Source organism: Salvia splendens, chromosome 1 (assembly GCF_004379255.2).
Source record: "Salvia splendens isolate huo1 chromosome 1, SspV2, whole genome shotgun sequence".
In the NCBI taxonomy this organism is placed as follows: domain Eukaryota; kingdom Viridiplantae; phylum Streptophyta; class Magnoliopsida; order Lamiales; family Lamiaceae; genus Salvia; species Salvia splendens.
The window spans coordinates 9,908,843-9,980,931 of record NC_056032.1 but is presented as its reverse complement, the minus strand read 5'-3'; the positions used below and the strand labels follow the sequence as shown (position 1 = coordinate 9,980,931).

The 72,089-nt window shown below is 35.5% G+C and overlaps 5 protein-coding genes, 1 long non-coding RNA gene and 1 pseudogene across 12 annotated transcripts; 5 read left to right on the top strand and 2 right to left on the bottom strand.

Annotated features, from left to right (window-relative positions):
- Window positions 1-7,851: 7,851 nt before the first annotated feature.
- On the bottom strand, window positions 7,852-9,190 carry LOC121741614 (aquaporin TIP1-1-like). Its single transcript, XM_042134467.1, has 2 exons — window positions 8,695-9,190; window positions 7,852-8,420 (listed from the first exon to the last, which is right to left on the bottom strand). Exons 1-2 carry the CDS (start codon window positions 9,103-9,105, stop codon window positions 8,046-8,048), a joined length of 786 nt encoding a protein of 261 aa, XP_041990401.1. The 5' UTR covers window positions 9,106-9,190; the 3' UTR covers window positions 7,852-8,045.
- Window positions 9,191-11,934: 2,744 nt separating this feature from the next.
- LOC121804045 lies at window positions 11,935-15,741 on the top strand. Its single transcript, XR_006051111.1, has 3 exons — window positions 11,935-12,055; window positions 12,133-12,185; window positions 15,419-15,741. It is a non-coding gene; the product is annotated as an uncharacterized LOC121804045 (long non-coding RNA).
- Window positions 15,742-20,519: 4,778 nt separating this feature from the next.
- LOC121802540 (zinc finger protein ZAT5-like) lies at window positions 20,520-21,548 on the top strand. The gene has a single exon (XM_042202226.1). It carries the CDS (start codon window positions 20,682-20,684, stop codon window positions 21,393-21,395), a length of 714 nt encoding a protein of 237 aa, XP_042058160.1. The 5' UTR covers window positions 20,520-20,681; the 3' UTR covers window positions 21,396-21,548.
- Window positions 21,549-25,290: 3,742 nt separating this feature from the next.
- LOC121741597 lies at window positions 25,291-34,474 on the bottom strand. 3 transcript variants are annotated; one of them, XM_042134437.1, is made up of 19 exons: window positions 34,284-34,472; window positions 31,242-32,275; window positions 31,078-31,164; window positions 30,804-31,005; window positions 30,561-30,669; window positions 29,806-29,928; window positions 29,587-29,668; window positions 29,089-29,148; window positions 28,938-28,990; window positions 28,310-28,476; window positions 27,727-27,940; window positions 27,380-27,437; window positions 27,211-27,267; window positions 26,871-27,116; window positions 26,305-26,372; window positions 26,158-26,214; window positions 25,983-26,076; window positions 25,763-25,903; window positions 25,291-25,644 (listed from the first exon to the last, which is right to left on the bottom strand). In XM_042134437.1, exons 2-19 carry the CDS (start codon window positions 32,223-32,225, stop codon window positions 25,564-25,566), a joined length of 2,883 nt encoding a protein of 960 aa, XP_041990371.1. In that variant the 5' UTR covers window positions 32,226-32,275; window positions 34,284-34,472; the 3' UTR covers window positions 25,291-25,563. The 3 variants fall into 3 exon arrangements, with proteins under 3 accessions (XP_041990371.1, XP_041990379.1, XP_041990388.1); XM_042134445.1 differs by having other exon boundaries at window positions 31,242-32,272; XM_042134454.1 differs by lacking the exon at window positions 25,291-25,644 and having other exon boundaries at window positions 25,983-26,068; window positions 34,284-34,474.
- Window positions 34,475-37,496: 3,022 nt separating this feature from the next.
- LOC121803256 (uncharacterized protein At1g08160-like) lies at window positions 37,497-38,334 on the top strand. Its single transcript, XM_042202943.1, has one exon. It carries the CDS (start codon window positions 37,590-37,592, stop codon window positions 38,187-38,189), a length of 600 nt encoding a protein of 199 aa, XP_042058877.1. The 5' UTR covers window positions 37,497-37,589; the 3' UTR covers window positions 38,190-38,334.
- Window positions 38,335-39,601: 1,267 nt separating this feature from the next.
- LOC121741580 lies at window positions 39,602-44,619 on the top strand. 5 transcript variants are annotated; one of them, XR_006037905.1, is made up of 9 exons: window positions 39,602-39,742; window positions 40,113-41,096; window positions 41,479-41,597; window positions 41,820-42,689; window positions 42,771-43,068; window positions 43,466-43,631; window positions 43,775-43,880; window positions 44,114-44,300; window positions 44,397-44,619. XR_006037905.1 is itself a non-coding variant. In XM_042134429.1 (7 exons), exons 1-7 carry the CDS (start codon window positions 40,314-40,316, stop codon window positions 44,229-44,231), a joined length of 2,460 nt encoding a protein of 819 aa, XP_041990363.1. In that variant the 5' UTR covers window positions 39,649-40,313; the 3' UTR covers window positions 44,232-44,619. The 5 variants fall into 5 exon arrangements, 1 of the variants encoding a protein (XP_041990363.1); XR_006037906.1 differs by having other exon boundaries at window positions 39,649-39,747; XR_006037904.1 differs by having other exon boundaries at window positions 39,649-41,096; window positions 44,400-44,619.
- A 10,192-nt stretch (window positions 44,620-54,811) lies between these two features.
- Window positions 54,812-72,089, top strand: part of LOC121785470 — an 18,707-nt pseudogene continuing 1,429 nt past the window's right edge.

The following is a 72,089-nucleotide window of genomic DNA, read 5'->3' as shown; positions in this document are numbered from 1 at the left end:
GATTGGACCAAGCCGCCCTGCTCGCCCGTTTGACCGCTTGGTTTGAGGAGAACACTGATGAAGAAAATATAACTGAGGGGAACATTGATAACACTTTCACGATGGTATTGAGTGCGGATGTTCCCAAAGACATTCAAGATGTTCCCAATAACATCACCGATGTTTCCATCAAGTCATTGGATGCGGCGTCAGACTTTCAGAAAGATTTGGAGGAGCAACGCGTAACAGATGAGAAGAAGGGTCATTTCATGGGTGATAGAAATCAGATTCTGTCCAAGTCCGACCAGTTTTCAGCTCCGGTGAATGCGTCTCCGTCCATTGTTACTGATCCTATGGCGGCGCAGTCTAGGGTTCCTTTGGCTAATCACAAAGCTAAGGCCCTCCTTAGCAAGAATCTGGTCGCAATCTTGGATGAAGGGGGAGAGATGAATGCCGAAAATTTTGGAAACCTTGACTGCTCCAAAACGTCATATTTGCAAATTCAAAATGAAGAAGGAAGGTTTGACTACCACAGATTGCATGCAGCGGAAAATAAGGGAAGGATTGTTGCTTCACGCGAAGGAGCGGATTCTAATTCAAATTTGAGCAATATTCGCGAGTTTAATGATAATGGTGAACTTGCCTTGGGAGATCCACAATCAGCCGAAAAAGATGGGAGCATTATGGCAAGTCACGGGGAAACGTTTCCTCACTCTTCTTCATGCATTATTCTCGAAAATGATAAGGATCAATCTTTTGCATTTGATCCAGGAGGGGATATGCGACGCTCTTCGTTGCTTATTGGTTTCCACCTTGAGGACAAGGTGAATTTTAACCGTGGGGGAGTTGATACGATTATATCTTCAGAAATATCTCTCATATCTCTATTATGATATTACCATATCTTTTCCGTATCTTTATTATCTTATTCACCAAGTTAGGTTATCCATAGGAGTATTATAAATAGGACTATTGTTATTCTCATTATTCAATCAATGAAATCATAATTATTGTCTTTTATCTTTATTTAGTTTTTCCGTTTATAATTTCCGATTGTCGACAGGGCACGGTTTCTCTGCAACTTTCTTTGTCTTTTTCACTTGATAAGGGTCTTTCCCTTATCAAATTCACACAAATCAGAAAATGGCAGAGAGGGCTGGAGAAGAGATTTCAATTAAAGAGCAATACGCAATCCCGGTTTCGAGATTGCATATTTTAGCGATCAGTTTATGGATCTATTCCGCAAATCCGATGATCCTATTCTCAACTTCACTTCTGAAATATACGACTTCGATTGCCTAAACGACGACGTTACATTGATGAATCCGGTTGCAGAGTTCAATAGCCCTCAAAACGACGACGTAGAGGAGGAGGAATCCTCACCGGAGAAGAAGAAAAAGAGCGATAGATCCACCACTTTGATTTCGGAGAGACACCTCCGCCGCCGGATGAAGGAAAAGCTCTACGCTTTACGCTCATTGGTTCCTAATATTACCAAGGTAACAATGCATTCGTATCAATACTGCTCTCATACATTGAAGAATATACTACTAAATTCTTACAAAAATACGGGGATACAATTAATGGTGCAGATGGAAAAAGCTTCAATAGATGGAAACGCGGTTCTGTATGTGCAAGAACTGCAAAAGCATGCAAAGAAGCTATGATCGGAGATCGCCAGCTTCGACTCATCATCCACACGACTAAGTAAACATAAATCAAAGGTGAAGAAAACAAGTGCTCCAACTCCCACACTCAAGAAGGTTTTCAAGGTATCTTAATCAATACTACTATTTCTTACTCCAATTAAATCAGATCACCTATAAATATATATAGTGATACATAGTAGTTAATTAATTTTTGCAGATGGATGTATTTCAAGTTGAAGAAGGATGTTTTTACGTGCGTATAGTGTCTAGCAGAGAAAGGGGAGTTGCTGTGCTTCTCTACAAGGCTCTTGATTCCCTCAAAAGAGTCCATGTTAAAAGCTCTAATCTGGCTTCTCATGATGAAAATTATGTATTGCCTTCACTTTGCATGTAAGTCTCCTTAATTTCATGTTTGAATAATTACTACATGTACTGATGAAATAAAATACGAAACGGCAATTTTGAATCCTATGTTGCACATATATAGGTTGCTGCAGAAGATCAGGTGGGGACGGATGTCTGGCAAAGTGTGAAGATGTGTGTTGGAAGAGCTTTTCTTGGTCAAGAATTTGATTTCGAAACATCCTTATCTGCTTAAGTAAGTCTAATTAGCACCTCTTCTTATTGATTTCAACATTTTGCATGACATTTTTTTCCCTCTTACCTTAATTTGTACATATCAGTTACTAGTTCACTGCAGTTGTTTCTGTGCAATTCTTTTTAGTCTCTTTGACTTTTAGTTATAGTTCTTTGAAAAAAAAATTTGGCTTATGCGTGTAGCTCTCAATTTACTTATGTAAAAAAAATGACATAATTATCTGCTGCGGGTTTATAAATTTATATAGCTTTCATGCACTAGGGAAGAATGTCGTATACTTAAATTAATTGATGGGGGTTAAGTTTGACTTAATTAATAACAAGTTAATCTGATTTTATACTTTTCTTACTATTATCCTAAAAAAACAGTCTCTTTTTGCTATTTTTAATTATCTCATAAAATTCGTGTATACCCATTTTTGAAAACTTTCACAAGGACTAATTATATGGGTCTCATGATCCACTAACATTATTTTCCATTTCCCTTTCTTATTACTAAGTTTGTAATAAAACGTGTATCGTCTCTAAAGTCTCGATTTGTAATAAAAAAGAGGTATTCGACGGTTTTTTATTTCTCCGTGAATGGATAATCTTCATTCTTCAATGCCAGTAAGACCATCAAGTAAGATCATTTTGATTTTTCTTTGATGTCGAGTGTTGATCATCGGAAGATGAACATCCAAGTTTTTTAATACTACTAAACTGGTGTGTATTTGTACTATGCATCCACTAAGAAAAATAAGTTAAAATTTTTAAAAATTTAATAAAAAATTATTAACCTCTAATTCCGTTTCATTAATTACAACTAAAATATAATCAAATCGAAAATACATTCATCCGAATGAATGAAGTGCGATTTGTCATCAATCTTAAAGCCAACGTAGTAATTGTAAATAGTAGTAGTACTATAATCTGAATGCATTTATCGGCTGACAATTCGACTCCATATACCAAATGGGCTCAACACTTGGGCCCATTACAGGGTTGAGCTTTTCTCAACAATTTGGATTTTTTTGAGTATGAGAATAGAAATATGCATCTTAAATAAATCAAATACGGAGTATGAATTTTGGAATGAGCAACATAATTGTATTATTGCTGTTTAAATAAACTATTGTATTATTCATGAAAATTTTGGCACAATTTCATTTTCAATCAATTCCGATTTTTTGAAGGAGGGAATATTAATCACATGTATTAATGTGTATGCACTGTGATGTATTAAAAATAAACTGGACAAATCAGCTCATATGAGTTACTCCCACCGATTTATAATGCTATTATTATTTTTTTTTATTTTATTTTCTTTTAAGAAGGTTTTGAACTTTCTCCCAGTTGACAATTAAGTCTATCAAGACATGGGATACCGGTACCCACCGATTTATAACCAAGAAAAATAAATAATGTACAAAATTGGATATTTCATATTTCCATCCTTATCCATCAAAATTAACAAATTTTATATTTTGTCACTATCAAATTCTGATCCCAAAAATATAACCTGAGGAATCGGCACAAATCAGAATTCTCCACATGGCATGATAATGGATTATTGATTATTGAAGAGGAATTAGCGAAACCTTTTCTTATCTGATCATGCACCACGTTCGATACTTTGTCTTGTTCTCCTTATTCTTTTTTAATTTCATGTACATATTGGTTCAAAAAATAGTAGTACTCCGTATAAGAGAGTTTATACTCTTATAAAATTCCACAGGAAAATTTTAAAATTACACTAAATTATGAAAACGTATAAAAAATTTTAACTTAAAAATGAAATATTAACGTTTAGAAAGTTTAAAAACAATTTAGTTGGGGGTATTAACCCCTTTCAAACAATAAATATGCAATATTGGACTCGACATGAATTTTACTAAAATGATTAAGATTTTAATGGATAAAGGGTATTATAAGATTCGAATTGCAGTGCAAGAAATGGTACATCAATTTTCACATCCAATTTAGCTTATGAAAATTAGTGATACCTAAATTTGAGCCCAATATACACAGTTTTAATTAGAGCATCTCCAGTAAGACTGGACGTCAAATAACCCTCACATAGCCTTCACACTGCCACATCATCAGCACTACAATTCTCCTGCCACATCATCTTGCCACATCAAATGGATATCAAATAGCCCTCACATAGCCTTTACACTACCTATCCACATCACTAATAACAATTATATAATTTAATTTACACTCGTATCAACATACGGAATGTAATTTAAGAGACAAATACATTTAAATTGAATAATACTATTAAAATTTCAACAAGTACAATAATTTTAAAAAAATACATTTAAAAAAATTACATTTAAAAAAATTACATTTAAAAAAATTACATAAATTTACATAAAAACTAACGTCTTGCAATCCTCCGCGCCCACAACTCTTCAACTAAATCCTTTTGGAGTCGAATATGAGCCTCCGTCTGACGCATGTCGGCATGTGCTTGGAGGAGGGCTTCTTCATCGTGAGGTACCCCACCTCGTACGTTGGCGGTGGCGACGCCGTGGCTGGGACCGGCCTCATTATCGTCGTTGGCCCAATCAGTCAGTTCTACACCTTCATCTTCCACAATCATGTTGTGCATGATAATACAGGCGTACATTATATCAGCAATGCAGTCGATATTCCACAAACGCGTTGGTCCCTTAACTGCAGCCCATCGAGCCTGAAGCACACCAAATGCGCGCTCCACGTCCTTTCGCGCCGACTCCTGCCGCGTCGCAAAGTAGGCCTTCTTCGCATCTGATGCGCACCGGATCATCTTCACAAAGACAGGCCACCTAGGGTATATCCCATCCGCCAAGTAGTAGCCCATATCATGCTGGTTGCCGTTGGCGACAAAACTGATGGCCGGACCGACGCCCTGGCACTGCTCGTTGAAAAGGGACGACGAATGTCAAATCCACAACCGGTAATCAGCTACGGCCTCGAGGATCATCGTGAGATTTTTTCCCTTGTAGCCGGTCGTGTAAAACCCCTTCCAGGCAGCGGGACAGTTCTTCCACTCCCAATGCATACAATCTATGTTGCCTAACATTCCCGGGAACCCATGCTGATCCCCGTGCATCCGCAGCAGATTCCGGCAATCTTCGGGGGTAGGCTTTCGGAGATACTGATCACCGAATACTTCGATCACGCCCTGACAGAAATACTTCATACATTCGATGGCATTCGTCTCACCGATGTGGAGGTATTCGTCCCACATGTCTGCCGCGGTGCCGTAGGTCAACTGCCTGATTGCCGCAGTGCACTTTTGAATAGGGGTGTGGCCGGGTCTGCCAGCCGCATCGTGCCTGAAACGGAAATACAGATATCGCTGCTCCAAAGCGTTAACAATACGCATAAACAAGTCCCGCCTCATCCTAAAACGACGCCTGAAATGGTTGGCGTTAAAACGCGGCTCCTCTGCGAAGTAATCTGTGAACAGGCGCTGATGTGCAGCTTCATGATCACGATCAACCACTTGTCGACGGTGGACAACTGGTCGTGGGCCAGGTGCCGCCGGCTGCATATAACTCTGCATCCATCGATCAACCTCACGGCTCGTATAGGCATCTAGCTCTTCGTTCATCATACGCTCGTACTCATCCGCATCCCCACCACTACCACCGGCATTACTCATTTCTTAAATTGATCTTGTACAGAAAGTAAGGTAGAGAGAGAGTACTCGTTAAAACAAGTGGTGCGAATGAAAATGACGTTCAAAGCGCGTATATATAGTGTTTTCAAAAGAAAAAAAATAAAAAATAAAATCTGAAGCCGGTTTGATGCCGATCCGGGACCCACAATGGCGCCGTGAGGATTGGCGTCGGAACCGGCGTCATCGCGCGAATCGGCATGGCCACGCCGATTTTGACGCCGATTTCGCCGACGCCGATTCCAATGGTTCGGCGTCAGAACCGGCGTCGGCGAAAAATCGGCATCGCGATTTTGACGCCGGCATTGGAGATGCTCTTAACAAATACTGTATTATTTTCTCAATAAGTAAGGTTAATTGGGATTAAAAAATGGTTCATCGAAAGACTATTCTCCGTTAAAGTTTAAAAAGCAGTAAAGCTATCCACAACAACATATGCATAATACAAGAATCATGATTAACATATTTGTTCACATTAGAAAAGTCGTCGCCTCGTCGGTTCTAATCCGATATATGCTAACAATTTTATTTTTTTAATATTTTTCTAGAAATCACGATAATGCGACAATTTAGTTTATAACAATTAAATAGAGCTTGTAATGCCACGTGTTAAGAGGCTCATTACAGACGAATAGTGCACGTACCTCCTAATTCAATATAGTAAATGCTAAATAAAAAATAATTAAGCCACACATTACTACATCAGTATTGTGTGATTGATGGCGCTTCATAACACAATATAAAACCGGTTTTCGGTTCCAGGCCAGACCGGTCCGGCCGGTCGATTTCAGGGTTTTATAGGATAAACCAAACCGGACTACATATCAGTTCACAGTCGGACCGGTCGAATCCGGTCCCGGTTTTAAAACACTGCTACAATCGATAGAAGGGAAAAACATTTACAAATAGCGATAACTATAAAATTCGGGTCCAGATCTTCAACTACATCACTACATTGAGGGTTCCTTTTTTTTCGTTGTTTATTTTTTAAAATTTTTGTATAGTTGTCGAAAATAATTTTCGTAGCGCTAGGTTGTTGATATATGATGTTACAACGTTATCCAACTCAATTGAACTTATTTCGGTATAAAGGTGTTTAACGTGCACGTGTATCATGTATGCATCATGGTTGCCAAGTGGTTTGCTGCACAAAGACGAGGGGATTCTGATCTAATTTCACTTTCCAAAATGATACTCCTACTACTTAGTTGTTTCTTTCATTTAAAAAGCCCTATCATTATTCATTACTTCATCAACTGCAAACTTATTTATATTTTGTTATATTTGTCAAATTTGCAAATGTTTATCTATACAAACATCATATTATCTTATTTTTAAGTATCATGTCTAATTGTCTATACCGATATATGTTGAGAAAGTTAATGACAAATTATATAAGTTCATAACGTAAGCGACAACTTGACATGTGTAAATGAATAAAACATTTCTTTGCCTCCAAATCAATAAGTATTGACATATTTTTTAAACTTAATTAGTAGAGTGTGATTGATGCACGGATAAAGAATTCAAGCCATACGAATTTCTCATGTCAAAGCAACAGTTGTAAATCGGCCGAAATAATTAGTAGGATTAGCTTTTTATTTTTTATTTCTTTAGTTTTACTTTGAGTTTGAGTTGTACTTCCTCTGTTCATAAGTAATAGTCATGATTCACTTTTACTATAAATAATAATAGATCTCATCACATTCAACTAACTAATGCCACTCGCATTTCATTTAAAACTGAATATATACTAGTAAAACTCATACACCAAAAATGTTTTCCACTCATCTTTTCTAATATTTGTTAAAATCTGTGACGCAAAGAAATAAGACTTCTATTTGTATTTGCGGACAGACGAATGAGAGTATTTGGGATACGTATGGAGTAGGGTGTATAATGATTAATTTCTAATTGAACGGGCAATTCCAAGCACATATGTGGTGGCCAACGATGGTGCTCGAACATTACAGGAAATTCCAAGCAAAATATAGTAAGTGCCATATTATTCTGTTACAAAACGTACATTTTAACATACAGGAATTTTAGGCACGATAGTCATAATATACCAAACTGAATTTAAATTAAAAAAAAAACAAAAGAAGACAGAGAAGAAGTAAATAGAGAGATTTCGTCCAACCATCTGACGCGAAGAAAGATCATTTATGGAATCAGTAATCGCCGCCTGGCAACCGCTCATGGCCGGAGTGGCTAATGAAGAAGGCCTCGTAAACAATTCCGGCGATGGCAGCGCCGATTAGCGGCCCTGCCCAGAAAACCCAGTGGTTGGTCCAGTTGAAGCTGGCCAGAGCCGGCCCAAAAGACACGGCCGGGTTCATGGAAGCGCCGGTGAAGGCGCCACCGGCGAGAATGTTTGCCGCTACAATGAAACCAATTGCGATGGGAGCAATGGTCCCCAATTGGCCCTTATTGGGATCAACGGCCGTGGCGTACACGGTGTAAACCAGTCCAAAAGTCATAACGATCTCAAACACTAGGCCAGCCCACACAGAAACTCCGTCCGACACTGTGAACGCCGGCGTTTCCTGCGTTTAATTATCAATAGTTTCTTATTTTCTTATTCGAATACACTACCCCTGTTTTATAAAAAAATTGGAAACTATTTTCATTTTGACTATCCCCTAACAAATTTTAATATCTATAATGAGGTGAGCCCTTCTCTCCTAATAAAATTTTAATTATTTTATGTTCTCTTATTTTATCAGTTATGAATTTAGAGTTCGTTTCAAAGATTTATATAAAATTTTTAATTTTAAAAGGCAGATATATTACAAGTAGAGATGTACTTAGATGATATACCAGTCCACCAGTAGTGAAAATGAGGAGGAAGCAAGCAGCGACGGAGCCAAGCAGCTGCGCGATGATGTAGAGTAGACCGCGGAAGAGAGTGATGTTTCCGCCGACAAACAACCCGAAAGTTACGGCGGGGTTGACATGGCCGCCGGAGATGTTGGCAGAGACTGAGACCGCCACGAAGAGGGCGAAGCCGTAGGCGATGGCGGCCGCCACGAGGCCGGCGGGGGTGGCGGGACCAGAACCAGTTATCTTGTTGTAGGCCATGGTGGAACCAGAGCCGGCGAAGACGAAGATAAGGGTGCTGATGAACTCCGCCAGAGCCGCCTTCACGGTGTCCGGCTGACGGAATTCGTCGCTGTTGCCCACAGACACGCGGCGGAGAGGGGCGTTGAAGTATTCAGTGTGGCCGGGCATGATTGATTAATTATTCACGGCTGTGTGTTGTGTTGACAGGAAAGAAGCTGAGTGGGTCTGTATTTATATTTGGGAATTGCGATGAATAGCGCATGGAAACTGGTGATGCCGGTTTTACTCGCGCCCAACGAAGGTCACGTCTAATTTTACTTCTTGTTTTAGTAATCCTTCCGTCTCTCACCAAAGTATATATTTTGAAATACGAAGTTTTAATTTATTATTAATAAAGTAAGAAAGATTTTAAAAAATAATTAAATATTAATAGAGAAGAATGATATTTTTATAGATAATTTTCTTTTTTAAAATTAGAAACGGCACATTCTTGCGGGACGGACTAACCGAAAAAATTTATATACTATTATGAGAGAGAATGGAATATTATTTTTGCATTATTAATAGTGTATGCTTGATTAAAAAAAATTTATATTTAGATTTTGATTTAATTTTAAAAAAGCGATCTACAATGATAAAATGAGTCTAGGGAGCGAGTACTACTACCGCTAACAACAAATTTGACAATCTAAATTGGTTGTATGAAAATATAAAAATGATGGAGTTGAATGAAGAGGAAATCGTGGGCGGCGGAAGGAATACTAGAAATAGTGTAGTTACAGTTGCATGAAATGTGGTGTTCGGTGATACGTGTAGTACTCGATTGGGCCACGTAACCTTTGGGACTTGGATTAATCTACAGCTGGTCTATTTATTTATCATCATATTTATCACGATTTATGATTGAGGTTTTTGGTTTTTGTTTTTTCATAACAAAATCGCAATCGTAGCCGTCAATATAAAATTATTCCAACTATACAGACAATCAATATCATTTTCCAGCACTAACTCAATTTTAAGGGACAATTTTCGATATATTTTGCTCCCTATCCGTTTGTGCAAACATATACTGTAATTATTAATAGGAGCAAGAAAATTGTAGCTAACCTCTAGGTACATGGTATTCATTCCAGGACCAGACTGATGCCATTTTGTCACGAAAATCAAATGTTTAGTGATAAGGACTAGATAGTTTAAGACTTTAAGTGCGGGTAGTTGAATCTCAAATACATGCAAATTCACTTTAAGTGCAGGTATATACATATTGTCAACAAATAAAATACTATTAGTAAATAAAGCCCCTTTTCGAATGGCATGATTCAATCAAAGATTGAGTGTAGTGTGCTGTTCGGTTGTTCATTTCTATGTCATCAAGGCCCGCAACATATAGTCTAGGCCCGACAAGGCCCGCATCCACAGTGGACTGACTAGCTTTAATCCTAGACAATTCATCTCACCCTCTACCCTCCGATTATTTTGTCTGCCTCCTTCAACCACCACCACCGCCCTCCCCTCTTCTATTTTCCTTCCCTTTCTCTCTCTACCAACACCTCTCATTCTCTCCTCCACAGCTGTATACAGTTAGATCACAGAAAATCCAACATTAATACTCCATCCATCCGCAAATAGGAGTCCTGTTTTTTCATTTTAGTCCGTTCGTGAATAGGAGTCCCGGTTCACTTTTATCATAAATGGCAATAAGGTCCCACCTTCCACTAACTCATTTCACTCATATTTTATTTAAAATTAATATATACAAGTGGGACTCATATTCCACTAACATCTTCCCACCCACTTTTCTTAACATTTCTTAAAACTCGTGCCGCCAAAAAATGGGAGTCCTAATGATGGACGGAGGGAGTATTTGATTTTATTTAATTAAATAAGTTTAAATTATGATTAATAAAAAATCAGTTATTTTATGTCTCTGCTAAAAATGAGATAAATGTATTAATTTATTCTGATTATAGTCTTATCTACATCTTAAACATAATCCAACCAACCAAACAACAATATAAAATGCAACACTAATTTAATCTTAGACAAAGCCCATCTTTGTCTATCCTAAATTACATCTCATGATTATTTAGTCTAATGAACCGAACAACCACAAATAATAGTACTCCGTAAAATCATGTTGTATTATAATTATATTTTACCAGCCGGGTTTGTTCTTATTAGATGGCTTCCTTCAATTTTTTTCATAAAAAGTTGAAGAATCATACATATAGGTTCAGCTGAAAACATAGATGTTGCACCATTTGAGTGTATTTCTTCATGAGACCTATTGGCTATTACTCCACTATCTATTCAAGAAATCATATTATCTGATAATATTGTTTTCATGATAGTCAAAATCTAATAATTCAATCTCAGAGTATCGAGTTTAACTCATAGCATTCAATAATCTTTAGTAGAGTACTATTTCAACTAACTTAATTGAAAAGTGGGTAACCTTCATAATACATTGATTTTATGAACTTAAAGTAATATTAATATAATTAGAGATGAGTCAAATCTCATAATTATTTTTTTATTCACTGTATCATGGAACAAGTTCGTTCATCACGGAGTGACCAGTACTTTTATGTCAATCAACTGAAAATAATTTGCATTTACGAGAGCCAAAATTTAATTTGCACTATAGTAAGGGTTACATCGTGGTCCTTATCATTTCAATTTTCAAATACTCTAAATTTCAGTGATTTGCAAGAAATGTAAAAAAAATGAATTAATTTGTCTATATGCACAAAATTACACCCAAATTCTAATGTAAGATATGGCCATATCTTACATTAAAAAAATAGATTAAAATGAACTAACGATAATTTGTAAAAATATAAAGACTATGACATCGATTTAGTGGATCAAATCAGAATTATTATTCTACGGATCGTGTAAAGGGAATACTAAGAAATGCAATTTGAGACGCATAAACAACTTGAGCAGTTTTAAGGGATGCCGTCAGTGCATGGACGATTCGAAAGTTTGTAAACCAAAATTCCGAACCAATATTAACATTTCGATAGAAATATTGAGATTATCGATATTTTTGCTAACAACCCAAACCTCTTCATTAGATGCACGCACATTCTTGGGCATCCCTTCAAATTGTCAAGTTAATTTCATTTGTTAATTAGCATTTACTTAAGATAATGTGAGCCTTATATTGCGCTTACATTGTGTGTTATGCAGGCTGTCAAGAACTCAATCTTTCTACTTGCAAAGCCAATTGGCTTGTGTTAGAGGTATGCTGCTTTTCTAATTTGTGCTTTTTTTTGCTCTACTCATTTTACTTTTTTTTCCATCCCATGGATTTGAAATTCACACTCTAATTCAGGTAATTATTGATTTGTTGCAAGTGAATCGAACTCTGCTTGTCTCTGTTATTCTTACTTTTTGGAGAGAATAAGAGTTAAGAACTTCTTATTTGCTGCTTCTATGAACAAGTACTCCCCATGTGTGTTTGTCATAACATAACGCTTGTTACCATTTCCTTACCAGTTGAAGACTGTTAAATCTCGTAATTATCCGTTCTACTGGTATAACTAAGAGAGCTCAATTCTTTTATACTTCAAGTTCTAATTGCAAATGGGCTGTCCAGTTCTATTTCTTGGGACATTTTCCATTGAACGTTTGCACCTCTCTAAATTAGATGCTCATAATTAGGAATAGGAACTTAATTGTGTAGTCTCGATATCTAGTTACCATCTTGAACTAAGCTTCATTTCATGTACTGAAATCTTTACAAGTCCAAACTTCTAAGAATTCCATAACTACAGGGGAGATTTTGATCCACGAATAGGAGTCCCGTTTTTCCATTTTAGTCCGTCCGCCAATAGGAGTACCGGTTCACTTTTATCATAAATGGTAATAAGGTCTCACCTTCCACTAACTCATTCTACTCACATTTCATTTAGAACTAATACTCCCTCCGTCTCATAGTAGATGTCACACTTGGGAGATGACATGAGATCTTAGGAGACGTTATTTTGTATGTGAAAATATGATTTTATAATTGATGTGAGAAGAAACTTTTTCCAAAAGAGGAAATGTGACACCTTTTGTGAGACAAATTAAAAATAAAAGTGTGACATCTACTATGGGACGGAGGGAGTATATACAAGTGGGACTCATATTCCACTAACTTTTTTCCACCCACTTTTCTTAACATTTCTTAAAACCCGCGTCGCCCATAAATGGGACTCCTTAATGGCGGACGGATGGAGTAACAAATTCTTGTCATGGTCACTGTGGAGGGTGTTTTGAAAATGCAACAAGATAGGTAGAAGGGATCAAAGATGTAAAGTAAGCATTGGCACAATGTGAACTTTGAAGTTGTAACTTGGTATGCGAATGAGTTGACAAACATATGACATGATGATTGGTTATCAATTTAGATGTTAATAGTGAGTGCATTCAATGTGAATCTACAACTTCTTCTCGCTTATCTAGCTTCTTAATTCACCTATCAGTTTTGGATATTATGAACGTAAACAGATCTTTGCTTTCTTTCAGAAAAGTAAGTAAAAATGCTACTCATGACAGAAACTACTACACCTCTTGAAGTGTGCCGTTATCCTGGAAATTGTATTTTCAAGGTCTGGTTTGCAAAATCGATATAAATTTCAAGTAGCTCGCTCAAACTATAGTAGTTTCAAAAGGTTTTATAAAAGGTATTTGCAAATTATAAAGTGATATTTTGAAATAGTTCAAAGGGGTTTTTGGTATTCACAATATTAATACTTGCTTGTGCGACTATTACTTAGTGAAAGAACTTCAGAGAATATGGACAGAAAGAGCCGGAGCCTGAAGGCTATCAAGTGCCTGCAGATTGATAGTACATAGAGATTAGCAGCAGTTAGCACTGTATTATGATATCTAAATCTGTTAGATCAGCTATTGGTGGTTAATAAATAACGGCTATGGCGGATTTCTGACTAAATGCCACCGCCATGGCGTGGCGAGCAAGTATATCCCGAGCTTATCGTTGTCATTATTGCATCTGATGCAACAAAGCAGTTCCTTATTAAGAATAAGAGCTCCAGAGCTTCAGCTTTGTAATCATTCTTTTCTCTGTTTTGAACATGCGCCAAGGAATCGCAGTGGCAAGGTTTCTTTTTCTTGAAAAATGTTGGGAGCTACTTGTTGGTGTCTAGGAGCTTTCCAAACAGCGATGGCTGCTTTTCATTGCATAACTAAAGCTGGAAACAACTGAAAACCTAAATCTAGTTGAAATTTGTGGTGGAAAACATAGTTACTATATTTAGGAGCAAGATGTGGAGCCTTTGTTTTCTAGTTTCTAATTATAGTATGAGTCGAAAGAGATGTGTTTCTAATTCCAATCTCTACAGACTGCTTCCTAGACTGTTAAAGATTGTCATGACGACAGTTAGGTGGAGTATTAGTACATAAGAAATCTTGCTCTTCATTATCCAGAAATTAACTCTTGGCACATAGCGTGGTGCACGTGGTTTGCTTAATCCAGGTATGAAGCCTAAACTTGTTGGGGGCCATAATGTGCATTTCATTATCTGAGACAGTTTTAGTTGACGTGAACAACTTGCAGGAAATTGAAAATCTGTTAGGAAATGCAGTAGATCCTTGCAAGTAAATAGATAGATTCCTCTCTTTGGGCTAGGTAAACTCCAAAAGTCAATTTTAATTTTCATACTAGTAGTATACTAGTACATTAATAATGCATGCTGACTTTTGGTGATCTATTTGTCAAATCTCTGAGATTTATTGCAATTAGTGAAAGTGTGCAACTAGTTTGGTTTAATTTAGATTAGTCTTGTAAAGGAAAGTAAAATCAACTCACCTAAAATCTATCAATGCCTGCATTTTATGAGAGTGGCAAACTTAATTAAGTACTATTAGAAACATTCTGTGAAATTCATGATGCTAGTGGCTTTGCACTTGAGCTTACATTTCATTTTCAAGCAACGGATATTGGCCACACAATATTTACATTTGCCTATATGTTTTTAAGTGGATGTCAATCCTTTGAGATCTTTATGGGGAATAGAAGTATACGAGGTGAAGAAATGAATAATTATATGTCAGAATTAGGAAAATAATTGGGGAACATGTGTGTAGGTAGAGGTAGTTTTTAAGGATTGGTTAAGAATTGACAAGTGATGAGAGGGGTGGGTAAGTGAGGTGTGGTTGTAAGTAGAGTTGGCATAAAGTCAGCGTCAGAGAAAGTAGGGAGTTTAAACAGCCAACTTATCTACCTATTTTTGGCCTTCTTTTGTGCGCATTGGTTACAACCTCCACTCCACAAGTGGGTTCACTATACCCATCCATCACTAGATCCACTTGTATCTACTGTAGCAGATCGAGAATTACGATGGTTTTACTTATGGTAACTCTGATTTGAGTATTTGAACATGACCCAACAAGCAGAACATTATTCAATCCATCAATGTATTTTGTAAGAGACTGTTAACCAAAGTAACAGATGAATAGTCATTTGTAGGAGCTATTTTTGAGAGTTGGCTTGGTGGTGGAGACGAGGACGAGGACGAGGACGAGGACGGGGATGAATAGGTGGGAGTAGGGGTGACCGTCCCTGTCCCCATCCATATGGCTTTATCAAGTTGGATATGTAAAATTGTTACTATATGTAGCTGTTCTGTTTTCTTTAGATAGAGGAATCAGCATCTTTAAAGAGGATTAGAGGGAAGTGGTGAATTAAGTGAATTGCAATTATGCGTCTGCACAGTTTTAATTAGGCTGGATCACCGAGTGTAAGCACATGAGTGCACCTCACTAATTCAAATTATCAGAATATTTTACAGATGTCTTTGAGAAAAACATTTAAATATTATGCTATACGATCTGCATAATATGCAATACGCTGTTAATATAGTGCATAAATTTATGCTATTAATATATGAACAAGGGAAAAATATTTGCAAGAATCGTACTTCCCTTGTGTGATCAAATAGTCTCTGGTTTAATCCATACAACTCTCTTACTTTTTTTGTAACTACAAAATCCTACACCCTTAGCAAAGCAAAAGAAAAACCATACCACCACAAATGAAAAAACTCCACCAACCAAGATAAAGAAAAGATATAGCAAAATAAAGCACACCTGACTGACTCAACAAAGCCATGACAATACTCTCACTCATCAAATTAAATGACATAGATAATAAAAATAGTGTGGAGAAAAGAAAGTATTTGCCAAGTTGAGAGAAATGGCATTTATAACATAAATTGCACGTAAAACTATAAAATTTGGTCAGGTTTTGGTTCGATCCGCAACTTTGAAAATCAGAAGAAAAAAAAACCACGAAGTTTTGATTTATCTTCAATTATTTTTGTCTCATTTCTCTTTTTACCATTTTTGATAAGGGATCACATATTCCACTAACTCATTCCTACTCACATTTTATTATAAAACTAATATATAAAAGTAGGACACATATTTCACTAACTTTTCAAATCACTTTTCATTACTTTCTTAAAACTCGTGTCGGGTCAAAGTGGGACAATGTTTGGGAGATGGAGGGAGTAGTACTTACTATGTTCCATAAAAACAATTTTTTTGTTTTCATTTTAGTCCATTCCACAAATTAGTTCACTTCCATTTATGGCAAGTTTTTCTCTCTTATGAGGTGAGTCACATTCTCCATTAAGAATACTCCAACCATTTTTTTCTGTCTATCTCTCACTTTACTAATTTCACATTAAAACATGTCGTCCCTAAAGTCCATATTTTTATGAGATGGGGGAAGTATAATTTCACCAAAAATTTGCATGGAATAATTGCAAACAAATTCAAACTTCATAATTGATAGTTTTTTTTAGTTGATTTTTAAATTTATGGGACGAACCAAATTCGACCAAATTTCATATAATTAACCCTTTGTATATGTTTATACCTTGATGAGATTGTTACTAATGAAATAAAGTGGAAATGTATGTTGGAAACGGTATATTTTCAGTGGGCAGTTTCTTTAAAATGATTAGTCGTTGGCATGGGTGTATGTGGTTTCCTAACGTGCCTCACTAGTCAAGTTAACTTGAATTTGTTACGCTTAATAATATGATGCCATCCACAACGCTGTCTCTATACCGTCTCTTAACTACTATTTGAGCACTATTTGAGGGCCCCACTGTCCTTTTTTCCTCCATCTCTTAACTAAGAGACGGAACCTGCAACGCTCCGTCTCTATACCGTCTCTTAATTACTATTCATTCAATTTAATTTATAATTTTTTTTTAAAACCCAATTCAATTTAAACAAACACACTTTATTAAAATTAAAACAAAAAAAAACACACAAAATAAAAAAACACACAAAAAAAAAATTTAAAAAAAAACACAAAATAAAAAAACACACAAAATAAAAAAAAAACTAATCGGAAGGGCTAATAAAAAAACACACAAAATAAAAAAAAAAACTAATCGGAAGGGCTAATAAAAAAACACACAAAATAAAAAAAAAACTAATAGGAAGAATAGATGTGTAGTTGTGTGTAAATGAGGATGGGTTTAGGAGTATTTATAGAGTAAAAAATTTAATAAAAAACAAAAAAAATATAAACAAAAAAACAAAAAAACGGTAATAATACCGTTACAAAATTTTTTTTTTATTTAAATTCGAATTTTTTTTAAAAAAAAATATTTATTGCGTCAGCACGTGACGACGCCCACTCGCGGGCCGGCGAGTGGGCGTCACGCACGACGCCGGGCTGCGCCACGTCGCCTAGGCGCGTGGCGAGACAGCTCGTCTCGTGGCTCGCCGAGGCGAGACGCGCGACGAGACGCGCGACGGGACGGGACGAGATGGAGGCTGCAACGCGTCTCGCCGGGGTCTCGTCTCGCTGAGACGAGATGCGAGACGCCGGCGAGACCCGTTGTGGATGGTCTGAGCCTTCTTTTTATATTTTTGCGTCGCAATATTTGTTTATGTATCTCAGTATAATTCTCCGTTTATTTTTAAATATCACATACTCCGAATACGCTTCTTCCCTAAGTTCCCTTGAAAATTGCTGAAAGACAAATATTATAAATCCGAAAAAAATAAATTTGTGCAGTCTTGACTCAAAACGGACAATATCACACTAACTAATGTGCAGTCGACTATCCTAACAATATATTTTTGACTTCTTAAAACATCTTTTATTCAGTTGATTTTTAATTTTATTAGCAAACACTTGTAAAAAGGTTGAGCACAAAGTATAGTTAATAAACTCAAAACTACTATTTTGCGCATTGAAGTATAAGACTTAGTAAAATTGACCTATTTTGCAGCGAGTGACATTAGTAATTACTATACATCTTGCCGATTTTCAAGAATGCAAAATTTATTTTTGAATATTAGGATATTCATACGTGAAAGAAACAGCTATGTTGATTGGCCTTTATATAATGGTATAATGATCAAATTAACTACATTTTGGGGCCACATTATTGTTCGTCCGTTTCATCACTCCTCTCTTTCTTTCATTTGTTTTATTTCTATAATTTGTAAATAATTGTCATTAATTTATACGAAAGTTAAAAAATATAATATAATAATATAAAAATCAAATATAGATTTAACCTCGCTATTTTTTGGATTAAACATTTTATCCAACATAAAAAAATGTAAGTTGATACCAACCGCGCAAGATCGATGAGTTTTAGTCAACAAAAATTATACATCTACTTTTAAATGATGGAAGTAATCGAGTGATAGTAAAACTCATCCACATTTGGAAACTGTTTGTCAAAATTTTAAAAATTCGAGAAAAGGGACAACTTGATCCAGGGTCGTCATATATTTTAATTTGTTGACAATATTATCTGTAGCAGATAAAATACAACAAATATTTATTTATTTACTGATAACTAACGATGAAAAGTACCTGGAAACAGGTTGTTTTAAGTTGTTAATTTTTGATAATTGTTGGTTGTCCAAGAAAGCCTAAAGCAGTCATTCCACTTATACGTAATCTTGGAAGCGTGGATTGCAAGGCCAGTTGATAACACACCCATGAATCAAATATTCTTAAATATTTACCCTAAAATAGTGCTCTTAGAACTACCCAACTTTGCTAACTTCATATACTAACACGAGTTTTTTTTAGTGTCCTAAATCGAGTATACCATCACAAAAAATGCATGACGTCTAGTACTTTATAACATGAAATACGAAATAAATATGATTTAAAAATTAGTATTCCATAGAATTTAGAAGCGGTGAATGAATAGTCACATGTCACAAAATTGTCCATACGACAGTTACTCTCTTCACATCCTTTCCAATACTGGCCTACTTCTTAAGTGTCCCTACACAAGTCCTTCTCTTGCAACCCTTGGATATATGTATGGGCCAATAGGGAGTATTTAATTTTGACAACTTCATTTATTACTTTCTTCTAAGAGTTATTTAAATTATGAAAATTACTCTACATCTGATTTCTACATTTTCATGAATATAAATGCTTTATAGTATATTTGGATATACAGACCAGGCATATTGATAAAAAAGGAATAGAGTGTTGATGAAAAGTGGTGATGGGGTTTGCTTGAATCTTGTTTGCTCTCTCTCTCTAAAGTATAAACTTTTCTTTAAGTTTAAGAAGAGATGGAGTGAATGTGGTGGAGCATGCCTTTAACGTGCAATCCCCCTTGCTTTAATGCTTGTGTTTATTTCTCACTTTAGCTGGCAAATTGTGACGACAAGTGAGAACCTAAATTATACGCCCAACATTAAATTTTCGTTATCACTATTAGTTTTTAAGTACTATGATCGAATACGTCTTGTGTACTCACTTATTTAGGCGATAAAATAGAATCATAATAATATAGTATATAGTTAACCTTCATATTTTAGAAAAGACAATTACACTTCGATGTATATAATTTTTTTTTATTGCTTACTAGTACTACCTTGATGGGATTGTCATCGAGTATACATAATTGAGAATTGAGACTTGGAGTCAGTCCAACGATTTGGATAAGTAAGTAGTACTTACTACAATAAATATAAAAATTTTGGAAAATAAAGGATTGAAACTGCGTGTTCTAAGAATCATCACTTGCGTGTCTAAATGACTCCCTTATTTTTCAATCCTTAATAGCTATACAAAATCAGAAGCACTCTTTTTATATATTCCTGGACATAACAGAAAACCATATTATTATAGTACTAGTATTTATTTATTATGTTATTCAAAGAAAATAGCATTAATAAATTTGAGGGACCATATCGCACACTATTCCCAGCATATTGAAATAGATAATGAGCCTGCAATTTATTTCATTTTAACGTATTTTAAAGCCTCTGACTTGGACTAACCATCAATGAGCTTATTAAATGCCACTCGATTTTGATCTATACTATCACCTCAACAAAAAACCATATTTCAACATTTTAAGTTTTTAACACAACATATATACATACTTAAGATCAGAATATGAATTGGAAATTAAAAGAAAAAAAAATATATAAGTATGTTTCATTAGTTAAGAAAGTAGAGAAAAGAGATTCAAATAAACTTTGAATTGGAAACTGAAACAAGAAAGATTGGTAATGGTTGGCTTAACCTAAACAGTTGAGTATTCACGAGGGGCGGCTTTTAACACCACCATATTTCTTATTCTTTACCATATACGTATAAATCTAAGTTTATTTTGGGCCTCACTATTTCATTCTCACTTTCTCACACTTCCACTCAATAATAGTGTGTTCGTTTCCAACTCTCTCTCTTCTTCACTTGATTTAATTAATTCAGTTTTGGGATGATGAAATTGGAGATGTTGGAGGTGTTGAGTGATCAGAATATGATCGCGAAAGGGAAGCGCACGAAGCGGCCAAGGCCGTCATCGTCCACCTCCTCAAACGGCGGCGAGATGTACCATTCATTGGTATCATCTCCGGCGACCTCAAGTGGGATATCGACAAGCACAGAAGAAGACGAGGACATGGCCAACTGTTTGATTCTCCTCGCACGTGGGAAGTCTCCTCCACAGCCAGCAGTGCCAGACAATAAATTCAGCTGCCGGAAATTTGCCTCACCCGGAAAAGTAGGCATCTACGTGTATGAGTGCAAGACTTGCAACAGAACCTTCCCATCTTTTCAAGCATTGGGGGGCCACAGGGCCAGCCACAAGAAGCCCAAAACCGCCGCCGAAACTTGTCCGCCGCCGGCGCTGGATGATCAAGAAGAGGAAAGAGGAACTGATTTCAGAAAATTAACCACCATTTCTCCAACACATAATGATCCCAACAAGCCCAAAATGCATGAGTGCTCCATCTGCGGCTCCGAATTCGGATCGGGGCAAGCCCTCGGCGGCCACATGCGGCGGCATAGGCCAAGGAATGAAGCTGCGGATGAGAAGCCGAGAAATATATTGGCATTGGATCTCAACCTCCCGGCTCCGCCGGAGGAGGAGAAACTACAGCCGCCGCATGTAGTCTTCTCCGCCGCCGCGCTTGTGGATTGCCACTACTAGATAGGAGGAAAATAGGGGTTGACATTTGATCATGTGAATAATTATACCAACAATATTTGTTTTTTTTTCTATTACTATAAATTTATGAGCTACAATATTCATTATTGTTTCCTGTAATAAATTCATTGAGATTTGAACGAGGCAGATTAAACATTTTGGTTGTGTTCATTTTTTAAGTGGCCAGTTTAAGTTGAATTCTTTGAGTGAGTAAGTGGTTACTATTCATGGTTGCCTTTCATTCACGAAAAGTAAGTGATGTGGCCATCTTTTCATGTGTTTTTTATTTTGTTTGTCTAATTCCAAGGATAGTAACAAAATGTTAATTTCAAGCAACTAGCTAGTAGTACAATATTTGATTTTATGGAATATCGTTTATTACTATTTTAAATAATAAAATTATCAATAATATCGATATATAGTCTGATAGAATAAAAGTTGAGAGATGAATACTAGTACTAGTAGTTATGGGTGGGAGAGTGACTGGAAGAAGGGGTTGAAGGCATGAGGATGAAGAGCACCACAAGCAAAAGTGATGGATTAGGTTGCGTTTGCAACTTAGATTACAAAATGAATAAAAGGTTTTGTTTGAGTGTGTGTTTCGACTTTCCAATAAATGACGAGTAATAAATGGATATGAAAGATAGGTCTGGTAACTGCCAAACCAACCCACCTGTATTAATATTCACATATTCGAACCTGTTTCTCTTGCCACCTCACTTCTTGCATCTACTAATTTATCAAATCCACCTTATATAATCACCTTTAATTTAATTTAAACCACTTTAAAGCTTCTAATCTAACTAACTAAACCCATTATCCACTCATCTGGTGATTGTAACCAATATTATTAATTTGTACGTCATTTATAGTCTTATTTTGAATCAATACGTATTTTAAATAATTGTTCAATTCTGTAAAAAAAAAAGGGAAAAAAAGTTAATGAAATATGAACCTATTTTCATATATTGGTTTTATAATAGAATGTGATTTAATGATTTAGTTGAATGGTGAGATGCACTTACGTAAAATTGAAAAAAAGTAAATTCGACTTTAAATCACGGATGTCCTGAAATAACAAAATGAGACATTTTTTTTTACAAACGAAGAGAGTACATATTAAGATAATGAGAATTAAAAGATGGAATATCTAGTATTTAGATCTTTGTATAGGTTGCTAGGTTATATTTGTCATTCATGGCAAAGCTTTTTATTGGTAGTATTAACTCATAATATGACAGGTGTATGCAAACGATTCTTGTTCCAACAGCCTAAGCTATAATTTTGTAAAATGTGACTGATCAAATTATCAAAAATTAAAATTGCTAGACGTGTTATATTTTGGGAACATAGATCTAAAGTTAGAATGGAAAAAGATAATGGAAAATTCGCTTGATATACATAGGTAAAAGTATTTGTATTAGGGTTAGTTTCAGATGGAAAAACAAAAGGACATATATTTTAAAAAAACTCAAGGTACAACTAATTAGGTAGAGCATAACCTCATGTTCAATCTATAATATGGTTCAACCATCTTATGTTGGATTTAATCAAATGAAAGAGTCATCTTAAATGTAATATCCAATAATTAATTGCAGCTATGTGGGAAGGGTTAAGGGAGTAATTAGGTTGTCAAGTTGTTGTTGGTTGTGTGTGTTTGTTATGTGCACGTTTCGGTGATTATTTTCTAAGCCATGTGATGTGCCCACTTAAGTAATTCGTGCCCACATGCTAGTGGGCGCTATTAATCATCTACTCCGCCCTCTAATTAATTAATCACCTCTTAATTACTATAATCTTATTTATTCTTTTAATCAAATTAAGCAATCCACTTCTTGCTAAGGATAAGATTTCGAGATTTTTTCTTGATTGTATTTCGATTTTGTATGTGCTTTCTAATCTATTGTATATGCATGCTGTGGTGATGAGCTAAATTATGTCAAATTTAAGTTTAGTTTCTTGTGATTTGGTTGATATGTTTCATATGTTTCCACAGCCAAACTAGGGAAACAGGTGGCAAACGATTATGAATAAGATGTGCTGAATTTTTACTATCAAAAAAGTGTGTATAGAAGTGTACAAGAGAAAGATGGAAAGTTTTTTAATGCTAGGCCTACTTCTATACCAGTTGTCACAAACTCACTGTTAGACAAAATTAGTGGATTGTATTAAGCTAATCTTTGTTTTCCCAATTAAATTAACCAAATGCATTGTACGTAGGTATTTGTTGTGTGTGTATGAGAGAGTAGTGTAGTGTAGTGCAGGTAATTAGAGTCAGTGGTGTTCATAAGTCATAACAGCGGAGCATTATATTCACTTCATAGTTACATTACACTACGAAGCCTCTTAGACATACTCCATAAAAGTTATCTGTGTAAACATAGCCACAATAGTGGAGCACTTCACACTTCAGTTCATTTTTTACTTTTTTTAGTATACAAAACTTTCATTAATTTTTTAAATTTACAATTATATATTGTATTTAATTTGATGCACAATTAAAAAATACGACTTTTGTTTTTAAAAAATTGATAATTAATCAGTCAAATTCATTTTATAAAATTTTTATAAATGATAATTAATCAGTCAAATTCATTTTATTAATCACGAAAGTAAAAACAATTGTCTATAAAATATTCGTAAAAGCAAGTCTTAATTCGCCATAAGAAGTCTTGAAAATTTAAAGGCATATTTCCAACTACTAATATATTTGTAAGGCATTTTTAAAATTCCGCCCGTGAGAGGTCTTATAAAGTCTTAATCATGAGAATGAAAAATAACTCCATTACCTCATACTCTATTTTCAACTCCTGGAATACTTAAGTGTTTACTTTTTTAAAATTAAATGCATCATATATTTCGGTCCTACATATATATAAATTACTACTATATTTTATCCCACATAAAAAATGCATGAAGAAATTGTGGTAGGAGTGAGTATAAAATTACCAAAAATACTAAATTTTTATTCTCTTTATAGCAAAATTTGATTTTTGAGTCTTTTTAAAACAAGAAGTCGAGTTTATAGAGAAGTGTTCACTTCCCATTTATGTTCCTTTTACAAAATCACTCACCAATGTCTTTTCGGAAGGCTCGTAGTATATATTGTGGCTAGAAACCACTCAAGGTTTAAAAGCATATCTAAGAGAAAAGCAATAACTAGCATAGCAAACCAACTTAAGTATTGAAACAACGGTTCTAGGCTAAAGGGAACATACACCAAAATAAAACAATACTCGAAATTTTCAGAATGGATGATCAACTTTGACGATTTTTTTCATATATATCTCATGCCCCAAACGGGATGATATTTAATACTCCCTCGGTCCCTCCATTCCCCAAAAATAAAAACTCTTGAAATAACACGAGTTTTAACGCACGATTATTAAAGTAAGAGCGGGGTGGAAAGAAAAGTATGTTTAGAGAAAATGAATCTCACTTCATTAAAGGGAAAGAAATTTCCTAAATAGAAAGTTTTTATTTTTAGAGGATGGACTAAAAAGGAAACAGTTCCTTTTTAGTCCATCCTCTAAAAATAAAAACTGTTCCTTTTTTTTGGAAGAGCTCCCATGAAAATGCAAAACTCAAATATAAAATACAATCTTATTATAGTTAATCTTCATATAACTATAATGCAATCTTGAGAAATCCATCCACAACTCACAAATGTGTATTGCATTGAAGTGATTACAATGTTGCATGTTACGTGTCACGTGGCAGCACGAGGTTGACAGTATATTGTAACTCTAATTAAGGAGGCGCACTAGTGCTCCGCTAGAAATATATTTATAAAGTCTCAAAAGTCTATATTGATATTGATGCTGTAAAAAAGAATATTCTTATAAAATGCTGTTTGATAAACTTTCATAAAAGTGTTGGGAGCCTGCTAAAAAAGGAATTAAGGCAGAATGGTTATAATTAGAAGAAAAAATAAGACTTGTAGTAGAACAAAAATAGATGGAAATTACACAGGAGATGATTCTACTCCAACCACATAATCCTGTAAATAAACAATTGAGCTACAGCCTACCTAGGTGTAAGTATACCTCTATGTACTTTGGCATTTTCACATTCTATAAGATGAACAAAACCATCCAAATAATTTTAATGGCCTACGCTGGGGAAAACCCATCTCTTCAAAATTCTTGCTACATACACTCCAGTTGATACTTCAAGACTTTGACATCGACTTGTGCAGAATCGAAGTTCCCTCGAAGATCATCAACTGGTAACTCTTCTTGTATTCATCTAACTGTGAGGCAAGAGAGAAGAGACGCCCGATGTAGAAAGTAAGCCTTTCTTCAATGTTGTTGGGCTTGAACATATGCAATGATGTGTAGTAGTATAATTAAGATAAGTAATTAACTAACCTTTTCCTGGTCAAGTTTTTCAAACCCAAATCTGGTTTTCCACAGTGATTCTGCTTCATCTGCTGCAGGAAGCACCAGATCCTTGATGTTGAGTGACAACAAAAGATGCTCAATACAGGCAAAGAGCGCCTGAAAGTATCCCTGTAGATGGAAATTATAAATCATTTTACGATTGAGAAAGCAAAAGGATGATATTGTTCGATTCCATTAAATGACCCACCTTTCCTTGACAATCACTCCTTGTTGCAACTAAAGGAAGCTCTGCAACTTCCTCCCCAAAAACCCGCACTATGGCGGCTGATACTACTGCAGAGCTGTAGAAATGATGGTTCATTTCAAAAGGAAACATATAATTAAGGAGATAAAAAGCATATGGAAAGTTATAATATTCTTACCCGACTGTCAATATAGCACAATACATGCCATAAAATTCTTGGTCTTTGAATTTCCTCCTGCAAATAATTAGCAATAATTGAAGCTATGTCCAATCAATAAAAAGTCGCATAAATAAGCCATGTGAGAAGTATGAGAGACTCATTTACCCATAAACCATTGTTGGAATAAGGTCAAGACGGCTGGTGCTGGCATCAGCTATAGGATCAAATCGGTCCTGAAGAAATTTTGGTCACAGTGATCAACAACACTCAGGTAATTTACAAGGCTCAGAACAATGCCACCAAAAGAAAGCAACATTACAAATTTACAACATATGTAGCAATTTTTTATAAGCGCATGTGATAAAATTGCAGTTAGGCCTGTCCCCCAGCATTTATAGACACCCAAGGATATTGTTAATACGAGCATCTATCATCATGTGGACGGTGGCATGGCAAATAAATAGAAAAAAATATTGAATGCATGCATTTCTAACTTAGGAAAAACCAACAATTTCCAGGATCGTCAAATTGTAACGTCAATAAAGGGAGTAGCAATTATATGCAGGGAAGAAAAATCTACCACATGCTGTCAACAATTCTAAGAAATCAAGTCATAAAATTAGTAAAGATGGAGGTCATATTAACAGGGAATGACATATAGAATCGTGAGGTACATAAATACTGTAAACAATACAAAGATCGAAGCAATAGCAAATGACTTAGGTACTCACATGAAATATAGTGACAGCACCAGAAAGCCAAACCCTGGTGTCCTCTGAAGATACTTTTCCTCTGAGTAGCCTCCATCTCACATCTAGCTTAGGATTCTCCTCTGAATCTTGTCCATCGCCTTTCTTCTCCAGGACATTAAGGACAGCTTCTGGAAGCATTTGGTCACCATCACCAATCATCTTGTGAAGTATAGAATGGATACTGCTGCACTCTTTGCTGCAGAACCATTCAGTTTCTGGAAGTGCCTGCAGTTTTGATTGCAACCCTTAGTCCTAATTAAGCCACATGGTGTGTTAGGATTTTTGGAAACTCCGAAAGAAAGGTAATCATTGTGCAAACCTTCAAATCCTCAATCTCTAGCTCCCTTAGACATTTGACATGATATTCTCTCTCACACTACAAAAACCATAAACATAGTTCAACATGCTCCCATTATCAAAACAGCAACCATTTTGACATGACTTCCAATTCCAAACCTTTCTCAATATATAAGAGCAAAGGTTAATACCTGATCACAGATCATAACTGTGTGGTCATTAAAACCTGACTTGCTGAACTCATCTACTCTGCAATAACCACATATATGAAAAACAGAAAAATGAGAGAAGATAACCAAAATAGAGGTCTTTGGATATAATGGATTCCATAATAGTCGTTATGAATCATGGGATCACTAGATTAATATTCTACACATAAACATGTTTTCCAGCTTTTTAAAAGCATTTCACTTTTTTGGGATTCCAGGCATATTTATCTCATTAAGAAAACACTCAAAGGTTTGATGTGGATGCCAAATATAAACAGTACAGGAAAAGAAAAGTGAAAGCAGAAATATAAATGCCAAAGATAAACAACCTGCAAATAACACATCCACCCCCAATATATTTTTCAATATTTGCAACAATACGAATGCACCTCCTGGTGATGTCCTCTAGTGGATCTACACCAGGGACTCTACCAGCTGCGATTGCATTAGCATCATTCTCTGCAAACTTTTCCTTTTCAAACATATTCTGGCAGTAGTTGCAGTACCATATTCCCTGAGGAATATTCAAGAGATCAACACATTCTGCAGCAAACCAAGAGACCAAAATAGATATGTAAGAAGCAGAAGGAAGGAATTGAACAATGAAGGATTGCGGGTTTAGTAGCAGGTAGCAAGTTATGAACATAATCATTTAGGCATTAACTTCAGCAGAAAAACCAATCATCTAAAAATCAGGTGGAAATGAGATAGAGAAGAAAAGATGAACAAATACAAAGACTCTCGTGATTAGCGTATTTTAGTTTTTAATGTAGTAGGATAAATCAACATATCATAATAGACTGAACTTCAAAGAACTGCAGTTTCAATATATTATACAATCACTGTCATCACGTGAAACTAACCAGAGCAGAATATACTATACAGTTGTCTAAATTGTTGAAATATCCTCACCAATGTGGAAAGCTCGTGGGCAATTTTCACAGCATAACAGATCTCCTCCATCCTCACAAATAGAACAAAGATCATCATTTTCTTCAGTAGATGATTTACGACTTCTGGAAAGTTCAAGGGATAGCTGATGCAGAGAAACTCCATTGGAAGTGTATATACTCATGTACCTGCAAGCCAAGCAACCTTAAGTTAACAAAAATTACCAGAAATTAAGTTTTTAAAATTGTTTACTTGTCCCCCAGGCACCCGACTCGTCCTTTTGTTGTTTCAGATATGACTACTAGGCTTCAAAAAATGTGATATACTCCTGCCGTCCAAAGTTAATCGATTTGTATTCATTTTGCCAAAATTCAACACTTTTAATCTTACTTATTCTCTCTTTCACTTATCTACTTTATTGTCTCTCCTACTTTTTTTTTCTCCACTTAACTCACTAAATATTACTTTCTTAAATCATGTGCCAAAAAGAAACACCGCAATCAACTTGAAATGGAGGGAGTTATTAAATGGCTCATACAACAGCTTCAGTCTACAGATCAGGAAGTGTTGACTGCTACGGATGACCAAGTGCAATTAGTAATAATGTTTCCCCATAAAATTATGAAACAAGAGGAAAAGTAATACTCACGGCTTCCGACGTGAAGCAAAACCAGCATGAGCCTCGAACTGGGAGGGGCTCACCTTTTCATAAAGAGCAAGGCAGCATCATTAAAGGTGAGTGACTAGAGGTAACAGGAACTGAGTTTCAACTCTCAAATAAAAGAGAAAGAGAAACATACCACTTTCTTGCAACAGAAGCAGAAGATTGAACCATCTTTCTTGTAACCCTCGAGCTTTATCTGCTCAGGAGGAGTAATTGACGAGAATGTAAAAAATCATTTCAAAAGAAAATCATTAGATCATTTCCAGAAAGCTAGAACTGCCTTACTGTCCATGAACATTCTGGAAACAATATAGTCCCTCCGTCCCATAAAAATATGTGCACTTTCCATTTTCGTCCGTCTCATAAAAATATGGGCATTTCCATTTATGGGAAGTTATTCCAATTTATTACCCCTATACATCAAGTTATCTACAACTTACCACCATTAAAACACTAATAATAATGTGGGTTCCACTCTCCACTAACACTACTTTAACTACGGTCCCTTCCTCTTTCTTACTTTACCAATTTTGTCTTAATTCCAGTGCCATATCATATGACCATATTTTTATGGGACAGAGGGAGTATAAAGAATAGGGGTCTACAAAGAGTGTTAATGGTGGTACCCATTCACCTTTCCATGCATAACATACGACAAAGCAGTGCCATCAGGGAGCAGATCTTCTGCTAAAACAGACTTATGCATCCTCAGATCCCTGCAGAGAGGAAACACTAGAATTAACATTGTAATAGAGATAGCTATATACCAAACACATGCATAATTTGAAGATGGCCAGCAGTTGTGAATCCAAAGAATATGCATAGTAGTACTACAGAATCGAATGGAACTTACTTCCGTGTCAGCTTCCCCTGACTCTTAGCTTGAGGTTGGCTATGTGGAGAAGCTTGAACACTATCTAGAACTTCAGGCAGACAAATAGAAGAGGCAGTAGCTAGTGAACCAGCCAAAGGAGACCTAAAATTATCATCAGAAAAGACCATATCAATAAACACTGACAAGAAGATAAAATAACTAGCTAATAGGGTATGTTGATTGTGAAGATATACCACCGTCATGAGCTAAAAGGAGAAGTAATTAACACTCAAGCCTATCTGCCTACAATGACACATTTTGCGCAGACCAATTCTATGCTCATCTTGGAAGCCTAAACTTACATGTCTTTTTATCACACCATCAACTATTCAGATTATAGTTAAGCATAATTACATTATTTGCCACAAGACAAGATAAGTGTTTGGGTATGTTAACATCATATACAGCACCGATCTGAGCAAAACACTATCAATGTTTTATATCTAAGAAAATATTATCTTCACGATAGAGATAAACCAAATTTCTGCAGTGTTTTTTTCCCTATATCACCTGCTATTTTGTTTCACGTCCTTGCATTCTGCGTTCAATATCCAGGTTCTATGGAAAAAGTAGATAATGTATCCTAACAATCTAAATTATTCTCTAAATTTACATGATGCCCTTGCGTTCTCATAACATGTTAAGGATACCATGCTAACATTCATTCTACAAAAAGAATGCCAAACAAAATGTTGTTCCAGTTTAGTTCTCAACCTAGCTACATATGGAACTACCTGAGGGTGACATCACTGATCTGAGCTTGACTGGGGACAGACTCCTTTGGTAGCACACAGGAGTCACAAAGAAGCATTGCTCGGCCAGCACCAATTTCAGGAATCAACCCTGAAAGCATAAAAAGCTGGTGAAGGAAAAAGAAAAGAGGGAGAGAAAAATCAAAAAATAAACCATTTTAAATATCCCTTTTAAGCACATAAGCAACTTATGACATATCAAAAAATAATGAACACAGACATCACCTCTGCAATTGAGACAGAAGGCGGTTGTATAAATTGACCGGCCAATTGCATTATGGATGACACCTTCCAGCGGATCTGAAGGATTGGCCTTGCATGCTTTAAGCACATCACTAAGACTTTTTCCATTCTCCAAATATATATACTCTGGTGGACGCTTATTGCTACTATGTGCATGGAATTCAAATTGATTAGGAGTAACAACCTACACCAACAACTAGTAGTTAGTGAAAAGAATCATTCAGATCAACACAAGTCAATGATCAACAAAATTTACCTTTTTCCCCTCACATTCATCACATGAACATAATATCCCACTCCCCTTAATAACTCCCTGAAGTTCAGATTCAGGCCTCCTCCTCCCCTGGAAATTTCAAAGAAAAGATGTCATCAACCGTATAAAAAGTTACATGGAAAAATCTAATTGTCAAATATGACTACCTTTGATCCATTTATATAGCGGACATGAAGACCCTCGAGCAATCCTGTCTCAAGAAGGTCCTTTAATTTAATCGGAGCCCTTTTAAACCCAATCTTTTTTGACATTTTCATTTCAAGCTTTGACGGACTTGTAGTCATACTCTCCACAGATCCTGCCCCCAATCCTAACTCTATCACCCCATCCTGCATCTTCAAAGCTGAGCGTGTAAATCTCCTTGGTGGCTTTGCCAAAGACAAGCTTGTACGCTCTGCAGTACTCTCACATCCCAAATCAGAGACACTGCTTAGTTGTCTATCATTTTCATGAATAGAAACTCTATCACAACCTCCAACCTGATCCACAGGTGAATCTGTGCACAAAGGCTGGCTAATGCATTTCCTTGAATCAGCGCCCACTTTCTCATCTGCTTCATTGCCCACTATAGCAACTAAGCCAACCACTAAATTTCTTGCGTCCACTTTCTGTCTTGCTTCATCGCTCACCACAGCAACTGAGTCAGCCTCTAAATTTCTTGCACCCACTTTCTGTTCTGCCTCATCGCTCACTAAAGCAACTGAGTCGGCCTCTAAATTTCTTGGGCCGACTTTCTCGTCTGCTCCATTGACCACTACAGCAACTGACTCAACATCTAAATTTATTGCACCTACTTTTTCTTCTGCTTCATCGCCAATTACATTGACTAAGTCAGCATCTAAATTTCTTGAACAGTTGCCCATATCAGATTCAATGTCAACTACAACTTGACTATCCAAAACATTAGTTGGCTCCAACTTGACTACATCATCTGTTTCTGGTTTCTCTTCTTCAATCTTTTTCGATTTCTTAGAAGCATACACCTTCATTTTCTTATTAATCTTATTACCACTTACCACATAGTTTCTGCTGGACCTACCGCCTCTCTGGGACCTGGTTACTCTCCTGCCTGCTGGAAGCTCCCCCATTTCAGACTGAGCCTTCATCAGGAAGGCAAACTCCCTCTTCATCCCAGCACGAATAGATGATACCACTATGTCGCTGGTATATCCATATTCTTCTACATTGAAATGCAAAAGTAACAGAAAGTATAGTCAATTGAGGGTACTTCCTACCAACAAGCTAAGACTGGCAGAATCATAAATCATAAATATAAATAATGTGAGAACAGCACAAGACTTTCTTGATTCTGAACTAGCATGTTCACCTAGTAAACTTCATAGTATTTCATAATAGAAGAAAATTTATGTGCTCATAGTTGTGTATGTTGACATTGTGTAATGACTAATGAACCACAAAAATCAACAAATACAGACACAAGAACTAAAAGGTTGCAATAAATAATCACTTTTACTTGTTGGTACATCTCACTCTTCCATCACAGGATTGGCTGAGAGTGTCCTCAAAAAAACTTGCTTTTACTAAGAGTTCCGGGTAAGGAAAAATAAAAATGTGGGGCCTCAAACTGAATCTATTCTAGGCATAGACTATACTCCAGAAAGATTCAAGATGATAACTTCCTTGCCTGTGCTGTCTTAACATAAATTACATGAACAAGTTGCACAAAAGAAATTTCATGCTACCTTACAACATGGTATTAGTACATAAGTGAAACAATTTCTAATTTTCCAATGATAATTACTCCTTTCTATCAAATATGTAATAAGGTAAAAAGACCAGCCTAGTACTTCAACTGTAACTGTAGCACAGTGGCTATAGACTTTAGAGCATGCTACGGCTCTACCATAATCATTCAGGTCCATCAAAGGTTCTCATTGTGTTAGGTTTCATTTTCAGAACTCATTCTTCAGCACAAGCCGCAGAATGAAGATGAATACCATATATGTGGTACGATACAAGGATATATTGTTCTCATTTCACCAAGATATTGATTAATATTAAGAACTCCTATTAACCTCCGTAATAAAATAATAAGGACATCAGAATCCTAATCAAGCTACCCAGCATATTTTCAACATCGATATATTGCTAAGATCAACATAACCTTCCCAGAGTTACTGAAAAGTGAAAATTTAAAAATGCATGAAGATCTACTCAAAAGAAGACAATCAGAACACAGGTAATAAATAGAACAAAACCCAAATATTAAACACACAGATACAAATAACAATACTAGAATCTCTAAAAATGCAAAATTGAGGTGATGAGTATGCATGAAATATTGAAATTTAGAGAAAGGTGTCAGAAATTCAAAACCTAGTTCTTTGCTATAACAGATTTCAGTGATATCCTCTGGTTTGCAGTCAACATTCCCAGATACCTACCAGTTAGTACATGCTGAATAGTTGGACCTTGAGGCCAAGGGGCTCTGTTTCACTTGTTAGCAGTAACACCATCTAAATAATTATCTTAGCAGATATTCGGGAATATAAATTGTTAAGCGGAAGGCACAAAGCAGAACTTGCAGATAATGATTGAATTGAACAGAAATTTCCACAATTTGCAGCATTGAGTAGGGTTCTCAAATTGACCTAGTGGGGCAGGCCAGCCTGCTGACCGCCATAACGAACTATCTGACTGGGGCAAGCTAGCTTGCCATTTTAACAGGTAACTACAGCCTCAACCTAACCTAGCTTAACGCAGCTTGGGTGTAGGTTAAGAGGGCAGCCTAAAAAAATCCCATTTACTTATTTTGTTGTGCTCTAATCCTGGACGAGTACTCAGAGAGTTTAGGTTAGAGGTTCTTAGGCTTACAGAACGATAGCCACATTGAGAATAGTAGACTATCAACATAAGATACTTCATACTACATGCTTACAGCAACAATTGATAAACAAGTACCTGCAGAGCAAATTCTATAACAGATTACTATAGACACCCTTATGAATTGAAACCAGTGTAGTAGGAAGCATCTCGAATTTTTCGGACGTGTCTTAGAACTCTTTCTAGCAATGAACGTAACTGATTGCAATTCAAACAAGTTTGGAATCAATTAGAATTTTTTCTGTTGATTTATTTGATTTGGGGCTCTATCCTTGGAAGTTAACTCTTACAAAATGGAGTATACTAATTTGTATTCAGATCGAGATTGAAACAGATAGACCTACCTGAAAATTGATAAATTACTTCAAATAATTAGTGGGGGAGGAACGATGAGATCTGGGTAGGACTGTCGCAGTGAAGAAAGGAAAAGGTCCGGAGACAGTGGCGGCGACGCGGTGGGGATGTGAGCGGCCAAAGGGGGAAGGGTTTCTGCCTTTCTGCAGCGATTTGCATTCTTATTACTCAATTCCCATTTAATTTTATTATTGGAGTAGTGTTAGTTTTGGAAATTTGGATGTAAAAAATCTAAGAAATTATAAATAAGATAATAAAGATTAAAGCATACTGTAAAATCTAACAACGGCGTCTAACTTCTCATTTTCGATCAAAATTTTGATTCGACACTGATGGGTTACACTTACACACACTTACATGGGTAGGTATTATAGTTGTGTTCTAAATTTGCTTTTTTTCTTCTTATTCAGATACTCCATTTTAGGAATCTACTAATAAAGTTACCATATTGGAAGTGCAAAATTTAGCCTATCATAATGAATTATTTATTCTAATATATACGACCCTTTTATTAGCTTAATGAATTAAGTACTACTTATTAATTATATTATGGTAGTAGCTAGATTGAGACGGACTTTCCTTATAATCATACGTTAATCCACAAGAAGTTTAAGAAAAAATTACAATTATCATGATTACTCAATCCTAGTATTTTAAACACATGGATACTATTGATGATAAATATAATGAATGGGTGTTTACTTCAAGGGATGGAATGGATTAAACTAATCAACTAATTTTGAGTTCATTTGACTATTTTCTATTTAAATACGTTTATATCATGTCCATATACTTTATGAAAAATATAGTTAAATAGTCGATATTGATATTTCATAGCACTGATATAACATCTGTTGGAAATTAATAATGTTTTTACATTGTAATTGGCATATCGGTTTACATCGCAAAAGTAGCAAGTACTACGAATTATATATGTTTTTTTCATTATATTCAATTTCGCTCATTAGATATAGCGATCTAAATCATCTCCAATAATACATTAAAACTCAAAATAGAATAAGTAATTAGTTTCAATAGTATTCTAAAATCAATAGTGTTTTTGGTTTTTGATTAAAATATATTTATATTTAGGTTTACACTAAGACAAACTCAAATCACTTTTTCAAATTTTGCGAGTAAAAAAGTAATATAAAAAATAATCTTTTAATTTTGAGTTAAGTTTGATATTAGCGTAAATAGTTAGAGTAAAAATCATTATTTACTGATTTATATTAAAATAGATTTAAATTTAATGTATATAGTTGAAGATGTTATAATATATGCAATGCGGCAAAATGAGATAATGTTTTGAATCATGTAATTTTTACAGTAAGGGTATAATTGTAAAAGAACTTGCAGTGTTTACAAGCCACTAACAGATTTTCTTACAAGGTAAGTATATTTTCCCTGAGTTTCGATTAGGGCTGGGAAAATATACTGAAATACAGCACTTCCCGTATTGAAAAAATATCAAAAATACCGAATTTTCGATATACCGTACTTTTCGGTATGGTATCATACCGTACCTACAGTTTTAGGTACGGTAAGGTATGCATTTTGTATATATTGCGGTATACCGCGTTATACCGCATCATACCGCAATTGCGGTATATACCGCAAATTTACGGTATATACCGCGAATAACACGGTATACCGCAAATACGGTATATACCGGAAATCACGGTATACCGCGATATACCGCATATTGCGGTATACCGAAATCACGGTACGGTATACCGACAAAAGCGGTACGGTAACGATATCTAAATTTTGGTATACCGACTTTTCGGTATACCGCAATTGCGGTATACCGACAAAAGCGGTACGGTAAAGGTAGGGTTTTTGGTCATACCGCACGGTACGGTACGGTACGGTATGGCCATTTCGGCGCGGTATACCGTACCGTTCCAACCCTAATTTCAATATCCATTTCCTTTATCATATTTTTGTTCCATAATTTTTGTATATGCATGATATTATTTCCTTAATTAATATTACTATAACATTATCTTATTTTGTTCGTGATAAGAATCTTTAATACTACTATACATTACACATAAGTTAGTTTTGCATTAATTTATTTTTTATAATTGCGAAAGCTTTATGCATGCATGATATTTTCAGCTATTAGTAAATCCTATTTTTCGTCATGAATTATATAGTCACATAGTAAATTAAATATCGAGTTTGCCTAATTTTTAGTAGCTACTACTTCCGACCCGCATTAACTGTCACATTTACTTTTCTGCACTAGTTTTGTAAAAATAATAAAAAATAGTTAACATGGAGAAATAGTAAAGTAAGAGAGAGAATAATGTAAAAAAGACTCTTTTCTACCTTATTCTCTCTTTTTATTTTACTATTTCTTGACTTTAACTATTTATTATCATTTTACAAAACGAGTGTAGGAAAGTAAATGTGACAGTTAATGCGGGATGAATGTAATATAACATTATTTTATTTGTTAATAACTACTATCAATGTTACTACTATCTTTTTTGCTCACAATAATATTTGGATCATAACAATCCGTAATATATGTGCATCACACATATGATCGTTGTGCATTCGGTTTTTCTCCTTCATTTGCGAAAGCTACAAACATGAATGACATTTTTGTATTTTTAAATCCTATTTTGTCGCCACTAAGTAGTAAACTTATATCATTTCTTTAATTAATATCATTTTATTTTATTTTATTCAGAATCATTTAATTTGCATCACAACAATCTATAGTTTACACTACATTAGACATAATTTTGTTATGCATTAATTTACATTTATATTCATTGAATTAATCGTAAGCTTATTTTCGTTATATGCTTACTTTTTAACATAAGTTTTTTGCATTAGATTCCGGGCCATAAGCGTAATAAGTTAGTAAAACATACTGCTAACTATTCAAATAATGATACAAACTTGAATTGAATGAGAAAACCAAACAAACAGAAAAAACAATCCATGAACATTTAAGAGGAGAGCTATAAAGATGGTTTAAGAATACCTTGATCATGAAGCAATTCCAACCTCTTTAAAGTTCAAACTCTACAAGATAACAATATTCATCATCATCTATCACCTTTAATTTTATTACACCCCCAATTTCTTACTCGTAGTATATTTCTTGAGTTTCATCCAAGAAACCCCATAAACAAAACAAGAAAGTGAAAGAAATATAAACAATGCATCACAACAACGAAGGAATATATTTCTGTTCAAATCTATATAAACAGCCCCCAAAACAACACAATCCCAATCAATCTCAACAAACCCTAATTAAATAAATCCGCTCAAGCATGCCCCAAACCGCAGTACCGCCGGGGCAGGCGGCGCCACGGCGCCCCGTGCTCCAATGCGTGGTGCTGGTGGTAATCGCCCTGATCGCCATGACGGGGCTGGCAGTCCTGATCATATGGGCGTCGGTGCAGCCGAAGAAGCTCCATTACTCGATCGAGCACGGGTCGGTGAAGGGGTTCAACCTGACCAACGACAAGCTCAACTCGGACATGGACTTCGTGCTCAGGGCCAACAACCCCAATCGCCACGTGTCGCTCTACTACGACCGGATCGAGGTGACGGTGTGGTACGAGGATCAGAAGCTGTCTGTGAACAACGTGCACCCGTTCTACCAGCCAAAGAGGAACGTAACGTTCGTGGACTTGGCGCTGGTGGCGAAGAACGCGACGGTGTACGGGGCCACGGCCCGGGATTTGAGGATGGAGCGGGCCGCGGGGGAGGTGAACTTGAACGTCAAGGTTCGGGCCAAGATTAGGCTCAAGGTTGGGGTGTTTAAGATACATCGGACGCTCAAGGTGGATTGTGAATCGGTGATGGTGCCCTTTGATTTCCACAGGGGTTTTCAGAGGGTGGTCTGTCGCACGGATATGGATAATTGAGATTAATTCATTTGTTGTGTTTTATTCTTTTTTTCTACTTTTTTTAAATATCAATTTGTAAGTGTTTTTTCAATTTGTGAGTGCCTGATATTGGATTTGACGAGCTTTGAGCGTTAAATGCATGATTTCAATTCAATGTTCTTAATATACTAGTACTACAAAACAAAATATAGTTATATAATAATAATAATAATAATAATAATAATAATAATACTATGATACAAAAGTATATTTATTTTAAATGAAATATAAAATATATAGTATTCTATCCGTCTACAAAATATAGTCTCATTTTGTTATTTTTGGATATCCATAAAAAATAGTCTCATTTTCAAAATAGAAAATTTCTCCTTCATACTTTATCTATTTTTTTCATCTCTCTCATACTTTGCCCATTTTTTGTCTCTATCTCTCGTACTCGATAGATTTCAGAAAAAAAAGGACTCAATTGCAGGCCTTTTGAAATTTGAGATTAAATTCACTGATCTTTCGGAATATGAGATCGTGGCATGCAAATTCCGAAAGTAGAATTGAGTGAAAATAGAATTAGAGTGAAAAATATCAAAATTGTGGTGAATATATTAGAGGATAACTTGGTCAATTTGTAAATACCGTGATAGAAATAATAAGAAAAAAGAAGACAAAGTAGATAAAAATTTAAAATTCTCTTGTCCTGAAAAATTTGAATGCTACACTCTCATATTTTGAAAGGTAGGCAAATTTAACTCAAGTTCTAAAAGATTTGCGAATTGAGTATCTCTCCTTACAAACCATATTAGATACGTACTTTACAACTGAAATTTCATTAGTATCAATGAATCAATGATATGCTACATGACAACTCCAATATTTTGGTAATTTATTTGATTTTGGTGATGTGGGAATCTAAATCTCAATTTAACACCAATTGCTGTCAATTCAAAGATATACTAAATGACAACAACAAAACACAAACAACCCAAGTGTCCCAACCCCAATATTTTGGTAATTTATTTAATTTTGGTGCTGTAGGAATTTAAATCGCAATTCAACACAAATTGCTGTCGATTCAATGATACACTAAATGACAACAACAAAGCACAAACAACCCAAGTGTCCCAACCCCAATATTTGGTAATTTATTTATTTCTGGGGTGATATAGGAATTTAAATCGCAATTTAACACCAATTTCTGTTGATACCAAAAATAAAAATAAATAAGGGTATATAAAAGACATGGTTTACCATAATACTCCTATGTTTACCGTTAAACCAATGTCCTCAAAAGGCTAATTACGTGATTTAGCACACGCGGCGGTCAAGCGGAAAATAGACGTTAGAGTCGCGGAAAATTTTTCGAAACGAAATGTTAATAAATTAATTAAATGGCGCCGCGGCCGTGTCCCATCACCCCCTAATTTTTCGCTGTTGCTATTTATTCTCATAAATTCCCTCTCTTTCTGCCTCACCAAAGTATATTATTTTGTGCAATTGATCATTCCTCTCCGCCATTCTGTTACATTTGTTGTCAAGAACTGGTTTTGTAGCTCAAAGGTGCTGGATTATAGTATCAGGTGATGTATGTTTCGATCTTTTTGTTATGTGAAGAACTTGTTTGTGTCTGCCGCTGTCGTACCTTTGTTCCGTGGAGTTTTAGTATTTGCCAACTTCTTGTTAAGGAATTTGGTTAAAATCAGTGTTAGTTTTTCCTCAACACCATATGTTTTGGGTTTGTTGAAGGATTTACCAATTGGTGTTGTTGGGTGTGGGGTTCTATTTGTTAGGAGAAGATGGATCTGCCAGTTACCAACTTTTTATTTTCGTTTATTTTAAATTCAATATGTTGATTTTTAATAATATTAGGGTGGATTCAATGTTACATTTTTAGTATGAGTTTGCTATTTTTATTTGAATGTGAATAATGATATATTCCTCTTTCCGCAGATCATTTGCAGGTAGTTTGATTGTTAGATTGTTGGTGGAATAGCTGAATTTTGGCTGTGATTATTAGAACTGGTTTTGTGCTAATATAGTAGCAGAGACTAGTTTATTGATAATTCTGTTCAGTTGTGTGGTCAATTTGAGGTATGAGACCACCTCTATCAAACCTGTGAGTTACATTTGACGGTGATAACAGGTTTAGAAATGGCCGTTTCTGGTTTACACAATGTCCCGGATTTTGCTCGGTCTGGTGAGTCACTTAAAACAGACGCTGGCTGGTGGGATGATGACCATTGTAGGCGTAGCACAACGGCATCCACTCTTTTTCAGATGTGGCGGGAGATTGAGGGCGAACATTCGTTGAATCAATCGTACAGGTCTAGGCAACAGAGAAACGGTTCCGATTCTGAGTGCAGAAGCACAGTCACATCTGTAGGAAACAGGAGCGAGAATGTTGATGCTATGTCTCAAGTTTCTTACGAGTCTGAAAACCAAGAATTTAGTGGTGGTTCAGAGACTGAACATGAGGATAATAATAGTGTAATATCAGAGCAATCTAGTGACTTTGGAGAGATTGAACGGGAAAGGGTGAGGCAAATTTTTCGAGAGTGGTTGAATAGTTCTCCTAAGCGTCATCCATCTTATGGATTTAATCGTAACAATCGTGCACGGAAATGTGTTGGAGATACTGAATCTGAAAGGGTAAGGATTCTTAGGGAACGAGCACTAAATACTTCCCAGCAGAGAAGTGGCTGTGCATCGTCTGGAGAGGGAGGTTGTGAAGTTGCATCTCAAACTGTGCAGGTGGGTGATAGATTGGTGATTAACCATACAGAGTTTTGTGCACGAAAGCCCCTTCGTAGGTTATGTGGGAGACAGACTCTTCTTGACCTTCTCGTAAAGGCTCAAAGTGAGAGAAATAGAGAACTTCTATGCCTGTCAGAGCAGAAACCCGTGTCTGATTTTGCTTACCATAATCGCATTCAGGTGATAATATTGATATAGTATGTTTAAGTTGTACATATTTTCCTACTTAGTGGATGCTTTGCCTGCTCAATGATCTAGCTATTTGGGGATACCTCAAATTTTTGTGTTGCAACGGGTTATTAATGCTGCAAAAAATAGTTGTTTGCCTACTCCCAGCTTCACTAGGGATTTTTTAATGTTTGGATGCCACATTTCAACTGAACCTCTCTTTAGAAACAATAATAATTAATTTACATTTTACATTGAGCAAGATAGATCATGTAGCCTGTAAGTATTCTAGATCGCTTTAGGTTGTTAATTTTTGAACATGCAAAGCTTTTCCATATCTGATTAGTAGTATAGAATCTAATGTGCTATTACTAATTTTTGAACCACTTTGCAGGCGCTTCTAAGAGGTAGGTTCCTAAGAAATGGAAGGTCTGCGGTGGATGCAAAACCATATTCAGTGTCTGCCACTGAACTGGGTTTTCTTAGACAAAGACAGATGGTATCAGACCTTAGGTAATTTTAATCAATCCATTTAAGATACTGAGATCTCAAATTGATAACTGCAGTTTTGTGGCTGGGAACTTATAAAACTTCTATATTGTCTAATATGTAAAAATCAGTTTTATAGTGTATGCTAAATTAAGTTGAACTCGATATCTTGATAGTAGCTTTAAGTGTATCTTTGCTTACTTCATTACCGATCTCATTCTTAAAGCATACTAATTATTTGTATAGGGAAGGGTTCCTCTCCAGGTTGGACAATGCAGGTTCTGCTTCAATGAACAGTGCTGGGTCCAATTCTTGTTATAATGATGGGGAAAAGGGTGAAGGAAAGTGTACTTGCACTGAAGGGACAGTTACTGGAAATCATATAGCTGCAGACTTGGAAGGTTCCACGGTAGGTGGGAACTGCAATACGCAAGATCTTGAAGTAATTGATGAAGCAGAGGAACCTGTTTTGGTTGATGAAAGAAGCCCAGAAGATGTGTCAGTTTGTGCTGAAAGTGCTAGTGGTATAGAGGAGTCAGTTTTGGTGACTGAAGCAAGACAGCATGGAGCATGTAGTCATGCTGAAGATGAAGATATGAATCTCACAATTAGCAATGAATCTTTACTAGAATCTGCAGACATAGATTGCAGTGGATCCTCTTATGAATCCACAAGTGGTGAAACTTATGTTCATGAAGTAGATGATAATACTAATGGTTTGGAAGGAAACACAAATGACGAATTCAATTCATATGATGCCTCACCTGAAGAATATCAAGGGTCGGTAACTGCATTTAATGAAAGTATGGCGCAAAATGTAAATACTATTGCATTTACTGAATGGGCCGATGGTAGCAGACAAGACAGTGACAGAAGTTGGCAAGCAAGAGCCTCTAGTCAATCATTTCCCGGACCATCTGGTAACAATGTTGAAGAGCAAGATCAGATGCAAGAATCTCATGACTGGCTGAGCCATGATTGCCAAGAGACTCTTGACAGTTGGCGAGACATGCCTTCTAGTGAGGCTGGAGAATCTGTTAGAGAAGAAGTTGCAACTGCGTATTTCCCAGATGGTGATAAAGATAACACTATGGAACTAAGAGAGCTTTTCAGACGGTACGCTATCTAATCACACTATTTTATCAAAATGATATCCCACAATCAATGAAGGTGTTTGGACTTGTTTTTTTGCTTCAGGAGATGTGTATCTAGCCTTCTTCATAGCAGTTTCCGTGAGAGTCTAAATCACGTGTTACAGTCTCACATGGAAAGGCGTGGTCATGTTTCTGTTGATTGGGAACCGGACAATGTAGCCTTTCCTCCTCACATTGAGCAAGACCCTGAACAGGTAGATAGTGAGCAATCTCTGGCTCCATCCGAGAGAAACTCATTTATGCAGTCTTCAACACTTTTTGAGGCATCACAACAACTGTGGAATGAGGATTTGCAAGTTACAGATTGTGCACGCCATCACTTAAATCAGCAGTTTGGAACAGTAAGCAAAGATCATTACTTAATTAGTTCCCATAATTGCATTATTCAGTTATTGCATTTTTTATTTGCTCATGCAAAAGTATTTCTTGAAGGCATTTTATATGTTTATGAAGAGATTTTCAAGACAACGGACTTTAGACCACGATGATAGAAATGAAATGTTATTGGTAGAAGATCACTTCATAATAAAAAAATTGAAATATTAAATTGTTAGGTTATTGATTCATCAACTTCTCTATTATTGTTAGGCAGATCAACTTTTTATTTGGTACTTTGTTGGATTTGATTCTGACTTGCCATAAAATATTCCTATCCGACAACCCCAATGTTCCTTCTGTTTGTCAAATCATATACTTTTATGCCTTCCACTGACCTCCCTTTCTGTACATGATTGTCAGGAGTGGGAGGTCATCAATATATTACGGATTGACATGACTAGGCTTCTGCAAAGGATGAACAATATGAAAGGTATGCTTGAAGCTTGCATGGATATGCAAATAGAGTTGCAGCGGTCATTGCATCAAGAGGTTTCTGCAGCTTTAAATCAGCCAATCTCTTCAGAAGGTTAGTTTGTAACCCCAGCTATGATGTACCCTTCACATCAAATGATCTCGTGTTTTTATCCCTTTCTCTTTTTTTCCTAGTTCCTGCAATGTAGCACTCCCATGTCTGGTTACTTAACCTTTAAACAATACTATGTGATGCAGATGCACCCAAGGATAACAGGGTTCATGATGAATCTCAACTGGATCACGTCAAGAGAGGAATTTGCTGCATATGTCAGCACAGTAAAATTGATTCCTTGCTCTACAGGTATGCAAGATGAACCTGCTTACACTCAGTTGTGTAGAAATATATTATAAAAATACAACCTGATTTGCATCTTATCCAATATTCTATATTCAACAGTTAACATAATTCCAAATAAATTCGTAACACGTCGTTCTTGTGATCACCGTTGATTGAAACCTACAACTCCTTGGAACAGAATTTTTTTAAAAAAACATTAGCTATCGTAATCTTGATGGTGTGAAATATTCGTACAGGTGTGGGCACATGTGCACCTGTACAAATTGTGCAGAAAATCTTGTCCAGTCTCACGGGAAGTGTCCGATGTGCTGTGCTCCAGCAGTAGAGGCTGTCCGTGCCTACTTCGTCCAGTAAAGAAAGGAATTTCTACATACATGTAAACTGAATAGGATTTGAATCCTTCCTGGTCTACAAACCTATAAGGTAACCTAAATCTCAAAATATACTAAACAAGCATTTAGGTAACACCTTACTCCTTACACACTAGAGTTGAACTATATCAATTGGTGTTTTCTTCAGCAGACGACTCCTTTGATTCGTCCCTGATTATTACAAGAGCTGAAGCATATCTACAGTAATTTCTTGGAAGTATTTCATGGCCAGTTTATCGATGAGGTGATTAAGGTGGCCGTTCAAGGCCCGGAATTGATGCCCCAAATGTACTTTCATGAAATATATGCATATGTATATTTTTGGTAAAATTATTATATGAAAGCAGTTTGGAAATGGTGATACTTGTTCAGTTGTTTGTTATTCTTAAATCATTATAGTCTTCATTTTGATTTCCATGGTGGCTTTTTAGCTCAAACATTAAAAATATACAAACTGAAAATCATGATTTTTAATCAAATTAAATGCAAATCAAATTACTGCTTCAGGTTCAAATCGCAATCTAACTTTCAAAGTGCTGCAAATTCTTATCCAATTTGCATCCTGCATTGCCCAGAGACTATTTAAACGTGTTTTATTCTCAATTACAGTACTACAATTTGATGGGCTTTAATGGATAATATTTTTACATGGGTCGATTTCTAAGATTTGGTAACCAAAGTGAATCTAGGTGAGTAACGACATATTTGATGGCGATGAACATTAGTAGTACTTGCTAGTAATATTTTAAAATCAAATACTTGAGCACTGAGTATAAGTTTGAATTAAAAGTTGGTGGTAGTTCAAATTGTAGCAAATAAGAGGTTAGTTATGAATTTACAATATCATAGAAGTGCACTTGATTACTTGATGAAGGAATTGATAATAATAGCAATTCGAATCATAGATAGTGACACAGAATATTTAGAGTACTCGGCTGGTGTGAAAGTCATGCATGTATTGGAGAATTTTTGTCCCATTAATTAAATTTTGTACTGTTATAGTTATAGATGAGATCCAAAATTGAAGAATTTAAGTGTGGCGTGGTCCATCATTCTGAGCCGGAGCACACACGGCGACGTGGCCATCATGCAAATTCCTACGCCACCAAATATTTTTTGGCTGCCAACCTTTTCCAAATATCTATATTCCATATATACATATCGTTTGCAAGTTATTACTAATAGCACAATATTAAATAGAGTCCTAGAAATTTCATCTAACTATTTCATGATTTTAAATTTTAAACTCATTTAAAATCATGAATACCTCATCAAAACTTATTGTGTTTGTGTCACCGATTGATATTATCACATCGTATCCTTTAAACACGATGAAATTGTTTATTATAGTAGTACTTTATATATCGTAGTACATTTACTAATTTATTTATTACCAATATATGATTTTTAGATAATTGTTTATTTTATGTAGTTCATGTCAGAGACGGGAAATATTCGTGATCGGGTCGCTATCATACTTAATTACTACTCCATGTTACTTCAAATACTTACAAATGCTTATTATGTCATGTTGTATTTCAATACAAGGAGTGAAGGATTGAGCAATCCAGCTGGTGGTAATGATAGAATTTCATAATTGTGACTGTTTTAGATTCTGCTGAGAGCACAGATCATAGGAACGATCTCATCCAATCACTTCCATAAATTGCTAAAGTACATCATTAGATATTCCATTTTTTTTCGTCCAATAAATATCACATTTCACTTTTACTATTTCTAATAAATAAAAGTCACATTTAACTGACTTATTTTACTCAAATTTTATTATAAAACTAATACTCCATCCGTCCCAAAGAAGATGACCCTTTTCCTTGGACGGCACGGAATTTTATGCAGCATTATTTTCATTAGGTTTGTGTTCATGAGATTTGACTCAGACCTGGCTCGGATCAGTTGCCTCGGAGTGTGGGTGCATATACACCAGCCACAACCAAGTAGAGCTGCATGTTGAGTTAGTTATAACTAACAAGGAGCAGCTGGTATATAAAGTGTGTGATACAATTTTCACTTCAATTAAAAAGAGATCATCAAGATACAGAGGGAGACTAGAAGAGAGAAAGGAAGAGTGAAACACTAGAGTTCAAGTCTTGTGATTAGATTGAGAGCGTGCGTGTTGTTCTTCATTCCATTCATGTTTCCCATTGTAATTTTTTTCATCTTGTAGTTGTGAATAAAAGATCCTCATATAGTTTCCCGTGGACGCAGGTTTGACAAAACCGAACCACGTAAAATCCCCTTGTGTGTTGTTCTCTTCTCGTTCTTTGTTCGTTCTTTCAATCGCCAACTTCAACAATTGGCGCCGTCCCGTGGGAAATGAGGTAAGCGATGGCGAGTTACGATACCGAGAAGTTTAATGGAAGGAATGATTTCGGCCTATGAAAAATCAAGATGCATGCATTGCTCACTCATCAAGGTTTGGATGAAGCGCTGAAGCCGGTAGAAACTGAAGAGAAGCCGAGCAGGAAGAAGCTCGAAATCTTGAAGAAGGCTAAAAGTGCGATCATCTTGAATCTCGATGACAAAGTTCTCAGAGAAGTTGCGAGAGAAGACTCTGCTGCATCAATTTGGAAGAAATTGGGAGAGCTGTACATGACCAAGTCTTTGGCAAACAGGTTATATCTCAAACAACGCCTTTATTCATTTAGATTCAGTGATGATAAACCGATTGGGGATCAGTTGGATCATTTCAACAAGATAGTAGATGATCTTGAGAATGTAGATGCTAAGATGGAAGAAGAGGATAAGGTGATAGCGTTGTTGAATGCTCTTCCTAAATCGTTCGACCAATTAAAAGATGCTATGTAGTATGGAAGGGAGAAGGCTATCACTCTAGTAGAGGTGCAATCGGCCTTAAAATCAAAAGATCTGCAGAGAACGGGTAACAATCAATCTGATGTTTCTGCAGAAGTTCTGAATGTTAAGAAATATAAGGAGAAGTTCAAGCCAAAAGGAGGAGGTTCCAAGAATTCCCATGATAAAGAAAAGGGGGATATGAAGGAAACTCGCAGCTGTCATTACTGCAAGAAGCCTGGGCATATCAAGAAAAAATGCTTCTCATGGAAGAGGAAACAAGCATCAGAAAGAAATGATCAAGGGTCTACTGATGTGGTCCAGGAAGAGGCAATCCACCAGATTATGAATATTGTGGAGAATGCTATAGGTGAATCTTGGATATTAGACTCAGGCTGCAGTTTTCATGTGAGCTCTCATAAAGATTGGTTTGAAGATTTTGAGGTTTCAAGAGTTTTGTGCAACTGGGAAACAATCAAGTGTGTGCTATCAGAGGCATTGGAAATATCAGAATAAAGCTATCGGATGGTTCTATTGTTTTGCTCACTTCTGTCAGGTTCATCCCAGAAATTAAAGGAATTTAGTTTCCCTTGGAGTTCTTGAAACTAAGGGCTATGGTTTCAAATCAGAAGGTGGAAAGTTGTGCATCTACAAAGGATTTGAAACTGTAATGACTGCCATTAGAAGGTAGACTCTCTATTATCTTGAGGGTGTTATTGTAACCGGAAGTGCAAATGTTACTGAAAAGACAACAGATATTGTAACATGGCACATCAGATTAGGCCATTTGGGAAGCAAAGGAATGATAGAGCTAGGAAAGAAAGGAGTCTTCAGTAGAAGCTTGGATCTCAGCAAATGTGAGCAATGTATGATGGGGAAAAGTAAAAAGTTACATTTCCCAAAGGGCAAACACACCTCAGAATATGTCCTTGAGTATGCTCACAGTGACATTTGGGGGCCATCTCAACCAGTCACTATGAATGGGGGAAGGTATTTCATGACAATCATAGATGACTTCTCAAGAAAATTATGGGTTCAAGTATTGAAAGAAAAGTCAGATGCTATCAAATTCTTCAAAGAATGGCATCTAATGGTGGAGAGAGAAAATGGGACTGGTCTGAAATGTCTGAGAACGGATAATGGTTTGGAGTACTTGTCTTTTGAGTTCACTGAGTATTGCAAAAGCAAGGGAATTAAGAGGCACAGAACTGCACCAAGGAACCCCCAATAGAACGGTGTTGCAGAAAGAATGAATAGAACAATTGTTGAGAGAATGGGGTGTATGCTGCTGACTTCTGGTATTGATAAGAGGTTCTGGGGTGAAGCTATAACAGCAGCAGCTGTACTGATAAATAAGTCCCCCTCATCTACTGTAAATTTTGATATACCAGATGCAAGAAGGTATGGTCATTTGCCTGATTTCAGTAGACTCAAGTCCTTTGGTTGTAGGGCTTACGCACATATTAAGCAAGGGAAGTTGGAATTAAGAGCTCTCAGATGTATTTTCTTGGGGTATCAGAGTGGATCAAAAGCCTACAGACTCTGGTGCACTGAACCAAGAAGTGGAAAACTAATAGTAAGCAAAGATGTTACTTTTGATGAGGCATCAATGCCATACTTGACTGAAACAAAGAAGGATACTGTAGTTGAGGTGGAGTCTGCAGAAAAGGATAGCAGTGAACCTATAGATACAGATGCAGATGATAATGTGGTGCCTCCAACAAGTGTTCAGCCTAGATTACCTAGAGCTCCTGAAGTTCCGAATGCTGCAAGAGATAGGCCTGCCAGCTAAGTTTTCATATTATAGAATTGCCTATTTTGCACTAAGTGTAGCAGAATGCAAAGAGTTTGATTAGCCTGCTACATTTGAGGAAGCTATGAAGGAAAATGGATGGAAGTAAATGGCTTGAAGCCATGAAAGAAGAAATAGAGTCCCTCATAAAAAATGGAACCTGGATTCTCACTGACAGACCTAGCTCACAAAAGCCAGTGGGTTGTAAGTGGATTTTTAAGAAGAAAATAGAGGTTTCTGATAGAGATAAGGTCAGAAACAAGGCAAGGCTTGTTGCAAAGGGATATTTGCAACAAGAAGGAGTGGATTTTAAAGTTTTTTCTCCGATTGTAAAACATTCTTCCATCAGAATATTGTTGTCTGTTGTTGCTCTAAGAGATTGGGAATTGCATCAACTCGATGTCAAAACTGCATTTTTGGATAGAGATTTGGTTGAAACTATATACATGGAATAGCCAAAATGCTTCATTGTCCCTGGTCAAGAAGATAAAGTCTGCCTCTTGAAGAAAAGTCTGTATGGATTAAAGCAAAGTAGCAGGCAGTGGTATCTTAAGTTTGATGCACATTTGAACAGTATAGGCTTCATCAAGTCAGCATACGATAACTGTGTTTATGTGAAGCATGATGGGGAGAAAGCAGTGGCTTATCTTGTATTGTATATTGATGATATGCTCGTAGCTGCAGCTAGCATGGATGAAGTACACCCGGTGAAGTCAGAGTTGAAAAGAGAGTTTGAAATGAAAGATCTAGGGGATGCAAAGAGGATCTTAGGAATGGACATTCGGAGGAGCAGAGAAAGAGGTGAAATATGGCTACACCAGACTGATTACTTGACCAAGCTGCTCAAAAGGTTCCAAATGCAAGATTCTAAGTTTGTCAAAGTGCCTCTGGCTCAGCATTTCAAGTTATCCTCACAGCAGATTCCTAAGACAAATCAAGAAAAATCAGAGATGCTCAAGATCCCTTATGCAAATATCATAGGCAGCATGATGTACTCCATGATTTGCACTAGGCCAGATTTGGCACATGGAATGAGTGTCACGAACAAGTATATGAAGGAGTTTGGTAGAGAACACTGGTCTCCTTAAAATAGATGTTGAGATACATAAAGGGCAGCAAGGGTTTGGGAATTTTGTTTAAAAGGCAGGAGCTTGGAGTTGAGGATCCTCTTGTTGGTTACTGTAACTCGGACTATGCTGCAAATCTTGACAGCAGAAAGTCACAAACGGGTTACATTTTCAAGCTTCATGGCACTGTAGTTAGTTGGAAATCCACACTACAATCTGTGGTAGCTTTGTCAACCATAGAGGCAGAATATATTACCCTCATGGAAGCAGTGAAGGAAGGGATGTGGCTGAGAGGAATCTTGGGAGATTTTGGTGTAGAGCAGAAGGTGGTCAGAGTGTTCTGTGACAGCACATGTGCTATTAGTTTGGCTAGGCACCAAGTTTTCCATGAACGGAGTAAACACATAGACATTCGGCTACATTTCATCCGAGACCAGATTGCAAAGGGGGAAGTTGAAGTATTAAAGATTGGCACAGAAGACAATCCAACTGATGCATTGACAAAGGCACTACCAGCCGCTAAGCTTGAGCATTGCTTAAGGTTGGTGAATGTGGTTACACAATAAGGTGGAGTTTTGTTTGGAGACCAAGTATGGGGTAAGATTCACATGACCAAGGTGGAGATTGTTAGGTTTGTGGTTCTTGAGATTTGACTCGGACCTGGCTCGGATCAGTTGCCTCGGAGTTGCATATACACCAGCCACAACCAAGTATATGAGTTGCATGTTGAGTTAGTTATAACTAATAAGGAGCAGCTGGTATATAAAGTGTGTGATACGGTTTTCACTTCAATTAAACAGAGATCATCAAGATACAGAGGGAGAATAGAAGAGAGAACGGAAAAGTGAAACACTAGAGTTCAAGTCTTGTGATTAGATTGAGAGCGTGCGTGTTGTTCTTCATTCCATTCATGTTTCCCATTGTAATTTTCTTCATCTTGTAGTTGTGAATAAAAGATCCTCATATAGTTTCCCGTGGACGTAGGTTTGACAAAACCGAACCACGTAAAATCCCCTTGTGTGTTATTCTCTTCTTGTTCTTTGTTCGTTCATTCAATCGCCAACTTCAACAATTTTATTGTTAGATGGAGAGAGTAAAGTAAGAGAAAGAGAATAAAGTAGAGATAATAGGTGTTTCCAATTTTAATAAGGGTCATCTTGGTTGGGACAATCCATAAAGGAAAGTGAGTCATCTTCAATGGGATGGAGGGAGTATTACATTTGTTTCATAGTAGTGGATGCATTTCTTTCTGCCCACAGAGATTAAGAAAAAAGTGTGCAATGTATTAAATAAAAAGATAATAAGAGAGAAGAGAGAAAAAAAAGTAAGAGTGAGATAGTGAGATACTTTTTTACTAAAAAAAGAAATGATTGTACTACTATAGAATGCCAAAATTGGAAATGACTCTACTACTAAGGAACGGAGGGAAGTATATAAAAGTTAATGGAGTGTAAGTCCTACTTTTATATATTCATTTTATAATAAGATGTGAGTGGAAAAATATTAGTGGAATGTGAGACCTATTACCATTTATGGAATATTTCAATCGGCACTTCTAAAGTGGGACACCCAAAAATGATAAACCGGAACTCTTAAAGTAGGACGGAGGGAGTAGTCTATATCTAGTTTATAACAAAAATATAAGTAATGATCTGTAGATTATATAAACATGACTACTGTAAAATTATTTTTTAGAATTAATATTGGATAAGTTATGGGAAAAATTATGAAATTGGTCAAATTTCTGGCCAGTCCCGCAATTTTTAAAATCAATCAAAAAAATACATGAAATTTGAATTTGTTTTCAATTGTTCCATAGCAAAAGGTTAGATGTAGTTGAATCTAATATGGTACTCAAGAAATCATGCGCAATTGTCACCAGCAGTAAGTTAATTGACGTCATCTATTCAAAATTACGTTATTTGGTTAAAAAAACACCGTCAATATATATTATACGTAGGCTACTGTAATTTTTTGTGGCGTAATAATTGAGAACAAATCCAAATTTCATAGTTTTTCTTTAAGATTTTTTTTAAAAAGTTGTAAAAATGGCTAAAATTTGATCTAAATTCATGATTTATGGACATAATTAATACTGTATATTGTAGTACTAGCTAGTATTTATTCAAATATTGAAGATTGAAAGATAATTAGTATTAATAAGTTTAACTTTAATATGTATGTTGTAAGTACTTTACTGACGCTCGTTTAAGATTGTGAATGATCTTGAATTTAACCGATTGTTGTAGAGTAACATAATTATTTTGGAGTTGTTCATCTTATATAGGCGCTTTAATTAATATAAGTTATTTAACCGCAGCTCTAAGTTGTCGTATTTGATTTTATAGATGATTTATCAATTTTGATTAGGTAAATTATTTGGTTCGCAATATTATTATATGAGTGGAGTTTATTTATCTGGTTTGCATTCGAATAAGGCTGCGGATTTCTTAGGTCATAAAAATGGATATGGATGTCATAATTCATATGGTATGTACGTAGTGATATCATTGGAGTGGATTGGATGGTATGGATAGAACAGAATAATCGATACTAATTGCAATTCAATATGCATGCCAACACCTCAAGATGTCAGTCCCACTGGAGGTGTAATCATAGATATATTTAATGCAGATAATGAGTATATTCATTTTATGTTTAGTAAAGTGGAGTAATTCATTTGATGTACCCCGTAATACTCTTAAGAGGGATTAATATTGGTTTCATATCTATCAAATCCCCAACTTATTAGTTATAAGGGAAATGTTATCTTACTAACCGACGGCTCTCCATGGTAAAAAAAATTAATTTATTTTTAAGTATCATTTAAGTTGAACATGTTAAATATACTCTCCCGTTTCATAAGAATATACAATTTTTCTTTTTTAGTCCGTCCCATACGAATATATACTTTCTAATTTTAGAAATTCTTCTCTTTTTAATGAGGTGAGATCCATTCTACCTCTCTCTTACTTTACCAATTTTTGCATTAAAACTCTTGCCGAATCCACAGTGAATATTCTTTAATTTGGGACGGAGGGAGTAGTTTTAACTGGGAAGAAATGTGTCATTTTAGCCGGGAAGATCTTAGCCGGGACGGAGGGAGTAGTAAGAAATTGGATCACTGATTAAATGTGCACTTTTGTATATCAGTCGATAATTTTGTGTAATAAAAAATATAATTGGATCGGACAATTGCATGACGGTAACATTTAAATTAATGATTAAGTTTGTACTAATAGGGAGCACATAGAAAAAAAAGATAATTGGCCAGTTTCGCAGGAATTATTGCTTCCCTAAAATAATGGCAACTTCAGCCATTTGGGAGATTTAAAGCTACCACACCAAATTTCGAGACGATTCTGACATGCGATGACAAAGCATAAGAAAACAAATTGGACAATGGATTTCAAAACTACTCAATCAATTTTCAGTTCCTATAAATTTCGCATAAGAGATTTTGTTCCAATTGTTGAAAGGTTGGAAGGTTATTGTAGGCTGTAGCATTGTAAATTTGGATTTAATTTAAAAAATGCTGAAGGTTTGGTATGAAATTTGCAATTTACCCTACATAAAACCCCGCATTTAATTACTATAAAGAGTTTTGGATAGGAATCATCTATAATGTAGAAACTAGCTACGAAAAAATATAATCCATTAGTTTTGCAAAATAATTTATACTTAATTTTACTTGTGAAAATCCCTTTATAATTTTAGGAACCAATATCCCATAATATTATAGTGGAAGGATTATGATTAAATCGAACTAATTTTAAGTGTCAAAACCCATGAACCTTCATTTTTAATTCATTTTAGAAAATCCAGATTTTAAAATTTTAGAGTTCTTTTTAGATCATTTTAGTTCATGCTTTATAAAATAAACTAATATAAACTTCGTGTTGGTTGGGCGGTTCGGTGCTATGAATTAATTTTTCATATATTGATTAAAATAATGTAAAAATTTATAAAGATTAGCAATTTATATTAATTTCTAATTAGCTTTTTTACTATTTTTGGAAATGAACCACACATTCTACTAATTTTATCTCATTTATATTTTATTATAAAACTAGTAATATATAAAAGTAAAATCTACCCCACTATCTTTTTTCATTTTTTTTTATTACAGTTCATAAAACACGTGGTCAGTCAAAGTGAGCTAAGTAGTATGAAGGGAGTGCTATATAATTAAATATTAGTACTAGTGAATAGTGTAATATAAAAAAGATTAAAATTGGTGATAAGATCATTCATTTGAAACTGAAAATCGTTGATTTAGATGTGATAAATCTTTTGGTTAAATTTGAGTGAGTGATTGGTGGGGCTTAGTATATAAAAATCCTACCTTGAATATTGTATGACAGTTGACATAGGTGTTTTGTACGTGAATCTTGCATGCACCATCAACAATAATATTACATGATCTTATTATTCTGCACTAGCTCATCTGCCTACTTGTCAATGCATGTGCCACGTGGATCTATTTCTACTCTAGAAAACCATCCCTATGTGCAAGTGCAACCCACAATATTGAAAGAGTAGATGATTAGAAAGACAACATAAACGTAGAATAATTGGAATCAAGACTGCTTGAAAAGTTGGTCAGACCTACAGAGGGGGCAGGTCACGTGCAGATGAAGCCACGTGTCAACGCATTTGGCATGGAACACGTGACCACAATAAGGGATGAGCTTGACGGTCTCTCCCTCTTCGAACTCGCTCAAGCAGATCGGGCACTCCTCCATCATCTGCTGCTGAGTGTACGTCACCAGCGGCAGTGACGTCACCGCCTCAGCCGCGCCTCCCTCCTGATCCGGCCGTGCCTCGGCGGACGAACGGCGGATTAAGAAGGACACTAATCCTATGAAGAAAAAGGCGGTAAGAAGGACAATAATGGTTAAGGCAATGGAGGAGTCCAGTTGTCTTTTGTATGCAGCGGCCATGGCGGCGGCAGAGTTCTCCATGACGCGTGGACTTGCTGCGGCGGTTGGCCCATTATTTGGTTGGAGGAGCCTTCTGCACGTCACTGGGTTCATGAACGTATGGAGGTGGTGGTCGAGTATGTAGCTCGGCAGTTTCCGATGGTGGGGGCTGCCGGCGAGGGGCTCAAAGCGCGCGGCATTATATATTGAACTCTATTGTACTATTTGTTGTACTATACTGACCCATAATTACATTTTGTAGTATATTCACTATTAATAATGAGTGAGAAAAGATAGTGAAATTTTTTATATAGTTTTATATACTAATAGAATGTGAGCGGAGTTAGTGGAAAGTGGGGTGTTACCTACTATTTATAGTAAAAATGAACCGGAACTTTTAATGGCGAAATGACTAAAATGATAAACCGAGACTCCTAATGGCAGACGAAAGGAGTATTTTAGTCAATTCATACCTTATAGATAACAAATTCTCATGGTTTGGTATGCATTATTAGAATTTACACCATACAAGTTTTTTTTTTAAATATTATCATTTTTTAAAAAATTAACTCCTATATAAGGGAGAAAATTACAACTGATCTCAAGAGGGCTTGAACTCGGCACCTCATGCAATAATGTCTAAGCTCCTTGCCGCTAGGACAAAGGCTCTAGACAGAATTTACACCATACAAGTTTGATATAAATGAAATGCATGAATTGAATTCATACTATGCAAGTTTGATATACATATATGGTATGAATTCGGGCAAATCTTATCATGCATACTAAACTTATAAGCGCAATGTCAAGGCTAGTCATACCATGCACACCAAAGTTTTGTATTTGGTATTTATGGTGAATTCAATCAATCCATACCATGGAGTATATGATTGAGCCCAATTTCATATACTTCTTTACCTGTTCTTCTTAAGAATCTATATTGATATTAGTTTGGTGGGAGGACATTTTTTACAAAAACGTAGGTTCAGTCGAGAAGGAACCATTCAGATAAAAATATGACTATTTTCATGAAAGAGACAATGATCCAAATCAGATTACCAATGTGGTATATCTAGACCATAGAACTATTGGAAAATATACAACTATATTGTACTTAATTTTTTTTAATTGCCTATAGTACTTTTAGTTCGTATCAAATTTGCAGTTAGGGCATTATAAGTCCGCCCATCCCCATTTTCCACATCACTACTATTTGTATCTTTTTAAAATTTTTATGTTTCTATATAAAATAAAATATCAAAACAACACAAAGAGGTGTATTAATTGAATGAAAAGTAGGGAAAAAAATTAATTTTGCTTTGGAAAACACGTCGAACGCACGAATCGGCAGTCGCGTGCAATAGCGTCGATAGGCACGCCCAATGTGTAGGGCGGGCGGGACGGGCGTGAGATCGGCAGATGCGGTGCAATAGAGACGACGATCGCCCGCGATAGCATCGGTTAGAACGATCGTCCTATTGCGAGTGGCCTTTCTTCGAAACCAAAGATCCATTTCCAAAACTCTCAATCACATTTCCCAACAACAATCAAACAATCATAGATATGTAAGTATAAGAATGTCAATTTTTGAGATTCAAGAGATTAAATTTTCTAGAGGAAGCGTGTGTGTCGGAATAAAGAGCATGTCGAGACTAAAAGTGCATACACAATGATACTCCATTTGGTGGAAATCTTCGATTCGAAATTACTCACCAAAAATCACAAATAAGTATAAAGGATTTGAGATTTAGAATTCAGGATTTAGAGGAACATAGTTGAATTAGAAGTAACATATAGTATATTGGTTAATTTTAGCATCATGGATTCATGATACTCTCGATCGATTAATAATTTCAGATCATATTTATAAAATAGTTAGTCCTGATGATGGATTATTATATTATCTACTTATTTTAAAATAAAATAAAAAATTATTGACCCTAATTATGAAAGATCAGTTAGGGGGGCAGGAGGGGGCGACCGCCCCTCCCCGGCGATCTGCTACCATGGACCCGGACTTGATTTTTCCATTTTCGTCCCTCCCCCTCCGTTAGCTTTCGATAAATTTTATTTCTCCCCTTCCGTTTTAGGATCTTGAATCCGCCACTATTGATAATGAACTCTAAACTCTTGATTAATCCTTATAAATAGATATATACATTAAAAACTGAAGGACCTACTAAGTCTTAATTCTACCATCATAAATTATGTACTAGTAGTAATATTTACTGGAAACTAAAACTTTGACTATACCTGAAAAGTAAAATCTAAAGGGGAGATTTAGAAGAAAAAAGAGTTAAAAGTAAGATGGCCAAAACAGTCGCAGTCCAAGAGGCCAAAACGGTAGTGTGTACTGCTTGTGGCCAACTATAGAATAATCCAAATCTGCATTAATTGAAGATTCTCCCAAAACAAGCACGCACGCACGCACTCACCCACACGCAACTCAAACTATATTATTTTATTTTATGTATCAAGATTTAATTAGATACTTATAAGATTTGTTATATTTTAAATTAGTCATAATATAGACTATATTTAGGTATTTAAAGACTAGGAAAGAGTGTTCTTTAATAAGACTTGTGCACATAGTGACATAGATAAAGTTTGATGATGAGTTCCTTGTAAAACTAAGTCAATAATGATGGATAATTAATTCAGTACATCATTTAAGATATATAGCCGACTACCATATAGATATCACATCATACAAATTTAAATATAATAACGTTTTCGTTACATTTGTCAAACGGAACGGTTAATCTCAATTGACCCCACAACTAAACCTATTAATTAAGACAACTTTTAGCACGATGGATGCTACTACCCCTATTTTTGTCAACGGCGGAAGAACTAACTGAATTATGAAACCAAGCCAACCTTAAAAATGTCTAAACATTTTCCTAGAGAATTCAGAATCACAAATTAGATATTGAATGGATTATTATAGTCGCACTTGAATGTTCAACCATATTACATGGGTACAGATTTTTTCTAAAAATAACCAATCTGAGAATGCAAAAAAGCGTCTTTAATTTTAGTTGGGCAGTAAATGATATAGTACTATTTAGAAATACAAATTAACATCCTTAATTGATTCAAAATATTTTGTTTAGTTATAATGAATATGTAAAGATAGTAACAGTTTGCTAAAAATATTTGGGGTGATTTTTACATAGTCAGATTGAGAATGGTTGTGGATGTAAGACAATGGAATCCGAGGAACGCGTAGGTAATAATGTAGCATCAACAAACAACCAATTTCGTTTGTGCATGTGATTCTGTTTTTCAAACCTCACCTTCATTTTTTTTATGATTTACTGATTTACTCTCACTCTCTCTCTCTCTCTCTCTCTCTCGAAATCGAAGATAGAAACTGGTCATTCTTAACTATATAGACAAAAATATACATAGCCTCTCAAATAAATAGAATAGAAGTGCAATCTTAATTACAGTTTTCCCTTTGAAAACTCGCCCCTCCCAAAACATGATTTCAGTCTGACCTACGCAGTGCCTTAAATCAGCACGTAGGAAAAAATAAAAGATGAAGAAACTCAAATTCAAAGGACGAGTGTCCATATAAAATCTCTGCATAACTAATTACATAAGTTCCCTCAAACATATATAATTGGAGAATGCCCCTATATCGATCCCATATTACCATATATATATAGATGATCAATTCCCAAAAAATCACCACTTAAAAGAATACGTAATTACTAGGAGTATATTAGTAATATATAGTTGTTCATATAAACTCCAAAACCTAATCACAATAAATAAATAAATAAAATATATATATATATATATATATACCTCTCGTCTAAAAATCAAATAAAATTCACTAATTAGCCCGTATCTAGTTCGTACTTGTACCCTGGTCTGGCTCTGGCTCTTGCTCCCGCATCGGGGGAGACTGAGGTTGAGGTTGGGGTTGAGGTTGAGATCGCAGCAAGAGGAACGATTGAAATTCAACATCTAGAAGCTCACCACTTAACATGAGTTTCCAATTACGAATTCTTCTATTATTATCCATGAGAATTCTGGTCCGCTTCTTTGGCGCGGGAGGCGGGCATCTCAAACACACCGGCGGAATCTTGTGCTCCTCCGACGTAGGAGTTTCATACCCTTCTTCGATTGCCCCATGATTTTGATCTTGATCTTGCTGGGACATGGTTGGAATATTTGCAGAGGATTTTGACGAGATATGTTTTGCAGCTTTTTGGGGGGGTTTGACAAGTACTAATAATATACTCCCGAGTAAGTACAGTACATCCTATCTTGCTGAAATATAGGGTTGTGTATCTATCCTTATTCCTTCCCAATCGTGCAATATATGGCAAACCAATTACTCACCGTTAGGTAAACAATTTTTTGACCCATGTATATTTAAATACTCCCTCCATTCCAAAATAGGGTCATACTTGGTATCAACCATGAATTTTAAGAAATATAAAGAATAATGAATTGAAAAAGTTAGTTGGACATGTGATCAACTTTTTTATATTGATTTTGTAATAAAATGTGAGTCAAGTGAGTTAATGTAATGTGAGACCTACTTACCATTTATGGTAAAAGTGAAATATGACTCTTATTGTGGGACGGACCGAAATGACAAAATGTAACTCTTATTGTGGGACGTGGGATTATGTTATTTTATTTAAGGTTATATATATGGTCGATTTTATTCTAGACTTTACTTGAAAATATAATTGCCATTTAATGTTACTCATTTTTGGAAATAAAATGTCATGGCAATCTGAAATCGATGTGACAGACAATTACATATTAATTACACAATAATTACTCAATTGATTTATAATTTTAACTATCACGTCCACATTTTTTGCAATATATTTTATTCTTAAAAATTAAATGATGAGGACTAAATGGTTATGATAGGACAAAAGGGATCATTTACCCTTTATTTAAACTTGAAAACTTAATGAAAAAATTGTCAAGGTATGACCTTTTTATTTTTTGTTATCTTACTTAAATACTAGGAGTATCGCCTAGTATAGTATTTGGAAAAGGTGTGCAGATCATAATACAAGATTGAATTTTATCCAATTCGGATATATGAAAATCACGGATGATCATAATTAATTAACTTTATCCTTTGACAAGAGAAATCAAATTATTATATATAGGGTTTTAACTTTTAATACATGGCTTTCTTTTGTTTTTTCCCGCCATTCTATTCACTATATTATTGTCCAAAAACAATTGCACCAAATATTTAATATATATATTGATAAAATGCAAACTCATATATTGTACAAACTCCAAACTTTTCAGCATAGTATCAATACAACGTCAACACAATGTCAACACAGTGTAAAAATTCAAGATTTTGATGTCAACACAATTTCAACACAACATCAATCGTTGACATTGTGTTGACATTTTTTGTTGCTATTATTTTATAATCTGTTGATATTTTCTAACGGCCCAGATCATAGTTTGGAGTTTGTACAATATTTAGAGTTTGCATTTGATCACGTTCCTATATATATACGTAATTGAACTAATAGACCCACCTCAAAAAAAGAATTAAACGTAGATTACCTCAAACTTAGCCTAAAGTAAAAGTCATATTGAAAGCATAGTGCAACATAGGGCATGCTTTACTTCATTATAAATTCTTGAACTTTTTACTGAAAACTCAATTTATATTTACTGGCATATAGTATAACAGTAAATATATTTCGACGACAAAAGGAAAGGGGCTATTGAAGTCTAGGAATTGAAGGGGGCATCCTCCGAATCTAACGGCAAGTGTGGCCTTATCTCTCTCTCTAGATTGTCCATATGCATAAATGCATAAACTTGCATAGGATCCTCTTGAATTTGCAAAGATTTTTTTTATATACGTAGAGAGAGGAGTGGTAATGTATAAATTGGTAGGCATGGAATTCCTTTTCACAAATAAAATATTCCTTATTTTCCATCCCCACACCGTTTCACGATCAATTGCATTCATCCACGACTATTTTTGGGAGTATTACGACAACTTGATGTATGTATTACACAATATATAATTATAATTTTGATACTAACGATTATGTTTGAAAATGGAGGAATTTATTTGAAAATGAGAATATATACGACAACAACCAATATGGAATCGTGATATGCAATTATAACTGTCTTGATTACTATAAGTCATGTTTGATTGATGGAAAAGTAAAGTTGACAAGAAAAATGATTACCAGAAAAATGAATCCCGGGAATATGATTCTTAGTAATTTTACTTTCTTGTATTTGGAAAACATCAAGATTTCAAATTTATATTTAATTTAAACACCAAACTAAAAATATACTTATTATTTTTTAATTATAAAAAAGAATAATAATGTAAAATTTTTAATAAATTATTATATTTATTATTACGAGTGGATAATTTAAATATGGATTATCCATCCTAATATAAAACTATATAATTATAATTACATGGAGTATTATACTCATTTATTATAATAATAATAATAATTATTATTATTATTATAATTTATAGATATTATAATTGAATAAATTTTATAATTTAAAATTTCACTATGACTTTATTGATGAATTATTAATTTATACTCCCTCTATCCATGAATATGAGTCCCGTTTTTCTATTTTAGTCCGTCCGCGAATAGGAGTCTCGGTTCAGTTTTACCATAAATGGTAATAGGGTCCCACCTTTCACTAACTCATTTCACTCACATTTCATTTAAAACTAATATATTCAAGTGGGACCCCTATTCCACTAACTTTTTTCCACCCACTTTTCTTACCATTTCATAAAACCCGTGCCGCCCATAAATGGGACCCCTAATGGCGGACGGAGGGAGTAAAATATAATAATTGTTTATTATACGATTTATATTATATAATTATATTTTAATTATTTAATAAATTATTAATTTCTATCACGAAATATTATAAAATATAGTTATAATTATGGTAATTTTAATCATAGTTATTTATTATACTGAAATTAAGTATGATTTATAACTTTAAATTATTTTTAAAATATTGTAATAATATTGTAGTAATAATAATGATAATAATAATAATAAACTATACTATATAAGAATCATAAAACTGGGAAAAAGAATACCTAAGAAAAGTTAGGATTCAGAATTCTGGAAAGTTGTACTAATTTTTTTGTTCTCTGATTACTTTCCCAGTTTGATTAAAAACCAAAACAAACACATGAATTTAAAATTTAAAGAATCGGATTACTTTTTCAGACATAATCATAACTATCAAACATGGCCTAAACGTCACGACCCAATTCTCGTTAAGGATAACAAGATGAGTAATTCGCGACTAATGGAGGATTAAAGAAGCGGGGATAGAAAAGGGGGTAGAATCTGAAGAACTTGCCGAAGGCCAAATGTGATATTTCAAAATAATAGTCAAATATTTGATACAATCTCAGAATAGAATAATTTGACATGTCAACTGAATCAAAGTTCGATGATGAGACGTTACTATTCTCATTTAACAAAACACAGCGGAATAGGTCCCTACTGAACGACTTCGTGTATGAAGACACGAATCGTCGAGAAATCCATACGATTATTTAATAGCATCGACTCCGATCAATTCTTCTCCATCTTGACGTTCAACCTGCACATTTATAAATACATGCAGGGCTGAGTACAAGAGTACTCAGTGGACACGTGCCGAAAATAAAACATACAAATATAGGTTGTCATCCATCAATAGTATCGCACGGGGGTTTTTCTTAAAAAGGCCCGATCATACTAAATTCTTTTGTGATCTTAAAAGTCCGACTGATTAGTCTAAGTTCTTCAAATTTCCTACCATGTCTGAGAAACTCGTGCCGTAAAGGTGGCCACCTTCAACGAACACCCTCGCCGGCCAACCTCTCTCTAGGATGGCTCACAGCGCTCGCGCATGAAATTCCGAATAGGATTTGCGGTCCTATTGGGAACCGAATTCTTTATCAAATTTTTGGCATCGCCAAACTTTCGGCATATAGCCCTCACAGACAGGTCTCGAAAACAAACATTTTATGGCATGACAACAACTTTAAAAGAAATGATCACGTATCCATTTTTGAGAAAAAGGTATTTCATAACTTCAAACATTTGCTTTATATCCACACCATAGTGCTGGATATTAAAAGAAAGCCCACCTCGTATGCTTATCTCCAATTAAATTCCTCGTTAGGCCTCACTTGCCCTTGAATATTTTCTCCCTTGAAAATAAATAGCGTAACACGCTAATTAGTACTTGAACTATTTTTCTGAAAAGAATGCATGCATCCTATAGGATAGCATCTATCTCATAGTTTCGGCTCATTGGATTTTTCTTAAATCCTAACTCGGCTTTACTGCTCTGCAGCACTTAATTATTCTCTTTACTTCTCTTGGAGAAATTCTATTTCTCTTAATAAAATATGGATTCTTAAAATCCCTCCTTAAATTCCTTCTTCTTCGGATTTTTCTTAAGGCCGCCCATGGCGTCGCGGGGCGACGCCGGTCGGCCCTCGCATCTCCCGCTTCATCACTTTCTATCTTTGGGAATTTAGTAATTTATTCTGGAATTAATTCATTAAGCTCTAAGCTTGAATCTTGTTTTAAATTCCTTCCCAACGTAATTTATTTCCGTGTTCCTCAACCATCTCGGCCCAACTAGTTACTCCAAGGTGGCCCAAACAGTATTTGATTACTTAGCACTTAACACTCCAAATAGTTGTCAGGGCCCAGCTAGTTAAATAGAGCGGCCCAGTTAATTAAATAAGGTACCCAGCCACTATCTTGATTTATGAGGCCCAATCTAATAATTTTAATGGCCCAACACTTAGTAATGGGCAGTCCCACCCCATCGTGACTCCATCTCTTTCCAAACTCCACTTAATTCCCAATTGCAGATCCCCAAAATTAGAGATGGAGGAGCAGCGGCGTCTCCCTTCTCTCTCACGGCTCTCCGCCGCTCACGCCCGCTCTCTCCGTCGAACGTCCTCCGGCGAGTGCTCTCTCTCTCGGCGAGTCAGCAGCGGAGAGGAGGCGTCGCTTCCCTCCCTCTTCCTCAGCCGCGGCCTGAAATTTCTCCGCGGGAGTTTCCGGAGCTTCGCCGTCGCTGGAGTCTAGCGGGGAGTCCTCCTCGCGCCGCACCGCCTCCGTCTCGCGCGCTACCGCTCCGGCGGCCTCTCAGTCCAGAAGCTAAGTCCCTTCCCCCTTTCCCCCGTTTACTACTTTGTTGAATTACGCAGTGGCTATGTATTCTTTGTTCCATGAATATCTGATCTCGCGGGGTTGTTTAAGGAGACTCGGGGAGAAGCTAGTTATCTCTTGTTGTTCATCGTTTTGATGGGGTTCTGCCTACTGTAATTGCTTTTGAAACTGTGGTGATCCTATTTGAGAAAGTCTATGTTCTTGTGCTATCTTATTTGTCTATATGATGCAAAGGTGGTTTGGTGATTACCTCTCTCTCTGGCTCCTTTTAGTTTGCCTTCCCGTTTCTGCCGTCTCGCGCCGCTACTCCTCACTCCGTCACACTCTTTGCCCTTTTGATAATCGACGGAATGCCTCTGTGGAGGGGGAGGGGGCGGCGGTATTTATAGGCCAAATGCTTTGGCTTCTTGTGGCAGAATTATGGGACATTGCATTACTAATTTTGGCTACACACTTGGCTACCTTTTGTGTTTTATAAGTATGTTGATCATGCCAAGTTGGTGTAAGTCTTGGAGTTGTTTGTAGCTGCTTTTCCAGCATGGGATTGTGTGGATTTGCCTTGCTCTTTTGAGCTTGGTGATGAGTTCACTCCCTAGGGATACCTTGTGTTGATTTCTTTTTTGATGAAACTTGGATTGGTGACAAAAAGGAGCAGTTATCGAGCTCTAACTTGCAGCCCCAGGCTGCTCCGAGCAGTCCACCCCATCTCCTCCCTTAACTGAGCTTGTGTCTCCCTTTTCCTTTATTTTATGTACCAAATTTGATACCTTCTTTGGTGATAATTTGTAGGTACCATGGCTACCCATGTTTGGAGTCTTGTGGGTGCCAAAATCGAGGGAAAGAAGTGGAGAAGATGGAAGTAGGAGTTGACTAGTATCCTACTTGTCTCTTTGCCAAAATAGTATAATTGCTAGAGTGTAGTGATGGAATCTTCAAAGTGAAGATATTGCATTCCAAAATTGTTATGCCTCATGGTGAAATTCCTATATGTATAGTCCTTTTCCAAATGTACTCATATACTACTCGTAATTCCATCATCCTTGTATATTTTGTACTCTTCAATTTGCTTATTAAATCAAAGTATAACCTCCACTTTTACTCTTTGCATAAATTCTCCTTGTATTTCGTTTCTTTCAAAATCGATACACTTTATTCCAACGTTTGGAATTACAACAGAAAATCCTACGTTCACACGCCTTCTAAACGAGAATTACTCGAGCTATTAAATCCGACTAAATCCAACTAAAAGGAATAAAATCCGGGGCGTCACACTAAATGAAACTACAAATCAGTTTTGATATCTAAAATATATATTTTGCAATCATAGACTAACACATATCTAGATGAAGTCATGAAATAATTAATATATGGCGCCGCGATGGATGTAAGATTAAACACTCAATTTGATTTTTATCTTTTTATTCTTATTCTTAAGTCACGTATTTTTGTTTAATTAATTGGGATTTATTATTTCTGATGGCTTAATAATTTCCTAATAAGATTAGCTAGATCTTTTAGTTAGCTAGGGTTTCATTTGCATTTTGTAGTATATATAAAATTATAAGAGTAAATGTCAAAATTGATCCTGAACATATGTCCATTTTACGATTTTTGTCATAGACTTTATCTTTTGAATTTTTGCATCCTGAACATTTCAACTCGGATCACAATCGGTCCTACGCTTTATCTTTTGAATTTTTACATCCTGAACATTTCAACTAGGATCACAATCGGTCCTATACCATAAAGTGACTTATTCATAGGGATACCTATCATATAGTAGTATATCATCATCATCGTTATCTTCCGTTATTTTATGTAACACATAGTGTACGCGTACACTTTATATAAGAGAAGGAAAAAAACACTTTATATAAGAGAAATAAGAAAGACTTAACATTTTTATAAGGCTTCGAATTACTGGCTGCAATATAAATTGGGCCTTCGAAAACACAGGCTCACAAGAATTCATTGATCAAGCCCAAACTCAAATCCCCTTGATGCTGACATTTATGACATGTTTGGTTGCCATGATTTTGTCTAGAAAAGTAATCTGATTCCTTAAATTTTAAATTCTTGTGTTTGTTTCGATTTTTAATCAAATTGGAAAAGTAATCAGAATCCAAGAACATGGAAAGTTAGTACAACTTTCCAGGATTCTGAATCCTAACTTTTCTTAGGTATTCTTTTTCCATGTTTTAGGATTCTTACATATTTAATGCAATATAAGTATAGTTTTATTATTACAATTGTTTATTATTATTATTATTATTACAATGTATTAAAAATGACATAAAATTATAAATCATACTTAATTTCGGTATAATAAATAACTATAATTAATATTATCCTAATCATAACTATATTATTATAATATTTATATATATTTGTAATTATCATAATAATAATAATTAATAATTTAATAAATAATTAAAATATAACTATAAAATAGTACAAATTATATGATAATAATTAATAATGATTATTTTATAAATTAATAATTAATCAATAAAGTCGTAGTGAAATTTTAAATTATAAAATTTATTCAATTATATTATCCGTAAATATTATAATTATAATTATAATTATAATAATCATATTTATTATTATAATTATTTATGATTATAATACTCCACGTAACTATAATTACAATTATATTATTATATATTAAGATGGATAGTGTATACTTAAACTAATAATAAATATAATAATATAATTATTATCATTTGTAATTAATAAATTATTAAAAATTTTATGTTATTATTCTTTTTTATAAATAAAAATAGTAATAAGTAGGAGTATATTTTTAGTTTGTTGTTTAATCAAATAGTATAAAATTTAAAATCTTGATATTTTCCAAACATAGAAAAGTAAAGTTATTAGGAATCATATTTCCAGGATTCATTTTCCTTGTCAACTTTACTTTCCCGTCAACCAAACATGGCCTTAGTGTAATGAAATATAATAACAAATTTTGCAGCAGCTATAATGAAATTATAATACTACCTTCGTCTCAGGCAGGGGCAGAGCTAGGAATTTGTAGGGAAGGGGGTAAATTTATATACGAATGAATTTTAAGAACTTGAGGAGGGGCAAATGCCCCACCTAAGACTTATGTAGATTCGCCCCTGGTCTCAGGTTATTTGGTACTCCCATGTCCCATAATAGATGTCACACTTTCTTTTCTAATTTGTCTTATAAAAGATGTCACATTTCATTTTTTGAAAAAAGTACTTTCTCACATTAATATAAATATACTATTTTCTCTCTCCACTTAACACACAAAACATATCCTAAAATTCCTTACCATTTTCCAAGTGTATCAAATTTTAATGGAATTAGGGAGTACATTTTTCATTTTAGATCGCAAATTTATGATTAATTTTTAATATAATTAAATTAATATTTTAAATATAATGACAAATCACTTAATAAGAAAACACTTAATAAACTCTAATATAGAGTATTAATTAAATATTTTAATTCTTACTTCAAATAAACATAAATATTGTAAATAGTTTGAGACGATGTGAAATAAAAAAGAGCAAGTAATATAGGTAATATTAATAGTACCTTATACGGGTTTTTGGATATATAATGATATAATGATTCCGAGGTATATCATCAAGCTAATCCATTCAAACTTTTGGATTAGTATTTTTATTTTTGGCATAAATTTTCATTTGATCAAAATTATTAGCGAGTGTGGAACCACCAGTTGTTAAAACAACTGTCTTCTATCTAGTGGTCAAGAGCTTCTTCTATGTGACAGAAAGCACACATAGGCTGCTTGGAGGTTCCGAGCACGGCGCAGTTTGATGTTAGGTCTGGCAGTAAGCTTTTCATGTTTATCTTCGATCCATCTTTATCTCCTTCTCGCATATCCTTTTTTTCTCATGCACTTAAATCATTGTCTTATCTTCACGATCGCATTGATTTGAAATCTCGCCTAATAAGAAACCCCATCTCCTTAGTAGTATCAAAATGCTTGTATACATTTCTTCAATCAATCATTCAATTTTCATATTTCTAAATTACAAATTTCCAGAATGTCGCCGACGAAGAGGAATCTGAAGAAGACAACTCCGACGAAGAGGAAGAAGAGGAGAGCAACGCCTCAAGTACCAGCGTATGGGCGGCAGCGTTCCTGCTCTCATACAGAGCGACGACGGTGACGCGGCCTCCTGCATCGCCGATCGCTCTCGGCTCTCACTCACATTCTCGATTTCCTCGGGATTCAAGTGAGTCTAAGTTGGAATTTCTCATCCTACTGAATTCTGTAATTTGAATGGTTTTATTAATTATAGTAATATTTTTTTTTGCTTGAGATTGGGGGCTTTTGTAATCGTCCCCGTGAGAGTGTATGGAAATGTTGGCATGTTGCCGTTCTGGTGTGATGATTAAAGAGTCAATTAAAGTAGAAGTTGAGTACACAAAGCTGGACCATAATAAACTAGAGCCACAGCTTTGATAGCAATAACCTATCCTACAACTTGCTATCTAGCAATTTTTGGAGTACGTAGCTTTTTGATGCTTACTGGTTACGGCAAATTCTCAATCTGGCACTGCAAAATGCGTCCAGACTTGCATTTAATCTCCAGCTTATTTCTCCCTGCAATTGATTGAGTTAGACTATGATCACGAATTATAATGTACAGTTGTATCTTTATCATTTTGTTTATCAATTTCCACTGTGTTACCATGAGCAAGTTAGTATTCCTCTTTCAGGTAGATATGGATATGTTTTATTCCCTCATCATTCTATCACCCTTATATTGTACAAACCAGGAGATATTTGCAGCGTTTCTAACTAATTCTTCTTCTCCAGGTTAAAGAATTCGTTGCTCATACTGCAGCAATTAATGATTTTTGCTTCATATCGAAGGTGAATATATTGGAAGCTGCTCCGATGATGGTTCTGTTGTACTAATAAATAGTCTTTTTGCTGAGGAAAGATTCAAATTTGAGTATCATCGTCCTATGAAGGCAATTTCTTTAGACCCGGAGTACATGAGAAAACCATCCAGAGGATTTGTTACTGGAGGTTTAGCTGGGCATTTGTATTATAACGTGAAGAAATGGATAGGCTATCGAGACCAGGTTTATTTATCTTTTTTTTATATGTTATTTCGGTTTCTTCCTTGTAGAACCCTGGAAAGTATTTAAAACTTTGTTCTTTCATGAATCGTTTTCCCTATCCAGGTTTTGCACTCCAGTGAAGGCCCAATTCATTCAGTCAAGTGGAGAAATAATCTCATCGCCTGGGATAATGACAGTATGACACAGGTGTAAAAGTTTATGATGCCGCTAACGATCAACGGTTGGCGTTCATAGAAAGACCAAGAGGAAGCCCACGTCCTGAGCTTCTGCTTCCCCATTTAGTTTGGCAGGTAAGTGAATGCCAGTTATGGAGATAGCTATAAAATTTCAGCTGCTGTTATGCTTTGAAGAAACAAAAACTACAGCTAAGTTCTTACACATACTTTGCACTTCATTCTGGATGACAATTTGCTGGTCATTGGGTGGGGAACATCGATTAAAATAATATCAATAAGAAACAATCAGAATAAAGGCGCCAATGTCACTTATAATTATTTGCAAATGTCTAGCTTGGACAAGGTGGATGTTGTGGCGCCTTTTCAAACCAGCTATTACATTTCAGTCATTGCACCTCTTGGTGACTCTTTGGTTGTTCTGGCATATATACCTGTGGAAGAAGATCGGGAGGACTTCAGCAGTGCAGTTCCTTCACGTCAGGTATTTGCCTTAAGTATATTAAATCCTGATGGAGTTATCTGGTTGATTTACTTTTACTCGTGCATGGTATTCTACGTCCTTTCGTAATGTGGGTTATGCATCAATTTAGAGATGCATATTATCCATCATTTTTGAGCTAGTTGACTGTGTACTAGTGGTAATATTTTAACTTGCAAATTATGTTTGTGTCCATCTCTTCCTCTCTGTACCTTTGTTTTGTCCAATTAATAAACGTGCTAGTGTTTTTTACACCAAGAAGAGTGATGCTTGCTTTTCTGCTCTCTCTATGATATGAAGATGTTAACAATTTTGACGAGAGTCAGCAATGGTGTTGGTATCTCTCACTTGACCATACATCCATATTGGGTTTCATTAGTTGGTGACTTATTGTAGGAAGAGATTTATACGCATCTTTTGCTGGTGGTTTCATGCGCCGGGGGGGGGGGGGAGGACCTTTCCTTGCCATGTCTTCTATTTTGATTCCATCTTGTTTTATTAGAAATTCAGAAAATAGGTTTCATGCTGTTTATGGTATCATTAGCTACACTTAGCTGTAAATATAAAATGATAGTGATAATATCACCATTAAGGACTCCACTTGTGCTCGGAAGTAATCTAAAAAAGAGGCTTTGTAAATATTACAGAACACATTAATTCGAGTGGTGAATCCTTCTGGTGCATAATTTATGAAACAAGCTATTACCGCTCAGGGACGCCGCTGATGGGAGAGGTGGTGGCCGGGCGAGAAGTATTTTAGGTGATATGTTTTGTGCAGAGAGAGATAGAGCTAAGAGAAGAGTGAATGGTGTGAAATGGCTAGTTCATTTCATAAGAAGCGTAATGAATGGATGATACACGCTTTATACTGACTCTCTAACTAGTACAATTGCCACGATATTTAACTGCTCTAACTAATTAACTGCTGCTAACCTTCTAACAGTTTAATGACTTCCAGCTGCCTTTTTCAACAACTTCTCCTCCAGTTCTTCCCCTCCAATGCTTCCTTCTGTTCCCACACATCAAATCTTCCTCCCCGAATAAACCCTTGACCTCATGGTTGGAATTGAGGGTGTTGAAGGCATGGATCATACAAAAATTTCCATTCTCCTATCCAAAATCTTTACTGATTCAATCAAGGAAGATTTTCCAGCTGTAGGGACATCAGTGGATATGGTATGATAAGTTCCCACGATGCGCTTGAGCTGAGAAACGTGAAACACATGATGTTGTTTCGAAGAAGTTGGGAGCTGCATTTTGTAAGCGACAGTGCCTACTCTGTCAAGAATTATGCAAGGGCCAAAGTAGTGAGGACTTAACTTATGAAATTTGTGATCGCGTAGGGAAGAGTGTCTATATGATTTAAAGTTAAGCTGACGAACTAGAACAAGCAAAGGATGTGATTTAAAGTTAAAGTGACAAACTAAGCAACATAAAAGATGTTGTATTTGACTGTCATATTTAGCCCACTAGTTTCTCTTCCGTTATTAATTATCAGTTCATTTCTGGTGACATTCATCATCTAATTTCCTTTGAATGATCTTAGACTACCCTGAAGACACTTATGGGTCCAACTGATATTTATATGAACTAGTACATGGTGAAGCTTGTCTTGTTGTTAAACGTTATCTAACCTTTTCTTTTTGGTTGATTGAACTGATTGCTTTTCAGTGTTTACTGGTATTTATTTCTGATTCTGGTTCTTCTCCGGCTGATTTTATGGTTTGGCCATGTGGTAAATATCTGTTAATAATGTGAATTCATCATGAATGATGTAAAAGTTACTTGAGAAATAGTTTTGGCTTTTTGATTAGGTCTGTCTATTATGCTTACTTGCTTTATATATTGTTTGCCTTATGACACATAATGTGACCTTTTGTTAATAGAATTTGTTTGTCAAAACTTGGTTCCATTTCTGATGGTTGTCAACAGGTTGTATGCGGATTATGATCCAAAAATGCTGCTTCCCTTTCTACGGAGTAGTCAGCATTATACACTGGAAAGGGTATACTCTGTAATTGGGTACGTTCTCTTCGATTGTTTCATCCTTGTCTTTGACCATTATGCAAATTTCGTTTCAGGCTCATGAAATATGTGTCAGAAGAGGACTTTTGAAGGAGCAAGTTTTCATCCTTGGGAGAATGGGAAATGCAAAACAAGCATTGACAGTAATCATTAACAAATTGGGTGGTGACATAGAAGAGGTGCTCACCTTGATACTCATATATTTGAAAGAGTTCTGAAGCAGAGTTTAGATTAAGTATCTGGTATTTTTCGCAGGCCATAGAATTGGTAAGT

Excerpts from the sequence above, each read along its gene's own strand:
- LOC121803256 (XM_042202943.1), top strand. The coding sequence starts at position 37,590 with ATGCCCCAAACCGCAGTACCGCCGGGGCAGGCGGCGCCACGGCGCCCC.
- LOC121802540 (XM_042202226.1), top strand. The coding sequence starts at position 20,682 with ATGATGAAATTGGAGATGTTGGAGGTGTTGAGTGATCAGAATATGATC.
- LOC121741580 (XM_042134429.1), top strand. The coding sequence starts at position 40,314 with ATGGCCGTTTCTGGTTTACACAATGTCCCGGATTTTGCTCGGTCTGGT. Across the intron at positions 43,632-43,774 it reads TCAGCCAATCTCTTCAGAAG|ATGCACCCAAGGATAACAGG; the intron begins GTTAGTTTGTAA and ends TATGTGATGCAG. Across the intron at positions 43,881-44,113 it reads ATTGATTCCTTGCTCTACAG|GTGTGGGCACATGTGCACCT; the intron begins GTATGCAAGATG and ends ATATTCGTACAG.
- LOC121741614 (XM_042134467.1), bottom strand. The coding sequence starts at position 9,105 with ATGCCCGGCCACACTGAATACTTCAACGCCCCTCTCCGCCGCGTGTCT. Across the intron at positions 8,421-8,694 it reads TTTTCACTACTGGTGGACTG|GAAACGCCGGCGTTCACAGT; the intron begins GTATATCATCTA and ends AATTAAACGCAG.
- LOC121741597 (XM_042134437.1), bottom strand. The coding sequence starts at position 32,225 with ATGAAGAGGGAGTTTGCCTTCCTGATGAAGGCTCAGTCTGAAATGGGG. Across the intron at positions 28,477-28,937 it reads TTTGCTTCACGTCGGAAGCC|GTACATGAGTATATACACTT; the intron begins GTGAGTATTACT and ends CTTGGCTTGCAG. Across the intron at positions 26,077-26,157 it reads TGTGCTATATTGACAGTCGG|CTCTGCAGTAGTATCAGCCG; the intron begins GTAAGAATATTA and ends TCATTTCTACAG.